Source organism: Kogia breviceps, chromosome 19 (genome assembly GCF_026419965.1).
Source record: "Kogia breviceps isolate mKogBre1 chromosome 19, mKogBre1 haplotype 1, whole genome shotgun sequence".
NCBI classification, from domain to species: domain Eukaryota; kingdom Metazoa; phylum Chordata; class Mammalia; order Artiodactyla; family Physeteridae; genus Kogia; species Kogia breviceps.
This window is the reverse complement of record NC_081328.1, coordinates 24,495,972-24,567,044: the sequence shown is the minus strand read 5'-3', so window position 1 is coordinate 24,567,044 and position 71,073 is coordinate 24,495,972. Positions and strand designations below refer to the sequence as shown.

Genomic DNA, 71,073 nt, shown 5'->3' with positions numbered 1-71,073 from the left:
TGCTCCTATATTGGGTGCATATATATTTATAATTGTTATATCTTCTTCTTGGATTGATCACTTGATCATTATGTAGTGTCCTTCCTTGTCACTTGTAACATTCTTTATTTTAAACTCTATTTTATCTGATACGAATATTGCTACTCCAACTTTCTTTTGATTTCCATTTGCATGGAATATCTTTTTCCATCCATTCACTTTCAGTCTGTATGTGTCCCTAGGTCTGAAGTGGGTCTCTTGTAGACAGCATATATATGGGTCTTGTTTTTATATCCATTCAGTGAGCCTGTGCCTTTTGGTTGGAGCATTTAATCCATTCACATTTAAGGTAATTGTTGATATGTATGTTCCTATTACCATTTTCTTAATTGTTTTGGGTTTGTTTTTGTAGGTCCTTTTCGTCTCTTGTGTTTCCCACTTAGAGAAGTTCCTTTAGCATTTGTTGTAGAGGTGGTTTGGTGGAGCTGAATTCTCTTAGCTTTTGCTTGTCTGTAAAGGTTTTAATTTCTCCATCAAATCTGAATGAGATCCTTGCAGGGTAGAGCAATCTTGGTTGTAGGTTCTTCCCTTTCATCACTTTAAATATATTGTGCCACTCCCTTCTGGGTTGTAGAGTTTCTGCTGAGAAGTCAGCTGTTAACCTTATGAGAGTTCCCTTGTATGATATTTGTTGTTTTTCCCTTGTTGCTTTTAATAATTTTTCTTTGTCTTTAATTTTTGTCTATTTGACTACTGTGTGTCTCGGTGTGTTTCTCCTGGGTTTATCCTGCCTGGGACTCTCTGTGCTTCCTGGACTAGGGTGGCTATTTCCTTTCCCACGTTAGGAAAATTTTCGACTATAATCTCTTCAAATATTTTCTCGGGTCCTTTCTCTCTCACTTCTCCTTCTGGGACCCCTATAATATGAATGATGGTGCATTTAATGTTGTCCCAGAGGTCTCTTAGGCTGTCTTCATTTCTTTTTATTCTTTTTTCTTTATTCTGTTCCATGGCAGTGAATTCCACCATTCTGTCTTCCAGGTCACTTATCCGTTCTTCTGCCTCAGTTATTCTGCTATTGATTCCTTCTAGTGTATTTTTCATTTCAGTTATTGTATTGTTAATCTCTGTTTGTTTGTTCTTTAATTCTTCTAGGTGTTTGTTCTTTAATTCTTCTAGGTCTTTGTTAAACATTTCTTGCATCTTCTCGATCTTTGCCTCTATTCGTTTTGTGAGGTCCTGGATCATCTTCACTATCATTATTCTGAATTCTTTTTCTGGAAGGTTGCCTATCTCCACTTCATTTAGTTGTTTTTCTGGGGTTTTATCTTGCTCTTTCATTTGGTACATAGTCCTCTGCCTTTTCATTTTGTTTATCTTTCTGTGAATGTGGTTATTGTTCTACAGGCTTCAGGACTGTAGTTCTTCTTGCTTCTGCTGTCTGCCCTCTGGTGGATGAGGCTATCTAAGAGGCTTGTGCAAGCTTTCTGATGGGAGGGACTGGTGGTGGGTAGAACTGGGTGTTGCTTTGGTGGGCAGAGCTCAATAAAACTTTAATCTGCTTGTCTACTGATGGGCGGGGCTGATTTCCCTCCCTGTTGGTTGTTTGGCCTGAGGCGACCCAGCACTGGAGCATACAGGCTCTTTGGTGGGGCTAATGGTGGACTCTGGGAGGGATCACACTAAGGAGTACTTCCCTGAACTTCTGCTGCCAGTGTCCTTGTCCCCATGGTGAGCCACAGCCATCCCCTGCCTCAGCAGGAGACCCTCCAACACTAGCAGGTAGGTTTGGTTCAGCCTCCTATGGGCTCACTGCTCCTTCCCTTTGGGTCCTGTTGCACACACTACTTTGTGTGTGACCTCCAAGAGTGGAGTCTCTGTGTCCCCCAATCCTGTCGAAGTCCTGCAGTCAAATCCCGCTAGCCTTCAAAGTCTGATTGTCTGGGAATTCCTCCTCCTATTGCCGGACCCCCAGGTTGGGAAGCCTGAGGTGGGGCTCAGAATCTTTACTCCAGTGGGTGGACTTCTGTGGTGTAAGTGTTCTCCAGTTTGTGAGTCACCCACCCAGGGGTTATGGGATTTGATTTTATTGTGATTGCACCCCTCCGACCATCTCATTGAGGCTTCTCCTTTGTCTCTGGGTGTGAGGTATCTTTTTTGGTGAGTCCCAGTGTCTTCCTGTTGATGATTGTTCAGCAGTTAGTTGTGATTCTGGTGTTCTCGCAGGAGGGAGTGAGTGCACGTCCTTCTACTCCACCATCTTGATCCCATGTAAGCCTTTTCTAAAGGCTACTCATGATAACTGATCATACTGTCCCCTGTATGTTACTTTTGATTTTTATAGCATTGGTGCTGGAGGGGGTGCTTTGGGACTCATGTTGAAAGCAAGGAAATGAGAGCAAGGATTAGAACCTGGGCCTCTGTGTTCTCTCTCTCTGTCCTCTCATTACCCAACCCTACTCTCAAGGGCACAGAGCCAGGTGACCTTGAACCCTTGGTATGTTGATTAATCTTATTGTAATGTGAACCACAAGGGCCAAGCACAGTGCTAACAGCTTCACATGCATTATTTTATTTAATTCTCATAACACTATTGTTACTTCCTCTCTTATAGGCAATAAACTGAGGCACTGCGAGGGTAAGACTCTAGTCCAACACCAATCAGCAAGTAAAATAGCTGTCTAGCATTGGTACCCAGAGATGCCCAGTCCTTAATGCAAATGTTGCATTTCTGAGGACAAATGTTCTGATGATCCTACGTCCATCTGAACAGAGTTCTCAAATGGGAGAGGAAGGAGGATAGGCCCTGTGACCCTTGATACCCAGAGTGGGACCAAAACAGTTACCTAGTAGCAGATAAGCAGGTAATCCTAACATCTCTTGGCCAGGTTCTTGGAATGAGGGAGTCTCCAGCCTTTCCTGAGTGATGAAATTTCAGTCTGGTTTGGGTTTTGAAAATATCATTGCAAATAACCCTTTGCTCTTCTCTCCTTTAGAACCCTGTTCCTGTGGCCCCAAATGAACTCAGAGCCTTTTGTAATGTTACAGCTTGGCTAGCAGAAAATTTAAAATGCTTGAGCCATTTGAAAGGGCTTCAAGTCAAGTTGTTGCCATAAAAACACTGGGACCCAGAAGATACTAAGAAAAAAAAAAAGACAAAATTTCCTTTTCTGGTAGAGCTGCTCATAAAAGGAAAGCAAGCTCTTTGCTGCCCAGGAGAGAAAAATGTGTATAAAGAGTAACAGAAGAGATGAAGTGATTGTCATGGGATTTATGTCACTTGGGCCTGGAAATCACCTGAGAGACAGAGGTTTGCTTAAAAGCAGGACAATCACTAACTTTGGACTAGAAACAAACAAACAAACAAGTCAAAATCATTCAGTCTAATAATTTAAGACAGAAAAATGGAGACCTAGACAGTGAGGTGGCTTCCTGAAGGTCACCTGTCTGAAGAGAGGCAGTGGCAGAGCCAGAGGCCATGGCCGGGCCTCAGTTCCAGTCGCTTGCTGGCAGGTCCGCCCACCTGGCTGAGGCCCGGGGAAGCGTGTGAACCAGAGAGGTGGGAAGCGCACAGCATCTTTGGGGGTAAACAGAGAAGCAAAGCTACCGAAGAAGCTTTGTTTGGAAGAAAGCGCCACCGAAGTTTGAGAAAGTGGGTGATTTGAAACCCTCCTAGGACTTGGGCTACAGCCTGCAGGCAATGGGGAATCCAGGAGCACACCTGAGGAAGGGACGGGTAAAAATGGAACTGAGGGATGTTAATCTGGTTGCAGTGTGCGTGATGCATTTGAGGAGGGCTACTTTAAGGCAGAGAGGCCAGTGAGGACACGATAGGGAAGGCGTGTGCTAGAAATCCTGCAGTTTTATGTTTTACTTCCTAATGCTGCATGTATGAGAGAGAGAGAGAGAGAGAGAGAGAGAGAGAGAGAGAGTGTGTGTGTGTGTGTGTGTGAGAAAGAGAGAGAGCGGTCTCAGCCTGATGCTCAGCTAGAACTCAGACTTGTCGGGACTTGACTAGGGAACGGGTTGGGCTGCCATCCAGAAGCATGACCACTGAACTTCAGTAATTTCCAGCAGGTCTATTTCCATCTTCCCTTGGCCACCTGCGGGCCTCAGCTGAAATCGGTCTGCTTCAACCCAGGCACTTCCATACAAAGAGGCCTATTGATGATACGTTGTGAACAAAGAAGCAAGTGGCACCTACAGCTCAACAGTCCCTCGCACCCAGTCCAGAGCGGAATTCCTCCCATCCCGACAACTGGAGCAGATTCTGTGCTCCTGGCTCCTCCTGCACCAGAGTCAGCTCCCAATTCTCCATCCTTCCTGTCGCAGAAGAGCCGGTGGACACTCAGGGCATCCTCAGAACAGGCCGGTAGTGTTCCACCAGCTGCAGACCGTGCTCGGGGCAACCTTGGGTACCGGTTCCCCCAGCTCGACTCTATAGAGGCAGGCAGCTCCCGGCCGGACACTCCCCTCAGGTCCCTTAGTGAGAGCGGAGCCTGCTCTCTCATTGGCTTCTCTCTCCGCAGTAGTCAGTCTGAGGAGTGGGGTCTATTTATGAATGGCATCATTGTTTTTAGGTTTCTTAGGACAGCAATTTAACAAATCAGTATTTTTTTAATTGAAGTGTTGATTTACAATATTGTGTTAGTTTCAGGTGTACAACAAAGTGATTCAGTTATACATACATATCTATCTTTTTTCATATCCTTTTCCCTTATAGGTTATTACAGAATATTGAATATAGTTCCCAATCAGTGTATTTTTTGAACAACTGTTACATTAAACAAGCACAACTCATGGGAAGTAATTATAAAGAAACTTAAGTTTTCTCTCTTGTTAAGCCTTTGAATTCAGTAGGGCTGCTGCGTCTACTGCACCTGAATAAAAATTCAGGCACGCCCTGTGACTTCCTTGATCTTTCTTAGGCTTTATTCACCTTAAGCCTGAATATAGACACAACTCAGTGTCTAAAATGTTCATATAATCATTAAAATTCCAAATGTGATGCAAAATTAAGGCTTTTTCCCTCTCCTTCAGCCCAGGCTGAACACTCACAGTCGACAACACTTCTATCTCTCCGCTTCCATCCTTTTAACTGTGGTTTTTGATGCTTACGGTGTTGGAGTGGGAACAAGCAGGAAAGTTCCCTCTTGACTTGTGCAGGGGTGGGAATCTGGCATTGGTGTTTTCTGGGCTTGCAGGTGTTTAAAGCTGACTTTTGTGGATACTTTATATCCCCTCCTTAGTTCAGGCTGCTATAGCAAAATACCATAGACTGGGTGGTTTATAAAAACAGAATTTTGGGCTTCCCTGGTTGGCGCAGTGGTTGAGAGTCCGCCTGCAGATGTAGGGGACACGGGTTCGTGCCCCGGTCCGGGAAGATCCCACATGCCGCGGAGCGGCCGGGCCCGTGAGCCGTGGCCGCTGAGCCTGCGCGTCCGGAGCCTGTGCTCCGCAACGGAAGAGGCCACAACAGTGAGAGGCCCGTGTACCACAAAAGAACAAAAACAAAAAAACACCCAATTTTATTTCTCACAGTTCTGGAGGTTGTAGTCTGAGGTCCAGTGGCCAGCATGGGTGGGCTCTAGTGAGAGCTCTCTTCTGGGGTGCGGAATGCTGACCGGTCTCATTGTATCCTCACGTGGCAGAAAGAGAACAAGATAGCTCTTTGGCCTCGTCTTCTACAGACACTAAATCCCACTCATAAGAGCTCCACCCTCATGACTAATTACCTCCCAGAGGTCCCACCTCCTAACACCATCACATTGGGGTTAGGATTTCTACGTATGAATTTTGGGGGGACACAGACATTCAGCCCATAACATATGCAGTCCTTTAGTCTGGGTGATGTACTTTCCTCAGGCTCATGGTTTACTCCTTCCTCCATCCCTAGGAATCTGGCCATACCTCCAGCTTGTCCTGGCTGAGATCTCTTTGCCCCTCTAGTAGGCTGTCCTCTTGGATAGGATCTTTTTTTTTTTTTGCGGTATGCAGGCCTCTCACTGTTGTGGCCTCTCCCGTTGCGGGGCACAGGCTCTGGACGCGCAGGCTCAGCGGCCATGGCTCACGGGCCTAGCGGCTCCGCAGCATGTGGGGTCTTCCCAGACCGGGGCACGAACCCATGTCCCCTGCATTGGCAGGCGGATTCTCAACCACTGTGCCACCAGGGAAGCCCTGGATAGGATCTTTGACTATCCTAGGCATCCCTCTCTCTCTCCCACTCACAGCTCTCACCTTTGTCCCAACAGCTCAGCTTGCGGGATCTCAGTTCCCTGACCAGGGATTGAACCCAGACCACGTCAGTGAAAGCGCCGAATCCTAGCCACCAGACCACAGGGGAACTCCCCTGGTTTCTCAGTCTTGACACCTCTGAGATAGGGGGTGGAGTGGAACTCATAACACAGCTTTCTCCAAAGAAATTCTCATCTAACATCTTACCCTCAACTCTTTTGCCACTTACTTTGTAAATCCTGGTCTAGCACTTCACTTTGGAATTTGGTATTTATTGTGATTCAGCTGAAACTTCTATTTTAATACCTGCTTTCATTTGATTTAGGATACATCTTGAACAAAAATGCTTCTATTATCTGAATCCTGAGTGTTGATATGACATTTACTTCTATTTTTTAGCATAAGATACTATCTACCATTTGGATGTATTTTCGACACCCTGCTTTTATAGATCCAAATCTGGATTGTAGTGAGAGAGGAGGCTCTAATTAAAAAGAAAGAGAGGCGGCGTTTCAAGTAAACTCTGTAAGCCCGTGCGGGCATCCTCGTGTGGTACTCTAACTCCGGAGGGGAGTTGCTGTCCCTCCCTGCTTTCCAGCATCTGCAGGGTGTGGTGTTAGGTGGTGGAGCAGTGACAAGGGCAGACTTCTTCAACGGCAGACTGGGACATCGCTGGGGACTCCCTGCAGGAAGAGGCAAGAGCCAAAGAAATTCGGAAACTTGGGCAACACATGACCTTGAGCAATTAACTTCTCTGAGCCTTGGTTTCTATATCTGTAGAATGAGAACAGTAAACCCTATGTTCTTCACAGCTGAGAGCCTATGAAGTGCTTTCTAATTTGAGAAATGGGTCATGAGGGTCAGGAATAGGGACTTGTCAGTAGACACACTATTTAGTCCCCCATCTTGGACTGTGTGGACCTTGACATCAGGGTTCGTGTCATGTTGTTTTTCTTCTGTCTCAATGTGAGTGCAATTTATTGGATGGAATGATGGTGCTGTTGGCCTGTGTCTCTTTGGAACGTCTGTGGTGTGGATTTACTTTGCGGAGCTGCCTGTTTATTTCACACGTGCTCTCCGTCAGGCTTAACCCGCAGAAAGTGAGTGAAGGACCAGTGCTCCTTCAACTTCGTCACATCCCTGAAAACCCAAGCCAAAGCTCTTTAGTGATTTATGTGATTACTTCGGTTCATTTTCCAAGGTATTGAACCCAGTTCTCTTTGCTTCTACTTTTGTTGTGATGCCAATTCTCATTTCTAAAAGAGTTTTCTTGCTTTGTCCCTGATTCTTTCAATAAAGTTGTTTTCATCTTCACTCGTCTCTGGGTTTTTGGTGTGCCCTGTGAACCATATTCACTTGCTCAGACAGGGGTGTGGAGGAAGCCAGACCAGGAAACCCAGCCACCTCCAGCTAATGCCTTTCTTTTTGTGATTACTACAATTGTTGCCTAGTGGAACAGGGAGCCATTAGCTGGGTTTTCACCCCCCTATTAGTAGTACCCTGTAATTTAATCCCAATTAGACTCCCAGAAACATAGGCATAGGAAACAAGTAGGCAAAGGAGGTAGATGGCTGAAAGTAACAGCAGTCAGGGCTTTTCATCAAACACACTGTTTTCCAAAGGTGCAGGGCCAAGGAAGAGAGCGAGGTCAGAGCTTGGAACAAAGTAACTGGGTAAATGATTAAAAGGACTTGAGTTTTACTTTCTGGCCTTGAGGTTGTGGTCTGTGCACATTGATCTCATGGGCTGGGCTGAGCCAATTTGTTTAATAGCAGTAGGGACTGAAAGAGGTCTTGAGAGATGACTCCCTGTCCTCTTCACCTTCTCTCCTTGGGGTCTATGGGAGGAAGGTCTCAGGAGGTTTTTTTTTTTTTAATCTCACCTGGTTTCCTCCCTTGGGTCCCTAAGCAAATCCTTATGTATATATTGGAATCAACCTCCTTTCCGAGGGACTCACCGAGGCCCAGACCTGGAGATGACCATTCCCGTTGACTGTGTGTCCCTACTGGAAAGTGTAGATGCAGGCAGTGTGTACAGCTAGGGCTGGAAGTAGAGGATTGTGAGGTAGAGATGTCCTTGGGAGGAGGAGTGTCCTTAGATCCTTACAAGGGACTGTTGTCCTACTCAAGCTTCAGAATTCTAGGTTGCAGTATAGAAGGGAGGAGTCCCAGCATTCGAGGGCCCAAATGACAAGGAAACTATTATATCACTCTCCTCCACGGGACTGATCCAAGTAGATCCAAGTGTGAAAGTTCAACCCAGCCTGGTCCTTCTTCATTCTTCAGTAACAACAGCCACCTTCGGCCAAAGTCAAGTTGTTAAGGGCAGAGACGGTTGAGAGAGCTGTGGGGATGTGGCACGCAGGAGGGGGAGATTGGAGCAGCGCAGGGCGAGCAAGGAGCTGTGAGCCCAAGCAGCTGTAAGCATAATCACAACACACTCCGGGAGACTTCTACTTCCCTTTACTCTCTCTACTTCTCTTCTTCCCAGTCAGGAGCCAGTCCTCCTATAAATCCACTCATGTATTTAATTACTGAGCACCCTCAAGGGTATTAGGAGAAGTTTCTGGTATTCCAGAAGGTTCTGGAAGCCCAAGGCTCCTTTCCTCCAACCAGAAGACAAGACCATTTTATCCTATCATCCTCAGAAGTACCCGTGAGGTCACATGCCCTGAATTTGTTATGGAAAAAAAAATGTGAGTACAATCTTAGCTCAGAGTATTTCCTGTCCAGCTGAATCTATATAAACCTTGCCCTTCCCTGGCACCTAGGCATAGTGACATTTGGAAGATTTTCTGGAATCCCAGCTAAGGAAAAGCTTGTGGTTTGGTGTAGGAGCAAAGGATAGGTGATCTCCTGTATTTTGAAGCTTGATTCTGAAGGCCCCAAAACTTACGCAAAAACCCATCCTCATAATGAACAGAGATTCAAAGTTGCTTTTACCTTTAAGTCTCAGATGTGGTTATGTGGCTTCAGCTTTTCAGAATTTTCTCTTCCAGTAATTCCCCGATAAAAATCCATTTAAGAGGGAACAGAATCTTTTGCTCTATAATGAGAAATGAGAGTTAACTGGCCTCTTCCACCGGAGGCACTGTTTTTCACACTAAAGGTCTCAACCCACTGTTGGGTCATGAAATCAATTTATCAAGAGAACATATCAGAATGCATTACACTTGGGCTTCCCTGGTGGCGCAGTGGTTGGGAATCCGCCTGCCAGTGCAGGGGACATGGGTTCGAGCCCTGGTCCGGGAAGATCCCACATGGCACAAAGCATCTAAGCCCATGTGCCACAGCTGCTGAGCCTGTGCTCTAGAGCCCACGAGCCACAATTACTGAGCCCGTGTGCAGCAACTACTGAAGCCCGTGTGCCTAGAGCCTGTGCTCTGCAACAAGAGAAGCCATGCAGTGAGAAGCACGCGCACCGCAATGAAGAGTAACCCCCATGTGCCACAACTAGAGGAAGCCCGTGCGCAGCAACAAAGACCCAATGCAGCCAAAAATAAATAAATTTATATTAAAAAAAATACATTACACTTGATTTGGATAAGTACCGTTTCATGAAACTTTTGTGTCTTCTGTTTTATCTACCTGTATGTATGTGTGTCTTGGGTCACTATGTAAAATGTTTTTCTTTTTCCTATGGGTCACAGGGAAAAAAAGTTCAAGACTACACTCTTAGGAGAGGTCACAGAGTTCACACTGAGACTGAAACTGCTAAGGCAGACCCTCCCCCAGAGCTGGTTCCTTAGGGAAGGAGAAAGAGTAGGCTGCAGGGGGTGGGGCAGGGGGGGGGGCGGATGGAGACTGACCAAGGGCGTGAGGACAAACAGTGCAGAAAGGAGGAAGGAGCCTGAGTAGAAGCCCACTTCCTATCCATTCCACCATGGCAGCCACAATGCACTGAGGGCCAACAGCACACCAGGCACTCTGCTGAGTACCTTAAATGAGTTATCCCTTTCAAGTCTCACCACACCCCATAAGGAAGATGAGTCCTATTATTACTGTCCCATTTTATAGATGGGGAAACTGCGGCTTGTCAACTACAAATAGGCATTTTCCACTGACACTTGCCATCTACCTCTACAAGGATTAAATCATATGCTGCTGCAGCTGCTGACTTTCAACACCCCCTGCAAGGAGTTCAGGTGGAGAGCAGAAATGAGGCACTCTGTGCTCTGGGAAAAACTGGCAGAACAGGTCCTCAGATAGTTAGATGTTTTCAGGAGCCAATTTTATGAGCCCAATTCTTGTATCTCCTCATATCTAGAAAAGCACTAAAATCCTTCATGGGGACGTCTGCTCCTCCTCAGTAGCACTAACCCACAAGAGACTAGCAGAAACCTTCTGTAAAAAAAAAATATGTGCTCGACTGCATGTACTCCCCCTTCACCAAAATCACATATATACTGAGCTTCTCCCCTGCCTCTTTGGAGCGATTTCTCAGAGCTATCTGGGATGCTGTCTCCCGGGCTGCAGTCCTCATTTTGCCCCAAATAAAACTTACCTCATGGGCTTCCCTGGTGGCGCAGTGGTTAAGAATCCGCCTGCCAAGGCAGGGGACACGGGTTTGAGCCCTGGTCCGGGAAGATCCCACAGGCCGCGGAGCAACTAAGCCCGTGCGCCACAACTACTGAGCCTGAGCTCTAGAGCCTGTGAGCCACAGCTACTGAGCCCGCGTGCCGCGACTACTGAAGACTGTGCACCTTAGAGCCTGCGCTCCGCAACAAGAGAAGCCACCGCAATGAGAAGGCCACACACTGCAACGAAGAGTAGCCCCCGCTCGCCACAACTAGAGAAAGCCTGCAAGCAGCAACGAAGACCCAAAGCAGCCAAACATAAGTAAATTAAATAAATGTATTTTTTTTAAAAAAACCTTGCAACTCTCAGGTTATGCATTTTTTTTTTTTAAGTCTACAGGCTCAAGAAGTTAAATAACCTGCCTGAGGTCACACAGCTTGTAGTTGCAGACAACTTGGTCTCACACTCAGGCATGCCTGATTTTTCAGCTCATGCTCTCATGCAGCCACAGTAAGGAGTTCCTCTTTGGCCTAAGAACAGGATTTGGTGTTGGCCCAGTATCAATGATCTACATAGGCCAGCCATGGGCCTTGCCCCTGGGTGCAGGGCAGGCAGGGCCAGGAAACAAAGGAGTCCAGGTTTCAGAGCCCAGGGCCAAAGCTGGTGGCTGCGAGGGTGGCAGCCCTCCCCCAGCCCTGCTCCTGCTTGATGCAGGCTGTAGCTTTGCCATCACGGAATATGCAGCTAATTATAACCAAACAATGAGCAATCACAGCCTGCTGGTGGTTTAGCTCTCGTTAGCGGCCTGGCAGGCTTTTCATCAGGACTTCCCTGCCTCTTGAAGGCGGTGGCAGGAGCTCTGGGCTCCAGCTCCCTCCCCATTTTCTGCTAGAGCTAGGTGAGCTAGGTCTGTCTAACTCGGTAAGTGTTTCCTTGGCTTCTGAGGCGTGCAGGCTGTGTTCAGTGCTGCATGGGGGTATCTGAGGCAGAACTTTGTTCCTGCCTTCAGTGAGCTCACCATTCTCCCAGCAGTCTATTGATCAGAATCCAAAAAACCAGACCCATTTGAGCCTGGCAGAGAGGAGAGAGGTTTTGGACAGCTTTGTGTCCTTGGCTGCTTCTCTCTGAGGCCCTTTCTTGGGCATGGTGAGAATTTATTTCTGACCTTTAATAACGTGGGGTACAAAAGCGCTTGCTCTCTATAAATGATCTCTAATGGTGCTCATTTTTACAGGATGTCACAGGGAGAGGAACTCTTTCCAAATCTTGGGACATGTAAACCTGGGCCAACAAGAGAGATGCATAAAGTCACTATAAACCTTGGCACCCAGGAGAGTTTCTCAGATGCCTTTTTTTTGGCTGCTTGCACAGCTTGCAGGATCCTAGTTCCCCGACCAGGGATTGAACCCCAGCCCTTGGCAGTGAGGATTCCTAACCACCAGGGAATTCCCTCAAATGCCTATTTTAAGGGCTTTGGGAAGGGTACCAGGAAATAGCCTCAGATTGCAGAGAATCTGCCTCTGAGAAAAGGCACACTGGTTACTGTTCCTGAGCCAAACTTCAGAGTCCTTCAGGTTTATCTTTTGCCTCTTCAGCCCTCTTCACCTTTCCTGACATCTAACTTCCTTCAGGTGTACTCCGGGGACCATTCTTCCTGCTTCCATATTAGGGCTTCTTTATCTTCTATCAACCAATCACATTAAGGTCTTAGTGGAAAATCCATCAAGATAGTATCCCTCCAGGAACCATCATAAACATGAGGGATACTTGGTCTGGGTCACTGAGGAATCCCTAATGCCTCCCTAGCAGAATGCCTGCTCAGAGGAGTAGAACATGGTCCATAGTTGTGGGGTGAATGAGTAAGAAGCTGGGAGGGACATGAAAGGGCATCTGGTCTTCATTTTCCAGATGAAGGCCTAAGGCCCAGAGGTAGAGTGACAAACTGTTTCAGTTTGCCCAGGAATGAGGGATTTCCATGACATGGGACTTTCAGTTTTAAAACCAGACAGTTTGATCACTGTATAAGGGGTGGTGATGAGTAAACCCATGTGGGCAAAGTAGGAAGGAGAGAGGACTTGGTCAGATTTTGTTCAGCAGAAAGATGGGAAGCATCTTTCCAGAGGCCTGTGGAAAGGCAATTCCTAAAAGAAGAAATAGATATGGCCAATAAACACATTTAAACTGTTTGAAATTACTGGTAATATCAAAATACAAACCAAAGCAATTTTCACCTATTTGTCAAAGATTTTAAAATATATAGGGAATTCCCTGGCGGTCCAGTGGTTAGGACTCTGTGCTTTCACTGTGGAGGGCTCAGGTTCAATTCCTGGTCAGGGAACTAAGATCTTGCAAGCTGTGCAGCACAGCCAAAAAAACCCACACACACTCACACTCACCGCAACCCCCCCACACACACACACACACTGGGAAGTCAAGACTCATTCACTGTTGGTGGAAATATAAACTGTTTCAGTCTTTCTGGAGGGCAATTTGTTAAAAAATGTTTTTAAGATATCCATGCCCTGAGACCAAATAATTGCATTTCTTAGAATCTGGTCTTAAAGAAATAATTAGAGATACGATCAAGGTTTGAGTACTTATTTGTTCATGACAACTTCATAACAAAGTCAGGTTGAAGACAGCTTAAAATTTCTCCTTGGGAGACCAAATGAAAAAAACAAGTTCTTTTTGATTTTTATTTATTTATATTTTAATATTTATTTATTTATTTATTTTTGCTTTGGATCTTAGTTGCAGCAGGCTGGCTCCTCAGTTGCGACTCACCAGCCCCTTAGTTGCAGCATACATGTGGGATGTAGCTCCCGGACCAGGGATCGAACTCCGGGCCCCCTGCACGGGGAGCGTGTTGTCTTAACCACTGCGACGCCAGGGAAGTCCCTCCTTGATTTTTAAGCAAAGCAATTCAACTCTCCTTTCGTTCTGCCTTCTACTTTCAGATTATGCCTAAAAGCCTATATTTTGGACTCAATATTTGGACTCGATTCTTTCCAAAGAGGAATTTTGCCATTGGCCCTTTAAATATTGTTTCCAGCCACTCTTGGCTTTCACTGGTCACATAGTCTATCCCAGAACGTTTTCGGTTCTAAATAACAGAAACCAACTCATGTTGTCTCAAGAAGAAGGAGAAGAAAAGAATAGTAGCAGATATTGTTAGATGTGGGGGACCCAGGCAAAACTGACCAATGGAGCCTCAGGGAGGGTTCACTTAAGATCTTCTGAAATCACCTCTTTCTCTCATTTAACATGACTCTGAGTCTGAGTCCCTCACCCTGGCCGTTATTAGCTGTGTGCCCATAAGCAAGTTACTTAACCTCTCTGTACCTCAGTGGCTTCATCTCTAACAAGGGATTATTAATACCTTACATAGCACTTATTATGAGGCAGGCTGTGGTTTAATAAAATATATTTGGTCTTTGTCCTTGGTTCTGGCACAGAGCTCCTAAAACTCATGGAATTTCCAGAGTGATAGTAGTGTCTTTTGTTATCCATAATGAGCTCTTTTGGACCACACCAGAGTTTATGCTAATGAGATGACTCAGGGTGAAGCCCCTAGATAGCTTCAGGATGGAGGCTGGCCACAAGAAAGACCTAACAGGTAAATTTAGAGGATGGGAACTTTCAGTCCCATCCCCCAATTTCTGGAGAAAGAGGAGGTCCCAAGACTGTTCAAGATAAAAACTCTTGAACAGCAAGATTCGAAGAGCTTCCGGGTTGGTGAATAATAATACATCCACATGCAGGAAGGGTGATGCGTCCCAACTCCACAGGACAGAGGCTCTTGCATCAGGACCCTTCCTGACCTACCCTGTGTACCTCTTTATCCAGCTGTTCATTTGTGTTCTTTGCTCAATAAGTGTAAGTACAGTGTTATCCTGAGTTCTGTGAGTCACTCTAGCATCCGTACACTTGGCATCATTCCCGCGCCCTTCAATGTCTATTAGATGATCTGCCTTTCCATTAATTAATCTCCTCCCACCTCAGTCACCTACTTCTGTCATCTTACCCTAGATCTTGTCACCAGCACCAACTGTGCCAAGTCCGAAAATCTACACTTCAAGCAGCTCTCTCTGGCCAGTACCTCATATCTCTTCAATTTGCTTCCCACTCCGAGATTCTTCCACCCCTTCTGTGACCTCTCTTCCACTCAGTGATTCTCTAGTCCATTCATTCATCCCTCTAGACCATCAGTTCTCTCCCTTCTCAGCTTAGGGTTCATGGTCCATCACAAGAAACTCATTTGCATATATCTTTGTCCTTTGTAATGACATTAAAATATGTCTGCAAGTTCTTTGACACTTGTGTTGGTCTTCTTGGGCTGCCATAACAAAATATCATAGAGTGAGTGGCTTAACCAACAGAAATTAATTTATTCACTATTCTGGAGACTAGAAGTCTAAGATCAAAGTTCTGGCCAGTTCAGTTTCTGGTAAGGGCTCTCTTCTCGGCTTGAAGAAGCAGCGAGCCGAGTCTCTTCTTCTTTTTTCTTCTTTTTTTTAACCACTAAGAAAATGTTAAACCTTTTTTTTTCATTGTTAATTTAGTTCTAAATATATTTCTCTTTAAAAATTTTTTTTATTTTATAGTGGAGTATAGTTGATTAACAATGTTGTGTTAGTTTCAGGTGTACAGCAAAGTGAATCAGTTATACGTATATGTGTATCTACTCTTTTTCAAATTCTTTTCCCATTTAGGTTATTATAGAGTATTGAGCAGCTGTGTCTCCCCTTATAAAGACATAATCCTATCAGATCATGATCACCATCTTCATGATCTCATATAACTTTAATAACTTCCTTCAAGGCCCCATCTCCTAATATAGCTACACTGGAGGTTTAAAGCTTCAACATATAAATTTTGGGGGGACACAAATATTCAGTTCATAACAACACTTCTCCCTTCATAAGGTGGAGTCTAATTCCCCTCCCCTTGAACATGGGCTGAACTTGGTGACTTGCTTCTAACAAATGGAATGTGGCCAAGCAATCCATTGTGACCTAAGTCAAGGTCAGAAAAAGATAGCTTCAGCTTAGTTCTCCCTCTTGGATTGCTATCTCTGTGAGAAGCCATATGTCACGTTGTGAGGACACACGAACACCCTGTGCAGAGACTCACATGGAGAGGAACTGAATCTGTTTGCCAACAACCACCTCTGGTTTGCCAGTCACGTACGTGAGCCATGGTGGAAGCAGAGTCTCCAGCCTCAGTCAAGCTTTCAGATGACCGTCGCCCTGATAACATCTTGACTGCATCCTCATGACAGACCCCAGAACTGCCCAGCCATGCTGCTTCCAAATTCTAAGTTCTATCTCTCAAAAACTGTGAGATAATAAATGTCTATGTTTTAAGCCACTAAGTGTTGGGAACATTTTTTTTTTTTTTTTGCGGTATGCGGGCCTCTCACTGTTGTGGCCTCTCCCGTTGCGGAGCACAGGCTCCGGACGCACAGGCTCAGAGGTCATGGCTCACGGGCCCAGCCGCTCTGCGGCACGTGGGATCTTCCCGGACCAGGGCACGAACCCGTGTCTCCCGCATCGGCAGGCGGATTCTCAACCACTGCGCCACCAGGGAAGCCCGGGAACATTTTTTTTAACAGCAATTGATAACTAATACAACCACCTTGACCTTCTTCCCTCCCAACCTGTGGGCCTAGCAAAGCCCCAACACTAGTCAAATCTAACTTTCACCTATTCCGCGCCTGTACTCCAGCTGCCGAAAGTGGCTGGAGAAAAACACGTGACTGTGCTGAAAGATCTCCCTTTAAAATCATGGCCTTTAACTTCAGGAGGACCATATTGCTGCCCAGCAATCCTACAGTCTCTCCCCAGGCAAGTAACTCTCCTACGTTTTGTGATAACTGTATCACACTCTTCCCTTCCCAAGCCTTCACACAACTATTCCTTCTTCTCACTTTCAGCCAATGATAGCAGTTTTTTTTCCCCACTGAGAAAATAGAAGAAATCAGGAAAAAAAAAATCCTTACCATCCCACCACCAAAAATACCAACCTCCAGTATCCAGGTCCTTTTTTTTTTTTTTTTTTTGCGGTAGACGGGCCTCTCACCGCTGTGGCCTCTCCTGCTGCGGAGCCTATGCACAGGCTCAGCGGCCATGGCCCACGGGCCAAGCCACTCCACGGCATGTGGGATCCTCCAGGACCGGGGCACGAACCCGTGTCCCCTGCAACGGCAGGCGGACTCTCAACAACTGCGCCACCAGGGAAGCCCTAGGTCCTTTTACTCTGCCTCCATCCTCTTAGGATGAATGGACCATCCATGCATCTACCTGAGGCCAGCCCCCCCCCCCCTTGTGCACTGGATCCCTTCCCTTTCTGCTTATTCAAAGGTATCGCTCCAGCAATTATCTGCTCTCTCATATGCATTGTCAAATTTTCTCTCTCTAGTGCACCATACCCATTAGCATACTAAATGGGATATAACTCTCATCTTTAAAAAAAAGAATCCTAGACCCTACTTTCCCCTCCAGTTACTTCACCATTTGTCTGCTAATCATTCAGAGCAAAATTTAAAAACATTATCTGGACTGTTTCTATTTCCTAGCCTCCTATTCTTTGTCACACACCCTCCAATCAGGCTTGTGTCCCTATCATGACAGTAAAACCACAGTTATCAAGGGACTTCTATGATGACAGATTCAATGGTCAATTATCCGTTCTTATTTGATCCATCAGCAACAATTTAAGTCGTTTGGTCACTCACTTCATGAAACAATTTCTCAGCTGCTTCCAAACACCAGAGTTTTCCAATCTTCCTCCTATGTCACCAACTGTTCCTTTTCCATGTTCGTTCCTGGATTCACTTTTCCCCCTTTCAAAAGCTCTAAGATTGGAGTGTCCCTGGGCTCAGTTCTCATCTATCCTCACCCCTCCTCTCTTTCCTGCCCTGTCCTCTAGTCCTCTCAGTCCTTCCTCCTGGGGGTCTTATCTAGCCCATGGCTTTAAGCACCATCCATAATGCTGCAGACTCCCTGTTTATATGTCTAATCCAGAGCCTCTCCCCTGAGCCCAGGATGAATAAAGGCAACGTGTGTCTTCAACTTCCTCCCTTTTTGCCATGTTTCTCCCCACCTCTCTTTCACTTTCTTCTCCTCATATTCAGTTTATTCCTACTCCAGGGTAACTGGTAGGATTAAAACATTAACTAGTATTCAGCAGTGCTTTGCACATAATGGAAATATTCATCAAATGTAACTAAATGTCTCCTTTCAGGGCAATATTTACATTTGGCCTAAAGGCAGAGTTATACCTCTTTACTGATGAAATTTCAGATACAGGCAGACATGGTTTCATCCTAATCAGGCCTAGGATGGAAATGGGGGATGTGTGTGGATTTTTTTGGAGTGAGAGGCTTTTTCAGAGTAGCTCAGATCATGTTCACCCCTGACTCAGTCTTTCTGCGGCATGTACTTGGCATTCTTCTATCTTTTCTGGTCTTGTTGTGGTCAGGATAAGGTAAACTGGCTGGGGAGTGCAGCAAAGTCCCAGCCGAATTTTAGTGGTTCCTGTCTGGTCAAGGTAGTACCAAAGTTAGATCAGGATAGTGACAAGCTGTGGATTCATTTTCCACTGAGCTTTTCGGAGAGACACTGTTCTTCAGCCACTGACTAAATCCTTAACTTGGCCCCAAACGGTAGATATTCCAGACCAAAGATGCAAGTTAGACCTTGACATTTGGCTGAATCATTGTTGAAAGTTTTACATGTCAGAACCTCCATAAATAAGAATGTAATGCTTCCTCGCTCCCCTCTCCACTTCACAACGATAAGGTGAGACTCCAGGAGGTAACAAGTCTGTGAAAGTCAGGGGCACTGAATCAGTCCACGTCCTGTCACTCCAGGCAGTGAGGAGAGCTGGATCAAGGAGCTGTTTACAGGGTTCAGACAAGAGACAAGGGTGAGGAAGCCAGGGAAGGTGGTAACGAGTCCCAGGGACCAACAACTACAGGGACTTGCTACTGCCTCCGGGCTGAAGGGGAAAGTGGGAGTAGTGACCAGAGCCCAGGGGCAGCTGCAGCTAGGAGAGGGCCTGGGATGGGAGTCTGAGCCAACCATCAGCCCAGCAGCGGGGGAGCTGGCAGAATAAACATCCCAACCTCCAATGCCTCCCATTGGACAAACCCAACCAGGAGCCAGACAGCGAGGGAGCCTCTAGGTATAGACCACACAGGTGGGCCTCCTGGATCTCAGAGCAGGGTCGAGAAGGCTGGAGAGTGGAGCTGGAGGAGCCAGTGGAGAATATCCTGTGGACTTGTTCCGAGTAACAACCACAGGAGTAGAAGGTATGAGAAGGCAATGTTCTCCAGGTGGACGGTTCATGAGCGCCCACCCCCCCATCCCCAACAGCCAAAACCACTAAAGCCGATGTCCTACTTCCAGATGGGGTATGTGATGTTGATTTTATGTGTCAGCTTGATTGGGATAAGGGATGCCCAAATAGCCAGTAAAACATTGTTTCTGGGTGTGTCTGTGAGGATGTTTCTGGAAGAGATTAGTATTTAGAATCAATAGGCTGAGTAAAGAAGATCTGCCCTCATCAGTGTGGATGGGCATCATCCAACCCAAGAAGGGCCCTAGGGCTTCCCTGGTGGCGCTGTGGTTGAGAATCCGCCTGCCGATGCAGGGAACACGGGTTCGTGCCCGGGTCCGGGAAGATCCCACGTGCCGCGGAGCAGCTGGGCCTGTGAGCCATGGCCGCTGAGCCTGTGCGTCCAGAGCCTGTGCTCCGCAACGGGAGAGGCCACAATGGTGAGAGGCCCGCGTACCACACACACACACAAAAAGAAGGGCCCTAATAAAGCAAAAAGGTGGAGGAAAGGTGAATTCCCCCTTCTCTTCTTGAGCTGGGACGTCCATCTTCTCCTGCCCTCAGACATAGGAATTCCTGGCTCTTGGGTCTTCGGACTCCAGGACTTATACCAGTGGCTCCCTGGATTTTCTGGCATTTGGACTTGGACAGAATTATACCAGCATCTAGCCTTCCTGGTTTATGAGCTTGCAGACAGCAGATCATGCAACTTCTTGGCCTCCATAACCATGTGAGCTAATTCCTACAATAAATCTCATATATATAAATCCTAATAAACCCTATGGGCTCTTTCCCTGGAATACATACCACTAGAATAATTTATATGTATATGAGACTGGAAGTCTGTTTCCCCAATGATGCTTATGTGACAGGGACAAGGTTTAGTGAAATGTGTGAGTACTCTAAGAAGAGTTCTGGCTCAACTTTGATAAAGATCTTTTGGGATGTAGAACTGGGAGAATGAGTGGGAAGAGAGCCCAGAGGAAATGGAACAGGACCTGACACAAGAGATTAAATCACCCTCCATAATAAAAAGCTCCAGGGACTTCCCTGGTGGTGCAGTGTTTAAGAATCCGCCTGCCAGTGCAGGGGACACAGGTTCGAGCCCTGGTCCAGGAAGATCCCACATGCCGCGGAGAAACTAAGCCAGTGAGCCACAACTACTGAGCCCGCGCGCCTAGAGCCCGTGCTCCGCAGCAAGAGAAGCCACTGCAGTGAGAAGCCCATGCACCGCAATGACGTGTAGCCCCCGCTCCGGCCGCAACTAGAGAAAGCCAGCCCACAGCAATGAAGACCCAACGCAGCCAAATATAAATAAGTAAGTAAATAAAAATCAATTAAAACAAAATAATAAAGAGCTCCAAAAGAGGGGAGGCATTTGGGTGCTGGAGAGAGCATGGGAGCTTTTGACACACAAAATGCCCTTGAGTAGCTAGGAATGTGAGGGAATTAGGGAGGAGAAAAGGGGGCTTTAGAAAAACTTTGCAAAGTGTTTATATATCTTCAAAAGATTTAAATAAATAATTGGATTTTTTTAAAAAATCACTTTCAGTTGCTGAGCCACGTTTCTTTATATGAGCTCCAAACAGTGCCAGAGCCACATGGGACCTGAAGTTTTGGAGTTACACTAACAGACCTTCTGGATGGTTCTGGCAATTGAGGACTGGCCAAAAACCTTACGATGAGACTCAACACTCAACCCATACCACATTCTCGATCTTCTGTGATGTAGCACAGAATCCTGGAAACTTCTGAGGACTCAGCTTCATTCCAAGCTGTCGTACCTTACATATGATCACTGTAAAAGTGAAGGGATGACCATTTCACTCTTTTTGTAGAGAGGCCAGAGAGGATAAACGCGTCGTTCATGATCTTCCAAGCCTTCTAAGGAGGAAAGAGGCATAGCTCAGCTCTCTGACTCCCTGTGTGGCCCACATTCCACTCGGCTGACTGGATGCAGATTCTGTTGCCTTCCCTTTCTAGAAAGTGAAAATCCATCCCCTCTTTCCTTCCTGAGAAGGCCCAGCCTTTTGCCCAGGGCCTGTGTAGGACAAAACCAGAGCCTGAGCTTTTATAAAATCATTTCTTTTGAGTCCTCCATTCCTCTCTTGAAAGCAGTTTAAATTGCAGAGGAGGCTAAGCCCAAGGGCTTGGAGGTCTGAGCACTGAGGCAAGCCACCTGTACCATGTTCTGAATTTCCCAGCCAGGCAGCACTCCAAGGACAGCGGCTCTGACCAGGATGGGATGTTTCCCAACGTGGGCTAATGAGATGTGGGGACACATTGACTGAGAGGTTCTGGAAAGAAGTTTCCACTTTCATTCATGGAAACTATCAAAAAAGCAGCTTGCTCTCTCTCCCGAGAATGAGTGAAGGTGCATAGAGCTTTGGTTGCTGCTGGCCACCATGTTGCAACCTTGAAGGCTGAGAGTCTTAGGATGAAGTTGACACAGTGGAGGAGGGTGGAGAGACAAAAGGAAACAACACAGAGCAAATGAGTCAGACCTTGCATAAAGCCCAGCCACCTCAAACATTTTTTACTGTCACTGACTGGTAGATTCCTTTTATTGTTTAAGTCAGTTTGAGCTGTGTCTTCTGTTATTGCGATAAAGATCATCCATCCTCCTGATACCTAACGGCAGCTCAGACTTTGTACTGCAGGCTCAGGAATGGGGAGGCACAGTCTGGTGTGAGGTGCTGTCCAGATGCAATGATGTGTCACTGCATCACTGGGTTTTGACCCTCTTTCTTGGGGAGGGAGGGAAGGTCAGGCAAGTTAATCTTGCAGCTTGGGGCGAGCGGGTAATGTGTTAGTTACTCAGCAAAGACACAGCTGAAAGGAAGCCTCATATGCTTGAACGTGACCCTCTGGAAGCTCAGAGGGCAGATCCAGGTGGGGCAGATGTTCTTTGCCTGGGGTTACTGGACTCCTAGGAAAGGCGCCAGAAAGTCCATGAAACCCTGAAACTGTATGGGAAATTTTGTGTGTGTACGTATTCACCAGGTTTTCAAAAGGAAAGTAGCACTGCTCTATGTTTAAATGGTATAAAGCCCTCTCACCGCCCCCTGCCTGGGTTTCCCCTTGTTGTAAAGCAGGAGTGACTACTTCTCTTCCTTCTTACTCTCCAGGAGGGATCGTAGATGATAGGTAAACCTATTAGATAGAAATTTTTTTAAAAAACGATCAGGGACTGTGCCACGCTATTGGGAGAGGAGAGCAGGGGGCAAGTCCTGAAGAGAGAAAGTCTATGTGGATGTGAAGACAGCCACAAGCTTAGGTGAAGTAGAGCAATGAAGATCAGTCCTGCCCTCTCTATAGGAAATGCAGGTACACGGATATACGTGACACGTACCCACGCATGCCACATACCACGTGTGTGTATGTGATAACAGCATTTGCATTGTCTGATGGCTTTTAACGGGCATTTCCGTAACACTTGCCTCAGACAGATCATGGCACCTAGGTCTCACATGTTTCCCCCGGGGTTTAGAGAGTGCAGTGCCCAGGGTTCTTCAATAAATGGTGATGCTGCAACCCAAATTCAGGTGTTCCGTCTCCTCTCCTGGGGCTCTGTCCTCTACAGCAGTGGTTTCTAAACCTGACCAATCAGCAACAGCACTTGGTTACTCCCCTACAATGTCCAATGTCTTGGGCTCGGCTCCAGCCCTAGAAATTCTGATTCAGTATGAATGGGGCAAGGCCTGTGTACCTGCATTTTTGGAAGCAACCCAGGTGAATCTGAACATGACTTAGGTTTTTGGACCAATCGCTCTCTATAATGAGCACTGTGTGTGTGCATGTATGCATGCAGGTATGTGTGTACATGCATGTGTCCTCCCACAAGCAGGCCTTGCAAACCTGTAAAGTCGGTAATATGTCTTGGATGCCTCTCATCTCCTCTTTTAGGGCTCTTCTAGCAACGCTTTGGTCATCCTCCCCAATGTCTCACGGTTCTTTTGCTAACCCCTCATCCAATGGTAACTTAGTCCCTTTTAGGGGTTGGCACATTGTCACAGTAGACCCTTAGGGATGGATAATCACTCAAGTTCAAAAGCGGTAAATCTCTAGTGGTGGCATTTCAGGCTTTGGGACGGGCCAATGGATGTGGGAGATGTTTCAGGAGGGGAGATGTCTTATCACGCTGTGCGGTGGTTGTGTATTTGCCACGACAGCTCTCCACCACAGAACTCCCACATGTATATCATACGCTTGCATGTATACTGTACAAATATAGTACTCACAAAACTCTCAAAATAAAAAGCAAACACATGTAACAAGCAGGTGGATTTTTAGAACATGCAACGTTTTTTAGGGAAAAAAATTTATGAAGGCATTTTCAGTGTTGCGTCTCATCGTAAGGCATCCTCTCGAAGCTGGAAGAGAGGCATGCAGAAACACGAGTTTGTCATGGAAACGCCGACGGAGCTTCAGCAGAAGGATGCTCACAGGTGCAGCTTGGAATGGCACAGCCTCTCGTGGCTTATTTGCAACCCTGCACACTGAATGAATGCTCTTTTGCTGGTTCCTGGTCCCTGGAAAGTCAGCTGGCCTTCAGGGACCTGGGGGCTTCTTACCAGAAAGGTGGCTGTGTTGCTGTGGGTGGTGGCATTCAGACTTCTGGAGCAGGGAATTGAGGGGGTCTTAGGATCAGGTTCACATCTGGGAGAAGGGCTCCTGGAGGGAGTAGAGAAAGGAAGGAGGGGAGGGAGAAGGGAAGGGAAACATACTGATTCTAAATGCTAAGCACTTCTAGTCTCAGAAGCTTATAGCATCATCTTCATGTCTTTATCACCACCAGCTGTAACCCAGTCAGTTATAAAATGTTATTTCCATGTAACAGGGAAGGCAACAGGCTGGCAGCTCCCGGAGTGGGAGCTTACACCTGCATCCTTGGGGAGACGAGGTGGCCGGGTGGTGTAAGGATTAGGAAGCTGACCCTGAACCCACCACTTCTGTTGAGGCCAAAGCCCTCGAGCAGGGCACAAAGGCCTTCCCTTGACAGCAGAGAGAAAGCTGGGAAGGCAATTCCTCCTGGGAGAGGCTGTGTAGCGACCATCCTTGGGTCTGTCAAGGGGTAGATGACTGACCACAGACCCTGTTCTGTGGGCACTGGGTCCCTGAAGATATGGGCTCTCTCTTCTTTTAGGCTGGGCCCCAGGAGTCCTGGCAGGAGCCAGAGAAAGCCATCAGCTGCTTTAGGGAGCCCATGGGCAGGACCTGAGATGCTGTGGTGAGGATGGTTGGGAAAGGGAAAAGGGGGCTTCCACCTAGGGGAAGTTTCCATTCGGTGGGGAAAGTATCGTTCCTTAGGGGCTCCCAATCCAATACAACAAGAGCTCTGCACATCAGGAGTCCAAGAGAGACAGAGGAAAGAAGGCACAGTCCATGCATTCCAAGGGCTCACAGTCTGGAGAGAGAAAGACCAGTTTCTTCCATCCTGGCCACAGCCTGTCCCACCCTGCACCGCGGCAAGAGCTGGGGTGAGATAGACGCCCCCAGCCCTCTCCTGCACACCTGCATGGCCTCAAAGCATCCTCCTGCAGCCCTTTCTGTCAGAGCTGCCGCTCCCCACGCCCCCTAACCCCCCAGGCCTGCAGTTTGGGCCAAGCCCAGCAGCTCTGCTGGGAGGCTGGTTTGCAATCAAGGGCTGCTCCGATCGGCCCACCTTTCCTTCCCCACCAGGAGCCTTGGAAGCTTGGGAGACATTCCAGCGCTGGCTCCGACATGAATTTGCTGCTCCGTGAGCCAGGCGATCAGAGCTGAGTCCTCTCCCTTTTCCCTTGGAGGTGTTGATAGTAACAGCAGAGCCGAGCTGCCAAGTTGGCAGGAGAGCAGAGCGCCTGTGCACTGCGGATGGAGGGGGCGGGGAGCGGCAAGCCGGCAGAGGGCTGGGCCAGAGAGACAGTTTGTTTATCCTGAGATCGAAAGGGGTCCCTCCAGTCTGGCAGCCAGCAGCTTGCACGAGGAGGGGAGACTACAGAAGAAGGTGGAGGCCCCAGGGGAGGCCTGGGACGGTGGTACGGGGTGAGGCATCTGGGAGCCTCCCAGGATTGGGTGCTGCCAGAGTCTGTGGGAGGGACCTTCTGGCTGGGCCCGAAGCCACCAGCCAGCCTGGCCCCCAGAGGGAGGATAGAGATCCACCTTTGTTCCCGCTGTGATGAAGCAGCTGTGGAGTTTCCAAACAGAAATGGACCTGGGGTGGGGAGCTGGGGAGGTGAAGCTGCTTCTTACCAAAGAGGACCTTAGGAGGGTACCCATGCTGTCAATCAAACGGACCTGGGGCCAGTCATCTGACTTCTTTGAGCCTCAGAGATGAGTATCTATATATCTTCAGAGCTTTGTGTGAGGCTTCAACACAGCAGTAATAGCAATAACTTACCTACAGCTTACTGTATGGCAGACACTGTTTGAAGAGCTGTATGTCTGTGAACGTACTTAATCTTCCAATGACTTCATCAGGTGGGTGCTATTATTATTCCCATTTTATTAATGAAGGAACCGAGGCCCAGAGAGGTTAAGTGACTTGCCCAAGGTCACAGAGCTGGTGAGTATCAAAGCTGGGCTTCAGCCCAGTCTTGTGTCACTTAGGCCGTGTTCCCAGCCCTTACACAAAACTGCCTTCACGGTGCAACAGAGCTCTCAGCGCGGTGCCTGGAACAGAGCAAGTGTCTGTAAAGGTGAGCTCTCACTGTGACTCCCCAAGAGCAATTCCAGACAGGGGATCCAGGCTCCCGACCTCCTCCACAGGGACTCCATGGGGCCCTAAGGTGGTCTTCCCTTCCATCTTTGGTCCGTACTACCTCGCTTATCCTAGGGGGGAAGATTCCTCCTTTGGCGTGAGAGCCGCTGGCCTTCCCTCTCCCCTGCCTCTGCCTGCCTGCCGCCTGCCCGCCCCGAGGCTGAGCGGAGCGGAGCAATTCTCAGCTCCCTCCAGTTACCCTCAGCCTGCAAAGAAAACATAGTCTGCTGTGTCTGCTGCCAGCTCATCTCTGGTGACAGCCATAACCCATTTGCTCAGCGCCAGCCCCAGCCTGCGTTGTGAGTAGAGCCGGAAGCTGGACCCCAGCCTCCTGCAGGAGATCCTGGGCCAATCATTTCAAGGCTGGGCCTTGGGGGCTGGTCAAAGGGAAAGGCAGACCAAATGATTTCTTGAGGCCCTCTTGGCTCTAAGGGCTATGCCTGAAGGTTGGTGTGCTGTGTTCACAGCCTCTTCCTGGGGTAGGAAGTCCATTGTATAAACATGTTTCCCGTATTTGACTGCCGGTGGGGAGGAGGGTCATCAGCGCCGCCTTGCAAATTAGTAACCAGCTTTCCAAGACCACTAAACTGTGCTACCGGCCACCCTTGCCTCTTAGGAGATACCGGGGAATGAATGGATCCTTTGCCACTTTCTGGGCAGCCAAATCTGCCTCCAGTCAGTCAGCTGTGACGTAGTCAAACCAGAGCCAAGAGCCTGGACTACTGACTTGCTTCCCAGGCTTGAGTTCCCCACCCCCCCGGGGACAATTAAACCCCAGCCATCATGGGGGAGAAGAACTGCAGAGCAGATGTCTCAGAACAGCACTCTTCTGCTTATGTGTGCTGGGAAGCGTTGTGGGTACGCTGGCTACAGATTCACATCCTAATTGTTTCCTTCACGTAATGACTGCTGACAGGAGGAGACCAGGTGGGGCTGGGACGCTGGGGCTGAAATTTTGCCATGGATAACTCAGGAGGAAATGAAATAGTCTACATTTTATACTTAGAACAGAGAAAGCAGGGATATGATGTCTGCTAGTTGGAAACCTTTAATTAAAGGCATGTTCAGTCCCCAGGGATCAGCTGGAGCATCGTGGCCAAGAATTATGAACAGAGAGGCTGTCATAACCCTATATCTCCCTTCTCTCTCTGCACTAACTACCCCAGCAGCCCTTAGGCATCTTGAGGCCTGGGCCAGGGAGCTGGAGGGGAGACCAAGGCTCCGAAGCAGAAGACACGTCCTGAGGTGTTGCGAGGTGCACCCAGAAGGCAAGTCGCCCACCATCACACAGGGCTGACCACTGTCTTGGTCTTTGGGGTCCAAAATAATATTGAACTTGCTTTATTGGAGATTTGCTTCTTCCTAGGAGAAGAATATTCTTCTGTTGTAACCGAAGTCAGAGAGAGAAAGGGCTGCCTTGCAGTCAGCTTGCTGACATATATCTGTTCTGTAAAGTTACAAAGGTCTTTATCCATTGCTTCCAGAGATGCATGTACTCTGTCCGAGAGCCTGAGGAGCTCATATACAGTAGATGACAAAGAGTCTGGCGGGGCGCGGTATAGAGGGGAGACCCCAGAGGAGTGGGGAGCCACTCCCTTCCTCGTGCTGCTGATGCCATTTGGTGACAAGCAGTAGCCAGAAGAACCGTAGGAAGTCAGGAGAGGTGAGAAGCAAAGAGCTGGAGCTGAAAGAGAGGGAGAGCTTACTGTGGGTGAGAGAAGGAAGGTAAGAGCCCCAGGGAACTGGGAGGAGGGAGACTACGGCCAGGAGAGGGAGGGCCTCCTGGTGGGGATGGTAGACAGAGAGCCCAGGCCCCAGCCATGACCTTCTTGGATGGGGTACATGGCGGGCCAGCCTGGAGGCAGGGAGATGCCCAAGATGGCCTGTAAGGTTTCCTTCCCTCTCGAGGCCTCTGTAGAAATCCAGAATGGGTGAGCAGAAGTGGGTTGAGGTTTGATTTTCCTGAAGAAGCCCTGAGCTGGAGACAGGATGCGTTGACTCTTTATTTATTTATAAGGCTATTGATTCGAATGCAGCTTTTCCACAGGATCCCGAGGTCGCTGGAGTTGGGAGAAGAAAGCTCTCACCAGTTAGCTTCCTTCGCCCTCTAGATACCAGGCGCTCAGATAGGCTGCCCCCACCCTCCCTTCATTCCTCCTCCTCTCTTCACCCCTTCTGTCCTTCAGCCCTGTGCACCCTGAGGGTTGCGGGCTCCAGACAGCCCCTCTAGTTTCCTCTCTTTCTCAGGTCTGGCAGTTCTGGGTTCCTTCCCATATTTAGGGCACACTCCAGCACCCCGAATCCTAACAGCAGGGCATTGCTTCACTCAAGCATAGATGTTAAATTTCCAAGCTGTAAAAGACCTCTGAGATCCTCCCAGCAAAAACCTTTTGTTTCACTGAGAAGAAAAGAGGCCAAGGGGAAGTAATTTCCCCAAAGTTGCGCAAAAAGAGTGACACACCCTGGACAAGAACCAGGCCAGGCCTCTCGATTCCCATGAGGAGAAGCCTTTGAGCTGTGCCACGCTGCCTCCCAGTCTGGCCCCTCAACCCAGAGGCGGGGAAGCCCCTGATCTGGGACTCACTCTCTGAGACCTTTGCCCCCTTTTGCAGTCTCCCAGCAGGGCCTCCCCTAACTCCGTTTTGCACTTGATGAATCTTTGCCCTCAGTCTGCCCCACTCCGAAATAGGATTGAAAAAGTTCTATATAACCACAGAGGAAAGTGGAGGCTGGTGATAATGACTAGGAGTCTGCTCAGCATCACCTGGCCTTAAACACCCTACATTCCCACCTCCCTCCCTACTGGCCACCTTTCATGAGGCCTCTCCCAGCCTTTGTGCCCCAACATCAGCCTTCAGGTGGGCCGAGATGCCCACGTCTACTCATCCTTGTGAAAGAAGATGGCTCTTCTCCCTCAGCCTTGATTCCAGAGCTCAGTCTGCCAGAGAGGCAGAAATAAGCCTTTCTAGGTGGGTAGAATACAGGAGACAGGCCAACACTGCACCAAGCCCCAGGGGCTGCCTCCCCATCTTTGGACACCCTGTAGTTTGGCCCAACCCAACATAGCTCTAACGATGAGCCCCAGGGCTTCCCTGGTGGCGCAGTGGTTAAGAATCTGCCTGCCAGGGCAGGGTACACAGGTTTGAGCCCTGGTCCGGGAAGCAACTAAGCCCATGTGCCACAACTACTGAGCCTGCGAGCCACAACTACTGAGCCCACGTGCCACAACGACTGAAGCCCAGGGGCCTAGAGGCTGTGCTCCGCAATAAGAGAAGACACTGCGATGAGAAGCCCGTGCACCATGACAAAAAGTAGCCTCCGCTCGCCACAACTAGAGAAAGCCAACGTACAGCAACAAAGACCCAACGCGGCCAAAAATAAATAAATAAAATAAACAAATTTTATAAATAAATAAATAAATAAAGATGAGGACCATTGCTCGAGGCAAGGTGGGCACTCTGCCTTCTTAAGGTTGTCTGTGTTATTGTACTTTTCCTTAGGTTCATTTTGGCGTTCAGTGTTCCAAGGTTTAACCCCAACACGATTTACTGGCTTCATCTCTTCTTTCTTCCCTTCTCACAGGCAGCAGCCAAAAGGAATTCCACACAAGCACCACATTTTCTTCCTGTGGCCTGACTGTTCTGGAATGCCCTGCCCTCCTGCTCCACACGTGCAGAAAACCTGTGTTCTAAGCCACTTTCCCTGATTCTAGCAGCTGACATCCATTGAGCTCTACCAGGTGCTGGACCCTGCACTTTATCTTCACAATAACCTCAGAATTCTCCCCATTTCTCCACAAGTTACACAGCAAGTGGCAAAGTCAGGATCTGAACCCAGGCCTGTGGTCTCCAGGGTCTATACTTTCAGCCACTACACTTTATTACCTCTCAAGAAACAGCGGCCCTTTCCAAAACTATCTTTCTCTTATCTAGGATTTTATCTGCATTTTCTTTTTCTCGCATCGCTTTTTGATTTTTGACTGCAACCGCTTAGATCATATGCTTTCACTCTCTCACTAGACTGTGAGTCTTCAAAAGTAGGGCCTGGGTCACATTTGGTGTGTCCCCAGCATCAGGCTCAGCACTAGCACATGGCAGGGGGCCATTAAATCTGTTTCCAATGAAAGAATGAATAAACGACCAAATGGATTTGAATCATAGTGAGGGCTAATGTCTGCCTATGGTGGAGCAAGGTGTTGGAGCTTTTCTAAAGGCCCCAGCTTCACATTTCCTTTTTAAAGGCACCCTGGGAAATGAAGGGAACAGAAGCATTTCATAGGTGAGTGAGAACAGGAACACAAACCCCTGCATGTCTGTAATTACAGAGCTTCTTCATGCCCGCTGCCGCTGGGAAACATGTTTTCAGTTCGCCTCCAGGTTGGGAACTGCAGGTACTACCAATTGCTTTGTGTGAGCTGACATGGCTGGGAAAGGAAAAGAGAGAAGAGGATAATAAAACCTGGGAGCGATGGCTTTGCCAGGTGCAGGCTCTGCCCTGAGAGAAAGGGCCTCCAGCGTGCATCCCACCTTCAAGACCCACTGGGCAGGGCGGAGGGGACTCTAGTCACCCTTTCTGTGCCAAACTCCTTTGGGATCAGAGACTCCACATGGAACAGCCCAGGGCAGGGTGGTCTCTGGCTGGGTTAAGGGCAGGGTCAATCCACTGGGAGTCCTTCTAAGTTGAGAAGGGGTAACTAGAGGCTCTTGGGTGCAGGGCACTGGGCAGAGGACCTGGAGTGTGGGCATCAACTACACAGGGTGTGTGTTTGTGTGTGCCTGTGTGTTCATACTCTCCGGAGTGTGTCAGAAGCAGTCAGGGAACCCCAAAATCGGACTGTGCTTCTTTCAGGCCCCAAGGTTAGGGAACCAGCTGGGCAAACTTTCTCCAAGGTTCTTCTCATGACTCAGCTTTTCTGGTCCAAGTTTAACGGGCAGATCAGGCTTCTGGGCGTGGAGAAGCGTGGAGGGTGGTTTCCACTCTGCCTTCACGTAAACCCAGTTTTGTCTTAAGCTCTGGGTTCCCATCCCCCATCTCCTTCACCTCTCATCTCCTGAAAGGAAATCTCCTGAGAGGCTCACACTTCATTAGCAACATGCACATGGATTCTCCCGGTGCTGGGTCAACAGACACCCTCCTCAGCGCCTCCCCCTATTCCTACCCACCTCACCCCCACCCAGGAGGAAGCTCATCTCTGTGAGAATCCTCAGCATAGCTCTTTCTGAAAATGCTGGGGACATGCCAGGGAGCTCTCCTGGGAGGAGAGTCAGTGCTGTTTGCCCTTGCTGGGATGGAGGACGGGACAGCGGTGGCCTGGTTCTCCAGAAATGGGCCTGTGCAGGCCTGGCACAGAACCGAAGACCAGGCCCATGTTACAAGTTTCCCTTTGCCTCACCTCCCAAACTGGGACCTTAATGGTCACCGGGCGGCGAGACTTAGAAGTCATCTAGTCTGGCCCTACCCTGAAACTTTGTTTATATGGCTCTGGAGTGAGTCATTCACTGATTCAGCACACGCTTGTTGCCTACTGACCACGTGCCAGCTCTAGGTGCTGGGGATACTACAGTGAACGTGACAGGCACATTTCGGATCAGTCTGGAGAAGGACACAGTTAGCGGGCACAGTCATTTGGGGGTGGGTGGGGTGAGGTCAGGATAGAGAAGTAATATGGGAGCTCAGAGAGTCAGGGTAGCTGGGAAGAGACGCATCTAAGCCAAGGCTGGAGTGATGAGTGGAGCATCAAGCCATCCAAGAGGGGAGAGAGCGTAACAGACACAGGGCCCAGAGGCTAGAGAGCACCTGGTGCATTTAAGAAACTGAAAGGAGTACAAGGGAAGGGTGGAGGGAAGGAGGAGGTGGTGAAAGATGAGGCTGGAGGGCAAGGCAGGGGCTGGGCTGTGGAGGGCTAGAAAGCCATATTGAGTGGAAGGACCTTTAGCCTAAAGACAACGAAACGTTTTCAGAAGATGCGTGGCGTGTTCAGATTGGTGTTTCAGAAAGATGCTTTTTGTTTTTGTGTGGAGCAGTGCTATTTGATAGATATATAATGAGAGCCACAAATGTAGTTTGATTTATTTATTTTTAAAATGAAATTTATTTATTTTATTTATTTTTGGCTGTGTTGGGTCTCTGTTGCCGCGCATGGGCTTCCTCTAGTTGCAGAGAGCAGGGGCTACTCTTCGTTGCGGTGTGAAGGCTTCTCATGGTGGTGGCTTCTCTGGCCTCAGTAGTTGTGGCTCGTGGGCTCTAGAGCGCAGGCTCAGTAGTTGAGGGTGCAGGCTCAGTTGCTCCGCGGCATGTGGGATCTTCCCGGACCAGGGACTGAACCAGTGTCCCCTGCCTTGGCAGGTGGATTCTTAACCACTGTGCCACCAGGGCAGTCCCACAAATGTAGTTTAAAATTTTCTAGTGGGCTTCCCTGGTGGCGCAGTGGTTGAGAGTCTGCCTGCTGAGGCAGGGGACACAGGTTCGTGCCCCGGTCCGGGAGGATCCCACATGCTGCAGAGCAGCTGGGCCCGTGAGCCATGGCCGCTGAGCCTGCGCGTCCGGAGCCTGTGCTCCTCAACGGGAGAGGCCACAACGGTGAGAGGCCCGCGTACCACACACACACACACACACACACACACACACACACACACACAAATTCTAGTAGCCACATTAAAAATGTGGAAAGACAGGTGAAATTAATTTTAAATAATATATTTTATTTAATCCTATATATCAAAGCTATTATCATTTAACAGAAAACTTAAGATACTTTACATTTTTTTTCATATTAAGCCTTTGAAATCCAGTGTGTATTTTGCACTTACAGTGCATCTCAGTTTGGACGAGCCACCTTTTGAGTACTCAGTGGCCACATGTGTTTGGTGGCTAACATGTCGGACAGTGTAGATGTAGAGAATGCGTTTGAGAGGAGCAGGAATGGTGAAGTTGTTGCAGGTGACCAGGAGGAGGACGGTGGCCGGGGGACAGAGACAAAAGTGACAGATTTCAGAGATATGAGCCCCAGCTTGTCATGCCAGGCTTGGACTTAATACCTCTGAACTCCTTTTATCTGAAAGAGAAATCTTGTTTGGGCCATTTTACTTGGGGTTTCCCCTCTACTCACGGCTGGACCCAATTTTAATGAAAATAGCACCTAAATGGAGATGTCCAATGGACAGTTAGATCTGATAGGTCTCAATAAGCAGAGAGGTCTGAGAAAGCCACATAGAGATTTGGGAGTTCCCAATCCATATTTGGTCCTTGAAACCATGGCAACATGTGAGATCTCCAATGGAGAATGTTCTAGTGAGGAGGGGAAGGATCTAGAACAGAACTCTGAGGAACACCAACACTTAGTATGGGCAGAGGAAGAGGAGCCTGCTGAGGAGACTGCAAAGGAGCAGCCAGAGAGGTAGGAAGGAAATCAGGGAAGTGCTGCACCACAGAAGCATAGGGAGGAGAGAGTCTCACGGACGTGGTGATCAACAGGGGTAAAGACTGCTGTCTCCGCTTGCTTCTAAGCATGAGGAGGCCACCAGGGAGGCTGAATGAATCAACCTAGGCTTCTGTTGTGGCCCCAAACTCCAGCAAAGGCTGGTCATGTCATCCTCCAGCTCAGTGCCCTTCAGTGGGCTCCAAGTGTTCTAAGGACAAAGTTCTAGTTCCTTAGCACATCCTTTAGGCTCCTCCAAAGTCTGGCCCTAGCTTTTCTGTCTAGCCTGTCTTTTCCCCAGCACACTCTGTCCCTGCCAGGCCTGGCTTCCTACCATTCCCTGCCTTGGCTTGAGTGCTTCTCTCTGGCTGAAGAAACTTCCCTCCTTCCCTTTTTCTCCCCCAATCCTGCCATGCTTCAAGACTTACCTCAAATGCCAGCCCTTCTGTTCCCTGACTCTTCCAGACAGAAGGCCCCCCAACCCCAGCCCCCCACGAGCATTTTTCTCACTCTCAATCACAGCCCTCATTGTAGTCCAGCCTGTGTTAAAGTTGGCTGTGTTCACGTGTGCCTCCGCAGCTGGACGGTGAGGTTGGACAGTTCGAGGCTGCTTCTCGCTACTCAGCCCTGTCCTCGGTGCCTTCCACATAGCTCGTAACAGATGTTTAAGAAATGTTTATGGATTTAATGGAACCGTTGTCCCTCACAGCCCCCAAGTAACAATGTGGTCTCTGTCTTTTTTGTCATATTACTCCGGGGGGATGAGGGAGACACTAAAATAGAGAGAACCCCGTTTTAGAGGGAAATAGACAAGGAGATGAGTTTGAATCTAGCTGCTCAAAGGAATAGTCCCAGTCTGAGCTTCCCCTGACCTAAGCAGCTTGTATCATCTGGGTGCTCAAGAAACACCTTATTAACAGAAAGGCAATAGAAAACAGTTAGTGAAGTTAAAAGTTGGTTCTTGGAAGAGATGAACAGAATTGACAAATCTTTTAGCTAGACAGGCTAAGAAAAAAGAGAAGACTCAGGTTACTAAAATCAGGAATGAAAGAAGAGATCTTAAAGAAATAAAAAGGATTATACAGGAACACTATGAACACTATGAAATTAGAAAACCTAGATAAAATGGACATATTCTCAGAAAGACACAAACTACTGAAACTACTTCAATAGATAATCTGAATTGACCTAAAAGAATAAAGAGATTGCGCTAGTATTTTCAAAACCTCCCACAAAGAAAAATCCAGGCCTAGATGGCTTTACTGGTGAATTCTACCAAATGTTTAAAGAATTAATGTCAATCCTTCACACTCCAAAAAACAGATTAGGAGGGAACACTTCCCACTCATTCCATGAGTCCAATATTACTCAGATACCAAACCCAGACAAAGACACCACAAGAAAACTGTATATCAATATCACTTACGAATATAGATACAAAAATCCTCAACAAAATACTAGCAAAATGAACCCAGCAACATATAAAAAGGATTATACAACATGGCCAAGTGTGATTTATTCCAGGAATGAAATATTGGTTTAATATTTGAAAACCAATGTAATGCACCATATTGATAGGTTAAAGAAACCAAGCCATATGATCCTCTCAATAGATGCAGAACAAGTATTTGAAAACACTCAATACCTTTTCATGATAAAAACACTCAACAACCTAGGATTAGAAGTGAACTTCCTCAACTTGATAAAGAGCATCTACGAAAACTCCACATCTAACATTAGACTTAATGGTGAAAGACTGAAAGCTTCCCCCCTGAGATCAGGAACAAGACAAGGATGTCTGCTCTCACCAATTCTATTCAACACTGTACGGAAAGTTCTAGCTAGGACAATTGGCAAGAAAAAGGAAAAAAAGGGCACTCAGGTTGGACAGAAAGAAGTAATACTATCTCTATTCATAGATAATATGGTCTTGCATATAGAAAATCCTAAAGAATACACACACACACACACACACACACACACACACACACTATTAGGGATTAATGAATGAGATCAGCAAGGTTGCAGAATACAAAATATAATATACAGAAATCAATTGTATTTCAATACACTAGCAATGAACAACCTGAACATGAAATTAAGAGAATAATTCAATTTACAATAACATCAAAAAGAATGAAATACTTAACAATGTATTTACAAAAAGAAGTGCAAGACATGTACACTGAAAATTATTTCACATTATTGAAAGAAACTAAAGAAGACCTAATAAATGGAAAGAAATTCCATGTTCATGGACCAGAAAACTTAAAAACTTGTTAAGATAGCAATACTTCCCAAACTGATCTATGATACAACATAATCTCTATCAAAATCCCAGTTGATTTTTTTTAACAGAAATTGGTAATCTGGTCCTAAAAGTCATATGGAAATGGAAGGGACCCAGATTAGACAAAGAATCTTGAAAAAGACAAAGTTGGAAGACTCACACTGCCAGATTTCACAGTTTACTGCTAAGCTACAATAATGAAGACAGTGTGGTACTGGCATAAGGATATATAGACCAGAAAAGAATTGACAGTCCAGAAATAAGCTCTTCTATTTATGGTCAACTGATCTTTGACTATTTAGTGATGAAAAAATAGTCTTTTCAACAAAAGACGTAGGGCAATTGGATATCTACATGCAAAACAATGGAGTCAGACCCAAACACAAAAATTAACACAAAATGGATCATTTAGCAAGAGCTAAAACTCTTGGAAGAAAACATAGGACACATCTTTGTGTTCTTGGGTTAGGCAATGATTTCTTGGATGTGACATCACAAGCACAAGGGACAAAAGGAAAAATGGGCAAATTGGTCTTCATCAAAATTGAAAACTTTAGTGCTTCAAAGGTCACTATCAAGAAAGTGAAAATACAATCCATAGTGTGGAAGAAAATACTTCTGAACCATGCCTCTGATGAGGGTCTGTTATCCAGAATATATAAAGAACTCTTACAATTCAATAATAAAAAGACAACTTAATTTTAAAAATGAAAAGATCTGAACAGATATTTCTCCAAAGAAAATACACAAATTGGGACTTCCCTGGTGGTCCAGTGTTAAAGAATCCGCCTTCCAGGGCTTCCCTGGTGGCGCAGTGGTTGAGAATCCGCCTGCCGATGCAGGGGACACGGGTTCAGGCCCCGGTCCGGGAAGATCCCACATGCCGCGGAGCGGCTGGGCCCGTGAGCCATGGCCGCTGAGCCTGCGCGTCCGGAGCCTGTGCTCCGCAACGGGAGAGGCCACGGTAGTGAGAGGCCCGCGTACCACAAAAAAATAAATAAATAAATAAAGAAAGAAAGAATCCGCCTTCCAATGCAGGTGACGTGGGTTCAATCCCTGGTCAGGGAACTAAGATCCCACATGCCACAGGGCAACTAAGCCAGCGTGCCACAACTACTGAGCCCATGTGCTGCAAACTACAGAGCCCACGCGCTCTGGAACCCGTGCACCACAACTAGAGAGAGAAAACCCACACGTCGCAACTAGAGAGAAGCCCGCGTGCTACAATGAAGAGCCGCCACAACGAAAGATCCCGCACGCCTCACCAAAGACCCCGTGTGCCACAACTAAGACCCGACGCAGCCAAAAAAATAAATAAATATTAAAAAAAGAAAATACACAAATTGCCAATAAACACATGAAAAGATTCTCAACATCATTAGCTACCAAGGAAATACAAATGAAAACCACAGTGAGATACCACTTCACACACACTAGGCTGGCTGTAATCAAAAAGACAGATAATAACAGGTGTTGGTGAATATGTGGAGAAATCGCAACCCTCACGCACTGCTGGTAGGAATGTAGACTGGTGCAGCTGCTTTGGAAAACAGTCTGACTGTTCCTCAAAAAGTTAAGCATAGAGTTACCATAAATCCCAGGAATTCCACACCTAGGTGTATATCTAAGAGAATTGAAAGTATATATCCATACAAAACTTCTACATGAATGTTTGTAGAGGCATTATCCATAATAGCTAAAAAGTGGGAACAACCCAAATGTTCACCAGCTGATGAATGGCTAAACAAAATATGGTATGCTCATACAATGAAATATTAACCAGCCATATAAAGGAGTGAAGTACAGAGTCATGCTACAGCATGGATGAATCTTGAAAATATTATACGTAGTGCAATAAGACAGTTGCAAAAGACCATAACCATACATTTTATGATTCCATATATATGAAATGTCCAGAATAGGCAAATACATAGAGACAGAAAGTAAATTAGTGGGGTTTGGGGGGAAATGGAAGAATGACTGACAATGAGTATGGAGTTTATTTTTGGGGTGGTGAAAATGCTCTAAAAGTAGATGGTGGTGATGGTTGCACAGCTCTGTGAATATACTAAAACCCACTAAATTGTGTACTTTAAAAAGGTGAAATTTACATGTGAACAATGTCTCAATAAAGTAGTCATATATGTGTATAAATATATATGATTATGTTGAAATGTAAGGTGGGCCTCCATTTCCTACTGGGAAGATAATTTTTTTTTTTTTTTTTTGCCAACTGAAGTATATCACAATATACCTGACAAGGCAAGGTTTTCCTCCAAAATTTTCCTCTGAAAGGATGGCAAAGTTGTGCAGACCTCATTTTTAAAAAATTTTTTTTATTTTAAAACTTTATTTCTGCAAAGCCAATCAAGAAGTGTTGGAGGGAAAAAGTGTAAAATTTATTCTTGCATATTTAGGAACAGCAAGCACTTAGTTTGAGAAAACAAGGACTTAAAATAGTTGAATCAAAGGCAGTACCCTGCTACTGTATTTTAAAACAATGGCTGATGATCTTTCTTAAGCAACATTCCTTTCTTCCCTAAAAGCTACAATATGATACAGTACGCAATAGCTCACTTGAAAGTGCTAGGATCAGAAGGTAAAGAACGCCATATGCCACCCCACTTAGACTTCCTACTATACAATGCCATTTTGGCGCTTGATAAATCAAGCATTTGTGTAGCATTACATTCAATAGAAATGTTTCTCGTACATCGGGTTTAAGATCCTTGCCCCTCCAGTTCTGATGTTGTGACATCTGACTCTTCATCATTGTAAATATTTTCAGCCATTTGCCATATCTGCATGATGTTATCCTCGGACACGGAGCAAATGACCCAAGGCTCATTGGGGTTCCAACTAAAATCTGATATCTTGGCAGTGTGTCCTCCAAGAATAAACAGGAGTTCTGGAGGCCCATCAGACCTCATTTTTTAGAGCTCCTTTCATCATTTCCCACCTCACCCTAAGGGACAGAGGGTGAGAGAGCAGAGTGTTTTTATGACTGTGGGGATGAGGGTCTCCCTCATAAATAACCTTGGCTCCTGCTCTTGAGGCTCTCCAAGGTAGATACCTGTGGTTTCTAACCACTCTCTTGCTTCTTGTAACTGCATGTAGATTTTCCTTCTGCCAGCTATCCCCCCCACTCCATCTCAGAAGGTTTACCAGTCTGGCTGCCCTTTATTTCCATGGCCAAAATGTGGACTTATGACCCAGTTTGTCCAATCAGATGCCCTTCCTTGGGAATTTGAATTGAGAGTCGGGTGACTCAAAGAAAAAACCAGTGATTTGCCACACTGGGATGCCCTGTGGAAACTGTTCCATGGTTCCTGCTTCCTGGAGTCAGGGGAGCTATTCAGGTCCTGTTTTCTTCTTCAGGTGCTTCTTGCACCCAAGAACCTAACTTCATCTTTTGGATATTCAAGGGCTGACACATTCCACGTCATTGTCTTGGTTCTCCCGCAGCAGGGGCAGGGTTCCTCAGAACTGTCCATACAACGAAGGAGGAAGACTCCTAAATCCTAAGGAGTCATGACCTAGAAACCACTAGCTCCGTTGGAACATCTTTTCTTTGGCTCCTTCTTGGTGACCATTTGCTTTATAAATTTATGTATTTATTTATTTTGGGCTGCATTGGGTCTTCACTGCTATACGCGGGCTTTCTCTAGTTGCGCTGAGCGGGGGCTACTCTTCATTGTGGTGCGTGGGCTTCTCAATGCAGTGGCTTCTCTTGTTGCTGAGCACGGGCTCTAGGCACGTGGGCTTCAGTAGTTGTGGCGCGTGGGCTCACTAGTTGTGGCTCGTGGGCTATAGGGTGCAGGCTCAGGAGTTGTGGTGCATGGGCTTAGTTGCTCCGAGGCATGTGGGATCTTCCTGGACTAGGGCTGGAACCCACAGCCCCTGCACTGGCAGGCGGATTCTTAACCACTGTGCCTCCAGGAAGTCCCATGACCATTTGCTTTAATATTTTAATTGAAGCTCTAAACATTAATTGAATCTTAACTATGTCAAGTTGCTTTGTTAGTTGAGGGAGTAAAAGATGAACAGAATTATCTCCCAACTTTGGTGGGTGGTGTGGGTGTAGAGAAATGCTCTTTGAATTCTGACCACATGGACAGACAGAAAGAACAGAAAAGGGGCATTAAAGGTGGCCTGAGGTAGAGGCTCCTAGCCTGAGAAAATTCTCCCATCCACATGGAATGTGCCCTTTGGGATGGGGTATTGAAATAAGAAAATCATAGACTTTGGGTCTGACAGGGACTTTATAGAAATGACTTGACTAGAGCCAAATTGGGCTTAAGACTTCTCCTTTGACTCCCAGTCCAGTGCTCACCTCACTAGCTCCCAGTCATGTGGTTGACCTTGGCTGGCTCCTCTAAGTTTCAGGGGATTGGAGAGGAGGAGGGGCAATATTTGGGGCTTGGTAAATGGTTGTCTATGGAAGTATGTCTTGCAAGACCACCCAAGAAATCAGCAGTGAACTGGAGCAAATTCCAGTAGTTCTAGTCACACTGTTTCTTCCTTAAGTTTTCCCACTGGAAGGGACTGATACCAGGGTTTGCACTGCAGTGTGTCAATGTGTGTGTTCCCATCCTTTTCCATCCTCCTGGAGCTCTTGAAGCAATTCAATAGCAAAAGGGCTTGGTGAAATGACCTCTGTCACTGCCATGGTCTCTTTTCTGTAGGTGACCTAATCAGCTGGGGTGGGAGAGCCTTGCTAGTCTTTACCTGTAAGGTGTAAGGATATCAGGCAAATAACCAGAGATTGTGAGAAGGAAATCTATTCAGAAATCAGGCCTGGACTTTCCCCAGGGCTGACAATGATTTACCTTGGTTAGCAACTTGCACTGGGCAGCAAGGGCCCAGTGTAAATAGTGTGCATTGCTGGTTCTAGGGAAAGAGACAGAAGAGCCTAGACAAGGTTCTTTGGGTGGAGAAGAGATGAAGTGTGTCCATCCAAAATGTATTTTTCAGCCATTAATGGGCATGATCAGTTTAACTAATACTTACAGAGAATTTCCCATGTTCCAAGAACTGTGTCAGGTTCTGCAGCCCACACATAAATAAGATGGGATCCCTGTATGCAAGGAACTACAGACAAACATAAGACCAACAAGATTAATAAAATGTGGTGGGTGAGAAGCCCTGGATGTTACCAAAACATAGAGGAGGGGTATGCTTCCCACGTGGGATTCAGGGAAGGCTTCCTAGAGGACAAAGAGCCAGGAAAGAAAGCCACAAGCCTCACAGGCAACAGAAGCACATAAACAAAGGTGTGGAATCTGGGTCAGGGGCAGGGGGGAACCACAGGCAACAGCTGATGGTGTTACTAGAGCCTGAAGAGGGAGATGGGAAGTGTGGGGAGATAAGGCAGAGAGACTGGGCTGTGTGTGGCTGGGAGGGGAAGTAAGTTATGTGAAAGAGCATGGGTCTTTTTTCTGAGCAGGGACGAGGGAAGTGCCTGGGAGATTTGCATTTTAGATAGATCACAGCAGTGTGGATTTGGGGAGGCGGAGTTAAGAATGGGGGCAGGGAGCCTACTGTAAGTGATGATGAGTACTAGATGCAAGGTATTCACAATGAGAATGAGGCACTCCTTATGAAAGGGGCATGGACTGGAGACACGGCCAGGACGTGAGTGATGATAGAAATGTGGTAGGGAAGGGAGAGACACAAATCCAAAGGGGACCGCAGGCTTCTGACTTGGTACCTGGCTGGATAATGGGGTGAGGAACTGAGGTAAGAAATGCAGGAAAGGGGGGCTTCTCTGGTGGCGCAGTGGTTAAGAATCCACCTGCCAATGCAGGGGACACGGGTTCGAGCCCTGGTCCAGGAAGATCCCACATGCCGCGGAGCAGCTGAGCCCGTTTGCCACAACTACTGAGCCTGCGCTCTAGAGCCCGTGAGCCACAAATACTGAGCCTGCGTGCCACAACTACTGAAGCCCGTGCACCTAGAGCCCGTGCTCCACAACAAGAGAAGCCACCGCAATGAGAAGCTTGCGCACAGCAATGAAGAGTAGGCCCCGCTCATCGCAGCTAGAGAAAGCCCATGCACAGCAACGAAGACCCAATGCAACCAAAAATAAATAAATAAAATAAATTCAAACAACCCAAAAAACCCAGTGCATTAAAAAAAAAAAAAAAAAAAAAGAAACAAATGCAGGAAAGGGAAATAAGTCTGGAAGAGAGATGTTGATGATAGCTAACATTTATTAATCACTTATATGGACCACACATTGTGCCAAGAGTGTTTCGTGCATTTTTCTCATAACTCTATAAAGTAGATATTACTAGTCTCAATTTATAGATGAGGAAAATGAAACTTTGAGATGTTGAATAGGTTGGCCAGATCTGCACAGCTGCTTGAGTGGTGGCAAGAGGTTAAAATCCAGGCATTCTGGCTCCCCGGCCAATGCTCTTAATGACCAGGCCGGATACATGTGTATGTGAAAGAGTCCAAAGAGCCTGTGGGACACCCACAGTGGAGGTCTGGAATTTAGGGAGGTCATCAAGGCTCAGATCATGGTATAAACTACTCGTTGACCACAGTGCCCTGGGGAACCCTTAAGTTAAAGCAGTAGCCACTGGGTAAGGGGCTCACAGATGAGACAGAAACAAAAGTCCCATCTGATTTTTAAATCTGAAGACATGGCTCTGCTATCCGGACAACAGAAAACTGGACACTCATGAACATGTAGTGGCATCAAATAGAAATGTCCACCAAGTTAAGCAGACATATTAATTATAAGTTACTATGTTGCATAGTAATTATCCTAAACAGTAAGCAGTTTACATAAATAGTAGTAATTAGCATAGCACAAGTTTCCCAAACTGTGTCCTGTGGAATAGTAGTTCCTGGAGATGTTAATAAACGTTTGGATAAAAAAGGTCTTTGGAGTCATATAAGCTTAGGAAATGCTGGTATAATTTAGATAGGGCACCCAACACCTAGTTTACAGTTTTATCTTTTTTCTGTCAGGAGGATAGTGGAAAGGCTAAAAGTGTACGCACTGGGAATTAAATATTGCTGCTGACTAGCTGGGGAATTGGGGGCAAGTTACTGAAATTCTCTAAGTGGTAGTTTCCTTCTCCCCACACGTGCCCCGCCCCCCATTCATTGACAGTGAGGCTGACATCAGAATACCCTTGGTGTGAGGGGATACCACAGGCCTTGCCTATTTCTTTCCAATCTCCTGATTGAGGCTGAAGATGATAGAGCAGGTTGGGAAAGCATAAGTGAGAGGGGATGATTTTCTGGGTTTCCCCTGACTCATAACGAACACTAAATGATGATGCTCCGAATCAGAGCAGGTCAAGGCCAGAACAAGCCTGACTTCCTGACCATGGTTTGGGGCAATGAAGGGTTAGGGTTATAGCATGAATGGAAGCTTCTTAATCCTTACTGTGTGGCCCAAATGCTTGGCTTCCCATAAAGACCCTCACCACCCCTTTAGGTAGACACTTCTTTTGGAAAGAAAAGAGCAGCTGCTTCCTGTTCTCCTTAGGAGGTGGGTGGTGTGACATGGAGGGCAGGCACTCCCCCAATGTGCACAGGCATTTACACACACACCCACAAACCCCAGGGGGACCGCTGGCTAGAAGCACCACTCTTCAGCCTAGAAGCCAGGTCCAGGCCTGACCTGTGGTGGTCTGGCAAGGGATCCCCCCGCTCTGTTCCTTGTTTCTCTCCTTTATAAGGTGAGGAATATGGATGGGGTGAATTTTAAGGCTCTTGGCTGTACAGACATGCTTTGGTTTGTACCTCTAGGGGATTCTATTCACTCCCCCTCTAGTCCTGTCTAACCAGATGGGTAGACTGACTGGAAATGGCTTACTCTCATCTCTCTTCCAGGGGCCTGTGTATCAAAGACAAACCTCCCCTCTCACAATTGTGCTTAGGGTTTGCCTCCATTGCTCTTGAAGACAAACAGCATCTGGGGCCCCAGTTGGGAGTTTAGGTCCTGTGGCCTTGAGACTCCGGAACAAAGGCAGCGCAGGAAGGGGAAGGGGCCTTCCCAGAAAGTGAGAGGAGGGGAGCCCTGCGGCTGTTTATGGCTTTACCTCTCCATAGGGCTGGCTGTCCTCTCCTTCCCACAATTTTGGGGGGACGGAAGGGGTCCTGTCTTTTCCTCTAAAGCTGATGACTTCACCTCCTTCCCGTTCCTCTTTCTAAGGTTAGGATCTCTACTCCTTCCCCATGGGCTCCCAGGGTCTGAAGTCTCCATCCCACTCTCTTCCTTTATTCTTCTTCGAATTGGGGTCTTTACGCCCCTCCCTCTTTTTCTCTCTCGTTGAACCCGACCTCTTTATTCCTTTTTAGGCCTGGCCTCTCCAGCCCTGGATAGAGGGGTCTGTATACTTCTTTTTTCTCTTCTGAAGGCCACGTCTCCCTCCCCGCAACCTTTTCCAGCTCCCCCTCCCCACCCCCCTCCCTCCGCCCCGAGGCATTGTGGGAGGAAACAAGATGTGGGGCGAGAGCGGCGCGGGGAGAAGCCCGCAGTGCGGGGTTGAACGGGCCCAGCCAATGGGGAGCGCGGACGGCGGCGCGCGCGGCGGTGGGGGGGCGGGGCGGGGCGCTATTTCAGAGGGGGGTCGTGCGTCCACCGAGCTCGAGGCAGAGCGGAGCAGAGCTGCGAGGTGCCAGCACGGAGCTGGCTAGCTGGCAGGCAGGCGGGCGGGCGGGCGCGAGGCGGAGCGCGGGCGGCGGGAGAAGCTCGAGGGCGGAGGGCGGAGGGCGGCGGCGCGAGTGCTCGGCCTGGGCTTGCGGGAGCCGGAGACCGCGGCGGCGGCGGCGGCTGCTGCTGCTGCTGCCAGAGGAGCCGAGGGGACACCGCCCTGCCCGCGCTCTGCCTCAGGCTATCCCTGCTCCCCCGGGACCCCTCGCGGACTCGCCTCCGTAAAGGTGAGCGGTGGGTGGAGGCTGCCCCGGGGCGGCGGCCCGATGCGCGGGGTCCGGCCCCCAGGCCCGGAGCAGTGCTGGCCTCGGCGTGACGCCCTCGGCGCCTCTCCTGCCCAGGGCTGCGCCACCCTGTGCCCTCCCGACCCCGGGGCCCCCGGCTGCTGAGGTGAGGCCTCCCGCCCCCTCCGGGATCTCTCTGCGCGCTCGGAGGCCCCTGCTGTCTGGGCCGAGGGAGAGCCGCGGAGCGGGCTCGGGCGTGACGCGGTTCGTCCCGCCGTCGCCACCCTCTGGGGCGTCCTTCCTGCAGCGAGGACGCCCAGTCACTCCGGCGCTGCTCTAGGCCGGACGGGGGAGGGCGGCCGGCCGGGCGGAGGTGCGGGGGGAGGAGGCTTTCTCCTGTCCCAGGTGCCGGCTTCGGGATCGCAGTCCACTGGAGGATGGGGTGGTGGAGGGAAACGGTCCCTTGGGGATCCGAAGGGAGGAAATACAAGCGTTTGTACGTGTTGGGGGCTGGGGAGGGCGGGTCGTGTCTTTCGGAGGCTTGGTCTTTTTGTCGCAGGGCCGGGGATACAGGAGAGTGAGCTGTCCTGGAGTGCCCTCTTCGCTTTTCAGAGGAGCTCCTGGCTCGTGACTGAGGCAGCTGGCCTGGGGCCTTGTGGTCATCCTTCAATCTAGAGGCCCAGGTCCCTTGCTTTTTTTTTTTTTTTTTCCTCCTTCCCCGGGGGGAAGGGGCTACGTTGGCCCCTCCCTTTCCTTTTCTCATTGGCACCTTGGACAGGGGAGACTGGGGCTAGGCCTCACCTCTCAGACGCCTGGGGGGTCAGGGGTGAAGAATCGTGGCATTGTAGTCACAAGACCAACGTTATGTAACTGCAGGCTCTCCTGGAGGGTAAGGTGGTTTTAATTACTGTGACAAAGTTGTTTCTTTGGACTTTGAGAATGAGGCAGTGGGGCAAGTGAGCTTGCTGGGAAAACGGGTGCTGATTTCATACTTTAATCAGGCCCCACCCCACCCTTGGATTTGTAAACAGTGCCCCCTTCTGAGTGGTAACCTGGGATAGGCCACCAGGTGACACTAGTTTTCTTCCCTGTGCTGCTGCGGTTGTACCTTTGCGCAAACCCATTGAAGTTGCCACATTTATCTTATTTGAGCCATTGTTTTTTAAAAAGATGTTGGTTTGCCCCAGGTCATATAGACAGCTAGGCCTTGAACAGGGTTCTCCTAACCTTTTCCTCAGCCCCAGCTGCTGCTCACAGACTCCTCTTGAGGCTCTGACTTTCTCTCTTGGGCGTATGGGAGCAGAGGGTGCTGGGGCATTAACCCTTTGCTCTGCCAGCCTTTGCAGAAGTGGAACCAGCCCTGCTTAATTTGCCAGTGTGAGAGGTGCCCCGGATGCAGTAAAGGGTTGCCTGGCTAGCAGCGGGCATGCATGCATTCTTTGCATTTAGTGCAGACTGAAGAAGTAGTCATGAATTCTGCTTCCCTTTTCAGCCCACAGGCTAGTGTGGACTCAGATCAGGGTGGCCTGGAATGATACCAGGGATCTCTCCTTGAGCAGTCAGGTCCCTGTGAAGCTTTGTATCAGACAGGGCTGCAACAACAACATCTTTTACCTACTGGGGAGGCCACAGATTGGCGCTTTGGGGGAGTAGCACATGGGATCGGGGGGTGGATTGTTACTGCTCTCTGTGATGGAACTGTGGTCAAGGACAGAGGATAGGATTTTGCAGCTCATCTCTTTTCCTGCAAAGCACCTCACATGCCATAGACTGCTAGGCAGGCCATGGCCAGCCCTCTTGGAATTCCTGTCATCCTAGGAGGGTACCATGCAAGGTGAGCCCTGGAACTCTGGTTGCTATAGGATGAATGCAGTGTCTTAGATAGCATGGATATGAAAGAGTGCTATTAAAATAATAATTCTTTACTTTTTGTTGTCTCTGTCACCACTGGGCATTGGTAGCCTAGGGCTTGGCAGTCTTTTTCTGTGAAGGGCCAGATAGTAGATATTTTAGGCTTTACAGGCCATATAGTTTCTTAGAACTATTCAACTCTGCCATTGTAGTGTGTTCCTATGAAACTGTTTACAAAAGCAGGTGGTGGGCTGAATCTGGCTAATGGGTGAGACCACTGTATAGACTGTCCTTGTTTGCAGTGTTCTCATATAACCTTAATTAATCCTTACAACAGCTCTTGATAGAGAGATATTCTCATTGCTAAAATAGAGGTAATCAAATGCAGAAAGGCTAAGTAACTTGTCCACGGACCAGAAGTCAGGCCTAATTCATCTTTCCACTTTGATACCAATGATATAATAGTGGTCATTAAAACAAGGGCTTATGTTCAGGTGTTATACCACCGGGTTTACCCTGAGGTTAACTCAAGTCCACATTTTAAGATGATGAATGAGAGCACAGTTTAAGCAACTTGCCCAAGGACACAGCTGGTAGATGGTATATTGTAATATCTTGGCTATTGGCGCTATTCAAAATATTGGAGATAGATAAATTTAGAGTTGGAAAAGCCTCATTTTACATGTGATAACAACTGATGGCTTATTATGTTTTTTTAATTATTTACCTTGTGTTTCCCAGACTTGGCAACCATGTCTCTGCTAAAATCTTAGGAGCTCCCTTTTCTAATGCCTCATATCTGTGTTTTCTGTTGCCCTCATCTTCTGTGCTCTCCTCTCCCAGCCCCACACCCAGCTGTTAGTGTTCATTGCCCAGAGCATGGGATTGCAGCCTCACCTCTCTGCTTCTTCTGCAGTGTCACGATGTCTGACCGGAAGGCAGTGATCAAGAACGCAGACATGTCTGAGGACATGCAACAAGATGCCGTTGACTGCGCCACGCAGGCTATGGAGAAGTACAACATAGAGAAGGACATTGCTGCCTATATCAAGAAGGTGTGCCTGGAGAGCTGTGGTTGGTGGTGAGGGGTAGGGATGGATAGCTGAGCTATGCCCCAGGGAGGGCTGGAGCGGGGGCATAGGAAAGTAGGTATATTCCATGCAAACAGAACCCTACGAACTTGCAAAGGAGATAAGTTAGGAGATGATTCTTATTTATTAAAGCATTTACCTTAAGAGTTTTTAATAGGAACTCTGCTGGGGTTGTGTGTATGTTTACAGATAGTTATGTGACTGAAAAAGCAATGGGGAGTGAAGCTTTAGGATTAAGTATAACTGTCCCAATTCAGAACTATTCAAAATGAAGGTCAAAGATGTTTGATTGGATAACATAAGATTATATACAAATTTTCAGGGAGCTACATCATTTAAAGTGGGATAGCCCTATAAGTAATTCTCATTATGTAGGAGGTTTCCTTTTCTTTAAAAGGACTTAGGTGGGGAGTTCCCTGGCCGTCCAGTGGTTAAGACTTGGTGCTTTCACTGCCATGGCCCGGGTTCAATCCCTGGTCAGGGAACTAAGATCCCGCAAGCTGAGCTGCGCGGCCCAAAAAAAAAGGACTCACATACTAAATCGTCCCCTTCTCCCTACCTTCTTGAGGAAAGGGTGGGCTTGAATATATATATATATTTTTAATAGATGAGCATTATTGGGGCAATAGGTTTAGTCCCTGAAGAATTCCTGGGTGAATGGATATAGGTAACATATATATAGTGAGGAAGCTGCTGAGCTAGAGGTGAAAGGTGGTGCCCAGGGTCCCTGATTCCCAGGCAGGATCCATGTCCTTTGGTGGCATAGTCCCAATCTTTGATATTCTTAATTCTGGTATCCCAGGGTTTCCTAAGAGCCATGGCATTCTGGTCCATACAGGTGATAGAGTGTCCTTGAGTTTTACAGAACTCTTTCCTGGCTGTATGGGTGATATGAGAAGAGGAAACTGGGGTCCTGAGAGACTTTTTCTTTCTGTGTGTGTAGCCAGGGGATGCAGAGCTGGCAAGGCTTCTAGGCCTGCTGGTTCCTTGTTGAGTGATGGGTTTTCTGTTCTATTCAGGGAGAGAATGTAGAATCATGGACTCCTAGGGCCAGAAGAATCGCTTTCTCGTTTTGCTGATGGGGGAAATAGGGAAGCAACTATGGCTCTCCTATGTTACACAGGGTCTTCAGTTAGGAATAAAGCTGAGTGTGGTGACCCATGCCCTTTCCACCGTTTCCTAATACCTTTTGGAGTTACCTGGTATGGGGGCTGTGAGGAGGCTAAACAAGTTGCAGGTTGAGCCCCTAGGGGCCAGAGCCCCAAGGTTGGCAGCATTGCTGGGCCCGTGGTGGAAGGCTGCTGTCCTTTCACAGCCATGGCAGGATGCAGCTAGAACTGAGCCATCTGTTTCCTGCTGGGTCCACAGAGTGGGAAGGTCTGTCTGATAAGGTCGTGAGGATTTCCTAGCTGGCTTTGATGCTGAACTTGTACTACCACTGAGAGAAGTGAGGGAATTGCCTTGATCTCATGGTTGAGGTCCTTTTTCTGGTGTTTACAGCCCACATAGTGCCTGGCACAATGTCTTTAATGTTGGCTTACACAGAATTGCTTCCTGGTACTCCTGCAAGTACTTCTGGTACTTTTGTTCCCCATGTTTTGGTTTTTGGCATTTGGAAATGCTGGTTTAATAATGTGGGAGGTGGCAAGTGGCAAGTCAGGGAGGCTTGCTCCTCTTTTACTCAATGCTGTGTGACACTGGAGTGGTCCTTTATTCCACTGGCTTTTCTGATTCCCTTGCTGAAGAATTGTGGGGTGGGCTTTTGAAAAGCAGGGTAGCTAGAGGAACGAGAGATGATCGGGGTGTAAAGTGCTAGAGAGAAATAATGGAGCCTTTGTGGTGTTACATTATTAATGAAGGAGTATCCTAGCCAACCTTAGAACCTGAGCTCCTGAGGTTCAGAGAACCGAGGCCGTGGACTGGGGGTGGGGTGGGGGTGACAGCTAGACTAATCAGACTTGCATTCTGATTTCTCATCCTCCAGCTGTCCTAATCACCTTTTTTCTCTTTTTTATTCTTCTTTTAGGAATTTGACAAGAAATATAACCCTACCTGGCATTGTATTGTGGGCCGAAATTTTGGCAGCTACGTTACACACGAGACAAAGCACTTCATCTATTTTTACTTGGGTCAAGTTGCAATCCTCCTTTTCAAGTCAGGCTAGGTGGCCGCAGTGAAGGTGTCAGTGGCGGCGGCAGTGATGGCAAGCAGGCGGCATTGCTGGGACTGTTTTTGCACTGGGGCCAGCATCAGGATGTCCTCTCCAATGGCTGTGCTACTGCATGGACTGTATACTCGATTTCATGTGTATGTCGCAGTAAACAAAACCAAACTTCTTTCTGTTTAGTTGCCTGGGGAAGAAGGCTGCTTTGTTTATTTTTCGAGACTTAAATTTTTTTTTTTTTTTTTTGGTTGTATTGCACTAGGAAATCTCTCCCACCCCTCTCTTTTCTCTTTCTCTCCCTTTACAAATAAAAAGCCCTCAACAAAGCCTGTAAGACTAGGAGGGCTGGGGAAAAGAAATAGGTTTCTGGAGGTGGAACTAAAACTGTGCAGCTGCCTCTTCCTGGTGGTGGATGCTGCTTTGGGAGGGCCAGGGAGGCTGCAGGGGGGACAGTGTTAGGATTGACAAGGAGAGAGGAATAGGAAGGAGGGTAGGGAGATTGATCTAGTACCAGGGAGAATATTCCACTGAACTGTGATTCCACGGCTTGGGGCAGAGGGTGGGGCAGGGGCTGGATTCTTTAAGGGGCCCTGAGACGTGTTTGTCTGTGGTGTGTGGGAGTGGGGAGCAGACTTATCTTGCTGTCTTTGTCAGAAGAGTTTCTAAGTGAGGGCTGTGTCTTTTTTTCTTTTATTCTTCCTGCCAGAGCTCATGCTAGGAGGATGTTGAGGGTAGGATTAGCTTGATTTTTTTTTTCTTTTCATTCTTCTTTCCTTCTGTCTGCTCCCTGCTTAGCTCTCTGTTTTCTCATTCCTCCGGAGTTCTCTTAGAGCAGCCCCTGGTAGTTGGCTGGCAAGGGAATTTCTGGTGACTAGTTCTTAGTTAGGTCTTAGCAATCAAACCAAATCAATGTGCCCCTTGATTTTCCTCTGTATATGTGTGTGAGTGTGTGTATATCTTGGTTTGGGGTAGAGGGGAGGGAGGGGCAGGACTGTGGAATCTCTAGGGTGTATGGGTAGACAGGTGGGCCTTTATGTTAAAAACCTCTGGGGGCCTCTTTTGGGGGTGAAGATGGGTATCACCCTTCCCCCCCTCAGCCATCTGGCCTAGACACTGCTTGCCCTATGGCTGTCTGCTCCCAGGAAGGCTTTAGGAGGATAGTCCAGGATGAGGTGGTCATGCTATCATCCACCCTGGAGCTGGGTCTCAGTGGAGAGGGAAAGTGACTTTGTGAATGGTGGCAGCCTCTTGCGGGAGGCAGGGGTGGAAGTGTGATAAAGGGCTGTTGAGGGGCTTTGGGAGAACTTCGGAGGAGGTCAGTCTTGCAGTGGTGAAGCCAGGAATTAGGGGATGGAGCAGGACCGCTAGTGGGAGGAGATTCCAAGGGGAGTGCTCGGGAAATCTTGTCTGTGGATCAAACAGTGACGGGGTGGGGGATGGGGTGGGGGGAGTCATTACTGATTGAGCTGTTGATTCTTGTAAATCACATTAAAAACTCTCATGTGTAGGGTTAATGCTGTGGAGGGGGTTTGGGATCCAGCTCATTCTTTTTTTTTTTTTCCAAGTCCATCCTAGAGGTTGGTGGGGAGGCAGGAGAATGCCCCCTTCTCAAGCCTTTAGTGTGTGCTGAGCTTTCTTTTTGATGCTGACAGGGGAGGGTGGGGACTGGGATTGTGAGTGAGTCCCCCATATCAAACCCTTTGGTGGGCACAAGACTGAGTGCTTGAGTTTACGTTTATTTTTTTATGAATGTCCAGATCTGTTTCCCCCTGCCCTCCCAGACCTGTGTGGCCAGTTGGAAATGTCTGGTTTGTGTTCATCTCTCCCTCATTTCTGGAGCAGGGGCTGAGACCCTGCCACATCTCCTGTGCTCTGCATCCACGCCTCTTTTGGACATTAAAGGTCGATTGATGCACTTCTGAGCTGTTTTGGTTTCTTTGGGGGTAAAGGGAATGGCCTGGTGGCAGTGGTGCCACACATGGGTGGGGTTGGTATCTAGGGTGGAGTAGAATGGGGGCCAAAGAGATACTGAATCAGGTCTTAGAGGTCCTAGGCTTGGGCCCCTAAAGTGGAGGAAAAGAACCAGCAGCACTCACCCACAAGATTTCTTGGGTCATTGGTGGAGGTGGTCTGGTGAGCTGCATTTTGAGTCTTCCATATAATAGATGCTGAGACCCGGAGACCTGCATTTTGAGTCTTCCATATAATAGATGCTGAGACCTGGAGACTGTTTCCATTAGCTCTAGCCACTCAGGAATGGAGAAGCTGAGGGTGTTCAGAAAGGTGGAACCTGAGTGGTTCTCTGACTCTTGGGTTATCCTGGTTGTCCCACTTGGGGCTCCTGCCCACACACACCTGGAGAAGTCAGCAGTACCGAGATGCTTCTGAGAGTATCTGCCTACCCCTGTGACCCTAAGCCACTGGTGTCTGGGCTTATGGCTACAATTCTTGTGGAGGGTGTTTGGGAGCAGAGGTGCTTTATACTCATTTCGGTTGTCAGTTATTCACTGAAAAACATTTCTGAGTTTTATACTTGGGCCTAGGATGCTGTTCACATAGAACAGGACAGGGAAGTTCTGTTCTTTCATGGCACATACATTCTAGTGGACAGAGCAGATGTACACATTAGAAAGCCAGTAGTGATAAATACTATCAAGGAAATAAACTGGGCAATGAGCTATTGGTGTTGGAGGTAGGTGGATCTGGTTCCACCACATAGTTGAAAGTTGGGCTGGATCCTGGGGAGAAAAACCTCCAGGGCAGTGAGGTCCTAAGGGAGTAAGATGAGGGGCTCTAGAGCCTCAACTTCTGTTCCCACCTTTGCTGGTATGAATGATTTGACAGAGCTGGAGCTTTGGAGGAGGAGAGGAGGCCACGGGCCACATTTTATCTGCGATGGGTGCCTCTAGGGACAAAACTCGTCCTGTCCTGATGGGAGAGGCAGTCCAGGTTGCATCTATGGACAGCACACTCCTGCACAGGTAGGTACATGGTGCTCATCTAGAAGGTTAATCCTGCAAGGCTTCCTGATGAGCCCCCACCCCATGGGGCCCAGGAGGGGCAACACGGGAGGATGGACTGCAGAAGGGGCTGTGGAAGGCAGATGGGAACTGTGGCGAAGAGGAATGCAGCCACTGTCGGAACTGTGGCCAGGCAGAAGAAGCAGGAGCTTCAGTCAGTATCCCACCTCTCTTTCATCCTGTTCTCCAGTCTTCTGGGGACCTCCTTTTGGCTGAACCTAACAAAAGTCAGGCAGAGGACAAGGCTGAACCAGGGATGCAGTCTGTAGGGGTCAGCCCCACTCCCCCCAGGGAACATAGCAGGAGAATGAATCTCAGAGGGGCAAACCAAACCAGCATGGTAGGAAATTCTCTGTTGCCGTGGACAACGTGTCTGTCTCCCCAGAACTCTAGTGTCCTCTAGCCTAGACAGAAGGTATGGCTGTCTCCTAAACTATCCCCTTACTTCAGGTCTTTCCTCAAACATCCTCTCATCGGAGGGGCCTCCTGACATCCTACAGAAAATAGTACCACTCCCCCATCACTGTTAACCTTACCCAGTTTAATTCAGCATAGCACCTGCCAGTGCTTGACATTCGTTTACTTACTGATCTTTCACAAGTAGAACATAAGCTTGAGAGCAGAGCCATTTTCTCTTTTCTTCACTGTTTTATATTCAAGCCCCCAGAACAGCATCTGTGCTGTAGGGAATGCTTGATAAATGTTGATTGGCCAAATGAAAGAGTGCAAGCAAGCATGGGCAACCCGGCTTTTCCTGAAGACACTTTTGCTTTTGGCTTGACTCCCCCTTGCTGGCCAAGGCCTGGAAAGGCGTCAGTGGGTCATTCCCCAAGTGTGTTCATGCCTCAGCCCTTCTTCCTTATCAGCCATGGGAGAATGAAAGAGTGTGTTCATAAAGTACATTTTATTTTTAAAGCATTTCCGTTTATGTCCCTGAAACCTCCAAGCAACCCTCTGACCTAGACCCCAGGCAGTCATTAGCCATGTTTTTGGATAGGCAAACTGAATCAGAGAGGGTGGGTGACTTGCCAAATCACACATAGCTGGTAGCGTTACTAGTGCCCAGGCACTGTGACTTATAAGGGCTGACCTGGGTTTGACAGCATTGGTCTCACTGATAGTGCTTGAGGTTTAGGCCCAGCTCTCTGAGCTTGGGAGTGAATGCCCTGTTCACTGATGTTCCCTTTCCTGGGCTCTGCTTCAGCAAAGGCAATGAGGATAATTTCCAGGCCTTCTCTTCTCACTACTCTTGTCTACTAAGCATTGAGGAAGTGCCCCTTCCTTCTTGAAACTTCATGAAAGGGGTAATGAGTCTTCTGGATTTAGGAGAGAGCAGACTCCCAGAGTTCTGACTCAGGACTCCCCTGAATTAAAGGCATAGCTTCCCCACCACTCTGGTAACAAGGAGTGACCTCTCATTTGTTGAGGTCATGTGTACCGGTATGTATATCTTTGTGACACAATGGGCTTGGTGTCCACACCAGTGTACATGCATACTCCTATACACAGACTGCTGCTGTACCAGTATAGAAGGGTTCATAAGAAAAGGTCAAGGAGGACCCAAGTCCTTGTGCGTCTCCTCCCTTGCTTTGTCCAAACAAAGATGTGTTTATAGTGAGGCTGCTGGACATTGCTGTCTTGGGCTTTAGAGAGAGACCAAACATGCAAAAACGTTGTAGACAGAACTGGGGTTGAGTCCCAGCTCCGACTCTTAACCACTGTATGGACTTGGGCAAGTCATTTGACTCTGAGGTTTAATTTCTTCATCTGTAAAATGGGGATAATACCCATCTACCCTAAAGGGTGGTTATGAGGATCAAATGACATCATGTATGTGAAAGTGCTTTGAAATTGGAACATGATGAAGACGCTGGTTATTAGGGTCAGTGATGATAAATCTTGGGGAAAGAATAAAGGATTCTGGGAAGTCAGGCCCCCCTGAACCTCCCCTCATGTCTCATTGTACTGGCCTCCTGCATTGTCCAATTGTATCATATTATAGAGAAGGAAATTAAGAACCGGACAGGGAAACAAACTTACCTAAGATCTCATGGATGTTTGGGATAATCGGGATGTATAACTTGGTCCCCTAACTCCCTGGCTGGTCTGATCCTGAGGTGGTAGAGGGGACTAACTTATCACTCGGTGCTAAGCCCCCCACTGAACTCTGAAATGTCCTGGACTTGGTGATGGTGTACAATTCAGTGGTTTTTAGTATATTCAGAGGGTTGTGCAACCATCACCACTATCTAATCCCAGAACATTGTCATCACTCCTCAAAGAAACCTTGCACCCAATGCACTCCTCATTCTTCCTTCTCTCGAGCCCCTGTAAACCACTAATGTATTTTCGATCACTGTGAATTTGCCTAGTCTGGACATTTCGTATAAATGGAATCATACAATATATGGCCTTTTGTGTCTGGCTTCTTTCACTTAGCATAACGTTTTCAAGGTTCATCTGTGTTGTAACGTTTATCAGTACTTCATTCCTTTTTCTGGCCAAGTAATGTTCCACTGTGTGGATATATAATATTTTGTCATTTTGTTTATGTATCAGTTGAGTGACTTGGGTTGGTTCCACATTTTGCCTACTGTGACTGGTGCTGCTATGAACATTAATGTGTAAGTTTTTGTGTGGACAGATGTTTTCAATTCTCTTGGGTCATTTTTTTTTAAATGTCGGTTTACTTTTCTATTTTTAAAAAATCTATATTGATATCGGCAAATTTTTTCTGTAAAGCGTCTGATAGTAAATATTTTAGGCTTTGTGGGCCATATGACATTGTGTATGTTGTGTATGTGGTTGTTCCAATTACTGAACTCTGCCATTGCAGCTTGAAAGCAGCCATAGCCAGTATGTACACAAATAAGCATGAATGTGTTCCAGTAAAACTTTAAACAGGCAGTGGGTTAGATTTGGCCTGTGGATTACAGTTTTCCAATCCCTAATTTAGATGATAGACTCACATAATCCAACATTCCAAAAGTACAAACAGGGAAAATCCTCCCTCCCACTTCTGCCCCAGATCCCAGGGGCTCCCCTCCTTAGAAGCAATATTATGAGATTTTGTATCCCCTTTCAGGGGCAGTTGATAAAGAGCATATTTTTAAAAATTATTTATTTATTTCTGGCTGCATTGGGTCTTTGCTGATGCGTGCAGCTCTCTCCAGTTGCAGCGAGCGAGGGCCATTCCTTGTTGTGGTGCGCGGGCCTCTCATTGAGGTGGCTTCTCTTGTTGCGGAGCTCGGGCTCTATGCATGCGGGCTTCAGTACTTGTGGCATGTGGGCTCAGTAGTTGTGGCTTGCGGGCTCTAGACAGCAGGCTCAGTAGTTGTAGTGCATAGGCCCAGTTGCTCCTTAGCATGTGGGATCTAACCGGACCAGGGCTCGAACCCGTGTCCCCTGCATTGGCAAGTGGATTCTTAACCACTGTGCCACCAGGGAAGCCCTATAAAGAGCGTATTTTTAAGTGGCCGTATAGCATTCCACTGCGTTACAGATAGTTTAATAAATATGAAAGGACTAACATATCTGAAGGCATGCCCTGAAAGACAGAACACTATTCTAGGAGTGTTGCCCTGACCTGCCCAATTGACTCCTCCATTAGAATAATCCTTTGAACTCCTGGGATTTGCCCAGGAGTTTTGAGGGGCATGCCTGATGAATATGTTGAGTGATCCCTTTTGGATCAAAAACAAGCTCTGACTCTCAAGGTATACAAGGTTTTCTTAGGTGGTTTTTGTGGCAGTCAGTTCCACCACAGAGATAGAGAGATGCAAGCTGTGGATATCTATCCTACCTATTCTATCTATCTATCCATCCTCTGTCTTTCAATTATCTATCAATCAATTTTCTATTATATCTATCTATATCTATCTATCTATCCATCTATATTTGTTGCGAGGAATTGGCTTTGGTAACTGTAGGGATCAGGTAGGCAAGTCTGGAATCTGTAGTGCATGTCCCGAGGAAGGTCAGGCTGGAAACTCTTAGGCAGGTGCTGGCGCTGCAGTACACAGATGGGATTTCTTGAGGGAAACCTCAGGCCTTTCAATTGGTTGGATCAGGTCCACCCAGATTATCCAGGAAATTTCCTTTACATAAAGTTAACTGATTGTAGATGTTATCACATTTACAAAATACCTTCACAGCAACACCTAGGTTAGTGTTTGATTGAATATTTAGGTACTAGAGCCTAGTACCAACTTGTCAAGCCAACTTGACACATAAAACTGATCATCACAAACCACATCTGGTCAACCTGGCACCAATACACATCTCCTAAACCATACTTAATCTCCAAATAAAGACAATAACAAAGTCATACTTCCACCTAACATGATACAACTGAAAATGTGCTAACCCTTTCCCCAGAAGAGGAGGCAAAGTCTTTGGATGATGTTCACTCCTCTCCTTGATAATCCTATAACTTCAATAATGTAAACTTAGTTTTTATTGATACATTTTATGTTAGATGACAAGGGGATAAGAGAGGGAAGAAAAAATACACAAACATTCTCACAATAAAATAAAGAATAAATACTTGTAATAATACAGCTTTCAGTTCTGAAATTGGTCAGGTGGTTGTAGCTGGTATTTATAAATACCTTCTTCTACTACCCATTCCATATTTCCTTTACTCTCAGCAAGCACCTCAGTACTGGTTGTGGTTCTTTTCCTGGTGGGATGCCCCCAAACATCCATTCTTGAAGGGTCTGTGCCATTAGAAGTCTCGCCTGAATTGTGTTGTTATAGTATTTCATTGGCTTTAGTCATGGGCTATGATAGTACTAAGAGATGCCCTAAGGGATCTCCTGTATTCCAGACTTTTCCTTACCTCCATTATGTAGTAGCAGCCCACTTTCCCCTTGGCAGTCAGAATCAATCACCCCAGCCAGTACAGTAACTCCCATCTTTGTCTGTTTATTTAGAAGGATGAGGAGTCTACAATGGAGGTAGCAGTCTTAGCTTCCAATTCAGTGGAATCATTGTTGTGTTTCCAGGTGGAAGCGTTCCTCCCTCTGGAATGAAGATGTCTATATCAGCAAGCATAAGGTTGCAGACAGGAAGCAAAATTTTTCTTATGAATCACTAGGGTTAATATTGAATGCTGCCATGCCATTTCTACTCCTTGATTCCTGGAACCATGAATCCTAGCTGTGGGAGAAATAACACCATACATGGAATGCTGATTTGAGTATGGACAGTCTCCTGAAGGACGTTGCCCCAGCCCTGCAAGGTGTTGCCACCTAGCTAGTTCTGTAACTGGATCTTCAAAAGGCCATTCAACCTTTCTATCAAGCCAGCTACTTCAGGATGGCGGGCAACATAGTAAGACCAGTAGAGTCCACGAACATGAGCCCATTACTGCACTTCATTTGCTGTGAAGTGTCCCTTGACTAGAAGCAATGCTCTGTGGAATATCGTGATGGTGGATAAAGCATTCTGGAGTCCACAGGTGGCAGTTTTTGCAGAAGCATTACTTGCAGGGAAAGCAAATCCATATCCAGAGTAAAAACAAAGCACTATTCCTTCCACGATGGAAGCAATCCAATGTAAGCAATCTGCCATGAGACAGTGGGCTGATCACCCCAGGGAATGGTGCCAGGTCTCAGGGTTGGTCTTTGCTGCTGGCAGACTGGGCACTCAGCACTGAGCTAGGCCTTGGTGAGTGGACGCCCACGTGGCTGAGCCCATAGATGGAGGCATAGCCTCCATCCCTGCCATCTGTCTACTTTGCTTATAAGCCAATGGACAATGATGGGGTGGCTGGTCACCCTATGCACCTGATTACTAAAATCCTCCTCTGTGGAGGTCACCCTTTGGTGAGCATTCACATGGGACATAAATATCTTCACATTCCTTGCCCATTCAGAGAGGCCTATGACCTAGATTCCTTGTCACCAATTTTCCAATCACATTCCTTCCAAGTCCCTGGCTATCTAGTCAACCCATTGGCCACAGCTCATGAACCAAACTTATGCCTCTGGCCATTTCTTTTCAAAATGAACAACCAGGTGCCCTGATCAGAGTTCTGCCCACTGGGAAGACTTACCTTCACCACTGTCCTATAGGATGCACTAGAAAGGGCTGCAGTGCTGTAGCTATCCACTTTTGGGGGATGCCTACATATCGTGCAGAACCATCTGTAAACCAGTCCTGAGTTTTCTCTTCCTCAGTCAGCTGGTTGTAGGGAACTCCCCATGAGGCCATCGGGGCAGGCTGGGAGAGAAAAGGCAATGTGACAGGAGTAGGGACTATGGGTGTTTGGGCCACTTCGTACCAAAGAAAAAGAACTGAGATATAGATATTTATATATATGTGTATATATCCCCAAGCCATATATAATATACATTCATACATATGTTATACTATTGATAATGTATGAGCAATAAGATAATATCAGTATATGATTCTAATAGGTATTTTAGGGTATATAATATATTAATATATGATATATTCTCTCTGTGTAAAGAGATTTACTGTAAGTACTTGGCTTATGTGTTTGTGGAGGCTGGCTAGGCAAGTTTGAAATCTGTAGATTGGCAGGCTGCGACTCTGATAGGAGCTGAAGCTCCAGTCCACAAGCAGAATTTCTTCTTCCTCAGGGAAACCTCAATTCTGTTCTTATTTATTTATTTATTTATTTATTTATTTATTTGGCTGCGTTGGGTCTTCGTTGCTGCGTGTGGGCTTTTCTCTGGTTGCAGAGAGTGGGAGCCACTCTTTGTTGCGGTGCGCAGGCTTCTCATTTAGGTGGCTTCACTTGTAGAGCACAGGCTCTAGGCACGCGGGCTTCAGCAGTTGTGGCATATGGACTCAGTAGTTGTGGCTTGCGGGCTCAAGAGCACAGGCTCAGTAGTTGTGGTGCACGGGCTTAGTTGCTCCATAGCATGTGGGACCTTCCTGGACCAGGGATGGAACCTGTGTCCCCTGCGTTGGCAGGAGGATTCTTAACCACTGCGCCACCAGGGAAGCCCTCAATTCTGTTCTTAATGACTTTCAACTGAGTGGATCAGGCCCACCCATATTATCCAGGATAATCTCCTTTCCTTCTTTCTTTCAACTGATTGTAGATATTAATCTCATCTACAAAACACCTTCACAGAAACACCTAGATTAGTATTTGATTGAATAATTGGGTACCATAGCCTAGTCAAGTTGACACATAAAACAACTGACAGAATTTGTAAACTGAGAGAGTTGTAACTTCTCATAGAGGAACACAAACATGTTCAAAGAGGCAGGTCGTTTTTAAAAACAGTTTTATTGTAGTATAATCGACATACAATAAATTGCATGGATTTAAAGTGTACAAATTAATAAGTTTTGATACATGTATATACCGTTAAAACTATCACCACAATTAAGGTAGGAAACATTCCCATCACACCCCAAAGTCTCCTCATAACCCCTTGTAATCCCACCCTCTCCCTTGCAGCCCCTGTCACCAGACAACCACTGATCTACTTTTTGTCCCTATAGATTAGTTTGCATTTTCCAGAATTTTATAAAAATGGAATCGTACAATGTGTACTCTTTTGGGGTCTGGTTTCTTTCACTCAGCATAATTATTTTGAGGTTCATCCATGTTGTTCTTCTATGTTTCGTAGTTTATTCTTTTTTGTTGGTGAGTAGTATTCCAGTGTATGGATATATAAGATGTATTAATCCATTCCCCAACTGAAGGACACTTGGGTTTCTGTTTTGGTGATTATGAATAAAGTTGCTATAAACATTTGTGTATAAGTTTTATATTAATGTCAGTTTTTATTTCATTTGGATAAATAAGAGTGGGATTGCTGGATTTTACAGTAAGTGTTTGTTTACGTTAAAAGAAACTGCCAAACTATTTTCCAGAGTGGCCACACCATTTTACATTCCCACCAACAATATATGAGAGTTTCATTGGCTTCCATCTTGTTAACACTAGCTATTGTCAGTTTTTCTTTTTTAATTTTAACTTTTCAAATAGGTATATAGTGATATCTCATTGTGGTTTTGATTTACATTTCCCAAATGACAAATGATGTTGAGTATCTTTTCATGTGCTTATTTACTACCTGTATATCTTTGCTCATCTTTTTATTGTGCTGTTTGTTTTCTCATTGTTAAGTTTTCAAAATTTCTTATATGTTCTGGAAAGAAGTCTATTATCAAATATAAGATTTGCAAATATTTTCTCTTGATCTATGACTTGTCTTTTCATTCTCTTAATTGTCTTTTACAGAGAAAACGTTTAAAGCATTTTGATAAGTCTAATTTTATTTTATTTTTTTTCCATAGTGCTTTTGGTATATCTAAGGACACTTTGCATAACCCGGGGTAACAAAGCTTTTCTCCTAATTTTTTTTTTCTAAAAGTTTTAGAGTTTTACATATAGATCTATAATCCATTTGGAATTAACTTTGTACATGATATGAGGTATGGATCGTGGTTTATTTCTCTTCTCATCTCTTCCTCCCTCCCTTCCTCCCCTCCCTTTGCATATTGTTTCCCTTCCAATGGTTTCATCATCATTTTTGAAAAGACTCTCCATTCTCCATTAAATTGCCTTTGCACCTTTGTAAAGATTCAATTGGCCATATCTTTATTTCTGGACTTTGTGTTCTGTCCCATCCATCTACTTGTTTGTCTGTCTGCCAACATTGTACTGTAGTTTTTTTTGTTTTTTTTTTTTTGCGGTATGCGGGCCTCTCACTGTCGTGGCCTCTCCCGTTGCGGAGCACAGGCTCCGGACGCGCAGGCTCAGCGGCCATGGCTCACGGGCCCAGCCGCTCCGCGGCATGTGGGATCTTCCCAGACCGGGGCACGAACCCGCGTCCCCTGCATCGGCAGGCGGACTCTCAACTACTGCGCCACCAGGGAAGCCCTGTACTGTAGTTTTATAGTAAGTCTTGAACTTAGGTAATGTAAATCCAATAAGGTTATTCTTTTTCAGAATTAATTTGGGTATTCTAGTCTCTTTGCCTTTGCATATAAATTTACAAATCATGCTATCAATATCTGCAAAATATCTTTCTGGGATTTTTGTTTGGATTGCACTGAATTTATAGATCAATTTGGAGACAGTTGACATCTTAACAATATTGAGTTTTCTGATCCATGAACCTGGTATTTCTCTTTTTTTTGGCCTTTGATTGTTTCCCATAACTGTTCTGTAATTTTCAGTGTACAGATTCTGCACCTGTTTTATTAGTTTATATCTAAGTGTTTCCTTTTTCTGTGCTATTGTAATAGCACTGCTTTTTTATGGAAATAATGTAGAATTTTTATTGTTGCATTTATATATTTATTTAATGTGTCAACATTATTATCATAGATTTTAAAAAATGTTTTATTATCTAGTAGAGATAGTTACCTGCCATTATCCTTTTTCAGAATATTTTTATGTGTTTTGCTTGTTTAAATTTTTCTTTTTTTAAATTTAATTTTTATTTTATATTGGGGTATAGTTGATTTACAATGTTGTGTTAGTTTCAGGTGTACAGCAAAGTGGTTCAGTTATACATATACATATATCCATCCTTTTTCAGATTCTTTTCCCATATACGTTATTACAGAATATTGAGTAGAGTTCCCTGTGCTGTACAGTAGGTCCTTGTTGATTATTTTATATATAGTAGTGTATATATGTTAATCCCAAACTACTAATTTATCCCTCTCCTCCACCTTTCCGCTTTGGTAACCATAAGTTTGTTTTCTATGTCTGTGAGTCTGTTTCTGTTTTGTAAATAAGTTCATTTGTATCATTTTTTTAGATTCCGCATATAAGTGATATTATATGATATTTGTCTTTGACTTACTTCACTTAATATGATAATCTCTAAGGCAACTTAAAAGAATGTCCATTAACTGATGTATAGATGAAGGAAAGTGGTATATTCATACCATGGAATTTTTTGGGCCGTGAAGAGGAATGGAGTGTGGATTCATGTATATAACGTGGATGAACCTTGAAAATATTATGCTAAGCGAAAGAAGTTGGACACAAAAGGCCACATAAAACCTGTGAGATAACAGAAGTTTATTGTTTTAGGCCACTAAATTTTGGGGTAGTTTGTTACATAGCAATAGATCATGAATTCAGTGGGTTTTGTAAGGATTAGTGTGAATAAGGGAATATATGTGAGATGTTTAACATATAGAAGGCCACCATGGACTTCCCTAGTGGCGTGGTGGTTAAGAATCCACCTGCCAGGGGCTTCCCTGGTGGCGCAGTGGTTGAGAGTCCGCCTGCTGATGCAGGGGACACAGGTTCATGCCCCGGTCCGGGAGGATCCCACATGCCACGGAGCGGCTGGGCCCATGAGCCATGGCCGCTGAGCCTGAGCGTCCGGAGCCTGTGCTCCACAACGGGAGAGGCCACAGCAGTGAGAGGCCTGTGTACAGCAAAAAAAAAACCACCACAAAACAAACAAAAAGAATCCACCTGCCAATGTAGGGGACATGGGTTCAATCCCTGGTCCGGGAAGATCCCACATGCCGCGGAACAACTAAGCCCGTGCATCACAACTACTGAAGCCCAGCTGCCCTAGAGCCCATGCACTGTAACTACTGAAGCCTGTGTGCTCTAGGGCCCACATGCTGCAACTACTGAGCCTGCGTGCTGCAACTACTGAAGCCCACGCGCCTAGAGCCCGTGCTCTGCAACAAGAGAAGCCACTGCAATGAGAAGCCTGTGCGCCGCAAGGAAGAGTAGCCCCCGATTGCTGCAACTAGAGAAAAGCCTGTGCGCAGCAACAAAGACCCAACGCAGCCAAAAAAAACAAAAAAAGGAAAAGGCCACCATGATGAATGGTGGCTAGTACGAGTGGGAAAAATGCCATCCAATTCCAGAGGTTGTCTCTTGTGGGCAACCAGGGATGAGGAGAAGGGTGGGCCCAGGGGCAGGGCCTCCTCAGGTCACTCTCTGCCTGCCCTGGAGGAAAAGGGCATGAATACACATACACTCCTTCACCCCTTCATCTATATGTACCTCCCTTAGGGTGTTATCCCTTCGTCTGTTGAATAGAGCTCTATAAATACTAGTTATACACTATATAACTAGCATATAACTAATAATTACCTATATAACTAATATATACCAGCTATGCAAATAATCTTTAGTATTTATGTGACTGAGGGCAAAGCCTTGCCTTATTTACTTCTGCACATCTAACACAGTGCTCTGCGCACAGCAGACACTCAGTGCAGATCTGTGAAAAGAACACATGAATAATAACGTGGGGAATAGCTGTTGAACTAAAAAAGAATGACCCACATATATTGACCTAGCTCACTTCTAGGATCCATTAGAAAGGGGTGTGAGGAAGGAAGCCATATGTCTAAGGATGGGTATTGCAGCCTTGCTTGAAACGGTCAGGAAGGAAAACTTGGAAACAACCTGACTGTCCATCCTTAGGAGAGTGGGTGAGGAAATTGTGTCCCATCCGTATTCTGCAATGTCATGCAGCTCTTCAGAAAGAATGAGTTGAGGGTCTACCCATTGACCTGAAAAGTTAAGATGATGTTAGTTGAGATAAGCAAGTGGAATTATCCTCTGTTGTCGAGGGATGACCAAAGCACCCTCTAAATAGGATGAGTGTGTTTGGACACGGCTGTGTGAGTATGGAGACGTGGGTAGAGAGTCACATCCGAGCAGCTAATATCGAGAGGATGGGGAAGAGATTGATCACATTCCTTTTTGGGGGGGTATTATACATACACTTGTCTCATTGGAAGCAATAAACATAAGTTATTTTTGTGATTTTTGAAAAGTTTAGTAAAATTCTAAAGGAAACCAAGGGCAAGATCTTGGACCTAACTGTTGCCACTCTCATTTGCCTGGAGGTGGATCCCGGATGTTCTATTAATGAGTCAGGTGAGAGGAAAATGGATCCACTTCACCCTCAATTTTAAGGTGCGCCACCCTCTTGCCTTCCTGAATGAACCAGGCGAGAGTTGCCCATCTTCTACAGGGAACCTCCTCTTAGCCTCAAAACAAACTCTCCCTGTCCGGGCAGGACTGGGGATAAGGGAAGGGATTGCCTCCCCACGGCCCTGCATCTGGCCTGGGAGTGAACTCTTCCCTGTTCTCTAGAGAGAATGAAGGTGGCCAGGGGCTTGGGGGGTGGGGAAAATGGGGAAATGTTGCTCAGAGGGTACAAACTTCCAATTATAAGATGAGTAAGTTCTGGGGGTCTAAGGTACAGCTTAGTGACTACAGTTGACAACACTGTGTTGTATACTTGAAAGTTGCTATGACGGTAAAGCTTTAGTGTTCTCAGCCAGAACAACAACAACAAAAAACGTGTAACTATGAGAGGTGGAGGATGTGGTAACTAACCTTGCTGCGGTATACTGGTGTCAAATCATCACACTGTGCACCTTAAACTCACACAATGTTATGTGTCAATTATATCTCAGCAAAGCTGGGGGAAAAGTGAACAATGAAAACACAAAGTGAAACATTATCCTCGCGAGTTCTTATACCCCCATAAACATTCGAGTTAAAAATGCACTGGTGTAGGGGATGAGGGGCTGACTCAGAGGCCCGGGACCTCATCTTCAGACCTGCCCCTCAGCAGTTGTGTGTACTTGGGCAGACAACCTTGCCTAACCTCAGTTTCCTCATCTGCAAAATAGAAATAGTAATGCATACTCTTCACGGTTCCTATGAGGATCAAAATAAATGAAAGAGTGCATATGAAAGTGCTTGACAACTTATCAAGATCAATAGAAATAGCTTACAAACATTCTTCTTAGGGGCAGGGCTCAATGTGCTTCGAAGTCACCTTGTGACTTCGCCAGGTCCCTTGTGACAGCCTCAGTTTTTTCCATCTGTAAAATGGGGGTAAAAAACTATTGCCTCATGGAGTAAGGGATGATGTGGGCAAAAGCACTTCATCTACTAATTCAGCAGATGTTTGGTGAGAACCTGCTTTGTGCCAGGCACATAGTTTTATTTCTGTTTCTCTCTGGCCTTCATTTTATATCTAGAAACTGTAGTTTTGGACTGAATACTCTTTGGTCCCGCTACACTAGCTCAGCCTTTGGTTTTCTATCTGCAGTTACAACTCAATCAATCAATCAGTCAATCAGTCAATCAATATTTATTGATCATCAATCAAATGCCCTATGCTATGAAGCCTACAAAGATGGGGAAATCAAATCAACATTTACTAAGCACCTACTTCTTCCTTTTATCATCTCTGAGCATTAGCGGACCTGGTTTTTAAAAGTAGGGTTGTAAAGTAGCTGGCACAGTACCTGGCACGTTCTGGTAATATTTAGTTTCTTTCCAGAAAAGTCCCAATTCCCTTCTAATTTCGAATTGTCCTTGGTGCTTGTGATTCGAGTGTTCTGGAAAGAAAGGGACACACCGCTACCCTCTGCACTCGCTCTGTGTGTGCCCAGCTCCGTTTGTGCACATAATAAATGCGGTTGAACGCACACGGAGAAGCAACACCACCTTCTGGCCTAAGGCGGTAATGCTGCACTAGGGCGGGTGAGGAAGAGCTAGCTCTATGTGCAAGAAACCTTTGGAGAGAGGCTCAACAAGAGGCTCCGCGCGCGCGCGCGCGCGCGCGCGTGTGTGTGTGTGTGTGTGTGTGTGTGCATTCCAACTGTGGTAGCTACCACTCTGCTTTTCCAACTCTGCTATCCGTCACATCAGAATATTAGCCAAAGCATGATTGAGGCATCCTGGCTTCTGGAGTGAGAGGGTTGCTCTGAGGAATCACCTCCTCCCCCTATCACAGGTGGGTGAATCAGGATCAGAGAGGTGAAGGCTGGCTCAAGGTCACCTTGAAAGATAGTGGCAGTACCCAGACTGAAACTAGCACTCCTAACTCTTCATTCAGGACTCTCCCCAGGACCCCAGCCAGAGAACACTTTCTTCCTGAAGTCTGGAGTGATTTGGGTTTTAAAAGCCATAATTCCTTTGAAGTACATGTGCAATTTGGGGAAAAACATTTGGTTGCTCGTGGTTGCAGGCAGGGAGTGAGGGTGAGGAGTTAAGAGAAATGGCATTTATTGAACATGCCAGCACTTTATATGTGTTATCTTAGACTTTACCATCTGTACAATGGGGATAAAAACCTATTTGAAAGGGTTTTAATAAATCAAGTAACAGTAAAATGTTTACGTATATGTAAAGTTGCTGGAACATGATAAACACTCCTTAAGTTTTAGGTTTCGTATCAGTTAGATTTTCTGAGATGCAATGAAGTTACTTAGACACAGTCTAATCATTTGAGATCTTGTTTTTATTAGGCAGGTCTGGAGGACCGTTCTGTTTCGGACTAGTTATCCCCCACTACTGAAGCATGACCTTCCTGAGAATTCCACTCAATGCCCTGTAGATTGAGTTTTTACAGTCTGGCTGGAGACAGCAGCCACCATTTCCGGCTCTGGGTGAGTATGGGGCCCTGTTCTCTCATGCTGTCAAATGGGTCTTTCCCTGGCCTCAGGTGGTTTACTGACACACATGTGCTAAGTTGCCTGCTGAATAGCCGAGGCGGGGACTTGCAGGTCTCCAGGGTTCTCTCTGAGAGCAGCTCTCTCCTCTCCAGCACTCTGTCCTGAGAATACCACCCACCTTGGTCTCCCCAGGCTCTCAGCTACGTCTTCTCAGCTCAGACTCCATCTGGGTCCCCTCATCTGCACTGAAGCCTGGACAGTAAGCTGGGGTGATCTTAGGGCTCACATCATTTGTTTTCCTGTCTTTGGGGGATCACCATCCTTCAGTACCCACCCAATGTCCAGAGTCTTGCTTGAGTATTTTGGTTTTTTCAGGCAGGAAGATAAATCTGATTGATGCCTGTGACTTCCTCTTGGGCAGGAGCATAAGTCTATCCATTAGATTTTACCGCATAACAAACCACCCGAGACATAGTGGCTTAAAACAAGCATTTATTTGCTCATGATTTGGCAGCTTGGCAATTTGGGTCGGGCCGTTCTGCTGTCTTGGCTGGGCTAACCCATGGACCTGCAGTCAGATGTGAGTCCGCCAGATGACTCTCTTTCCTGGGCATTTGCTGGCTGTCGACTGGAGTGATGGTGTCAACCGGGCCACATGTCTCATCATCCAGCAGGCTAGCCTGGCCTTCACACGGTCTCTCGATTCTAAGAGCATGAGAAAGCAAGGCTCCATGATTCAAGTCTATTCTAGCATCACTTTTGCTATTGTCCCTTTGGCCAAAGCAAGTCACAAACTCAGATTCATGGGCTTAAGAAATAGCCTCCACCTCTCGTTGAGAGGAGCTACGAGGTCACATGGCAAGGGAATAAATACAGGAGGGCAAGAGTGTGTATGATTTTTTAGGATTAGCCTATCAATAGCCATTATTACTTCACTTTAATCCTCACAGCAAGCCAAGAGGTAGATCTTACCATTGACGTTTTACAGATGAGAAGAAAACTGAGGCTCAGAGACCTTGAGAGAGTTGCATACGATCTCACAGCTAGCAAAAGGCAGAGCCAGGACTTGAACCAGGGTCTGCTTGACTCTGAGCTCTTCCTAACATGTGCTTGGTGTGGCGTATGGGCACGCGTGCGTGATTCTGATTAGGTACACCTGTGTTCACCATCATCAGTTGTTCATCCCCCACCCTGGTCCCTGCTTGCCCCGTGGAGCTGCCCATGCTCTGGATCCTTCCTGATACTTCCCACCCTCCCTCCCCAGACAGAAGGCCCTGGCCTGGGACCCTCCTCTCAGGGCCTCTGGGCTGATGGATGCTTGGAAGCGACAGCTGTGTGTCGGAGTCTGTGTGCAGGAGCTCGCAGGTGTTGTTGACCTCTCTTCCCACCCAGCTTGCTCCTCAGTTGGTTGGTCCTTCCTCTCCGTGCCGCTTCAAAAGCCTCCTTACCTCCATGGTCTCCTTTGTCCCCATCTTTCCCTGAGGCCAAAGACAGATGGGCCCATGTCTGATCTCACCACTCTGCTGTCATCAGACCTTCAGGGTCTTCTGATATTTTTTCCTAGGTGGAAGCTATATTTATTTTCCTGGCATCCAGGCCCTCCACGATCTCATCCTAACCTATTTTCCCAGCCTGTTTCTCACTGCTCATGTTCACTGCCTCCATAATTTAGCCAAGGGCACCGTGGCTTTGGCCTCTCTGGGTCTGGCCCCTGGATTGTCCTTCATTTCTGTGTGCCCAAAGCCTGCTCCCTTGTAAACACCTCCTTGCTCTACTTTGTGTGTCATGCCTGATTGTTCCATTCAGGCTGTAACTTCCGGAGGGAACAGACCTTGTCTCATTTGTGTTTGACTAGTCTCAGAGCTTTCTGTGGTGCCTGGTACCCAACTGGTGTTCAGTGAAGTGCCCCAGAGAAAGACAATCTGAGAGACACACTGCCTTGCTCTCCACCCCTGGGAGGCCCCGCTGTCGAGTTCCGTGAGACTGACCTGTGTCCTCACAGTAAATGTCCCTTCTCTGCCCAAAATAGTTTAGATGAGTTCCTGTTACTGGAAATCAAGAGAATCTTGGTCAGGATAGGAAGAATGTGTGGTGTTTTAGCTTTCCTGGTTAATATTTATTGGAATCTTGGAAGCCTTAAACAAAAAGATGCTCTTTAGTGGTGGAAACATCAGGGAGTAGAGGCAGTTAAGAAGAGAAGATATTGTATTTGGGGGATCAGAAGGGTGTGCTTTGCTGCTTCTCAGAACCTAGTCCTCAGGGGACAGCTTCTCTGACTGTATGTATAGCTGGTGCAGGGACAGGAGAGGGGAGGTGTCTCTGAGGGGTAGTTGTGACAGAGGCCTCAGGAGACCACCAGTCGACTCCCCATTTGGTAGATTCCTGGCTCTTCCTTGAATTACACTCTGAGGGACATTGCTTCTGTGACCATTTGTCTACAGCCTTGGTTTCCAGTTTGGACCTAAGCTCGGCCGTATTGTGACAAAAGCAGACAGTGCTGCAGGAGAAAGCCCAGACCCTGGGAGGGGATTGGGAGAATCCTCTGTCTTTGTGTGGTGCTTTCAGCCCAGAGACAGGCACAGAGAGCCTTTCCCAGGAACCCCTGCAATTCCAGTGCAAGGCTGAGGCCCTGACAAAGCAAGTGGAGCTCCAGTGGCTGAATAAAATCTTGTGGACTCTAGAACAAGGTCAAGTGCCCCTCATGACCTTGGGGGAGGGGAAGAGAGTGCAAAAAAGGCTGTGTGAATGCACCAGTGGGGTGGCAGAGAAGTGCGCAGGCTAGGAGGGCAGTGCCTCTGGCTGGGACACCCACAGTGCTGGCCACAGTCTCCCCTCAGGCACAGTTTGAGGTAGGTAGACCAGGAGACTTGCTGTGGCTAATGAAATGTGAGTGAAAGTGACATATGTCCCTCCCAGGTGGAAGCTTTCTTTTAAAAAATCACATTGAGTATTTATTTATTTATTTAGGGCTGCGTTGGGTCTTCGTTGCTGCGTGCGGGCTAGTTGTGGCGAGTGGGGGCTACTCTTCGTTGTGGTGCGCAAGCTTCTCATTGTGGTGGCCTCTCTTGCTGCAGAGCACGAGCTCTGAGCACTCGGGCTTCAGTAGTTGTGGCTCACAGGCTTCAGTAGTTGTGGCTCACGGGCTCTAGAGCACAGGCTCAGCAGTTGTGGCGCACGGGCTTAGTTGCTCCGCAGCCTGTGGGATCTTCCCGGACCAGGGCTTGAACCAGTGTCCCCTGCATTGGCAGGTGGATTCTTAACCACTGTACCACCAGTTAAGTCCCAAGGTGGAAGCTTTAAAAGCCAGTGCTTGAGTTGCCACATACCCTTGCCCATGGGCCCTGGTCAAGATGGATGAAGTCTCATTAGCCTGGATTCCTAAGTAACGATGATGAGCAGATCTGTCCACCCTCCCATGCTGACCATGAGATTTGGGGTTTATTTGTTACAGCAGCATAACCTAAACTGTCCTGAAGATACAACAGAGGAGCAAGGATTTTAGATGTTTAAGGAAGGTGGAGAGACAGCTTCAGTTTGTTTCCTGGCGTGTGTGTCAGCCTCAGAGAAGTCCTGCAGGGGAGGGGTCTAAGAAGACAGAGACCACTTTTAGGGGCTCTGCCTCTCTCCAGCTGACCCTGGCTCCCTGGATTATGGGGATGGTGACACACTGACTATTCCCCCAGAATGCAAACCTGCTCTATCTCCACAGACCTGGATTAGAATCTTGGCTCACTAGCTTTGGCCTCTGGCAACTCACTTTACCTCTTGTGAATTTCCGTTTCTTTATTTGTAAAATGGAGTGAAGAGTACCTACCATGAGGATTAGAGGTAACACACATAAAGCGCACCTCTTGTCATGTAGTAGACAGTCATTTAATGGCTTTTGATTTTTTTTTCCTTTTCCTCCATCTTCTATCCCTGGAGGTGGTGGATGGGTGGGGGAGAGGATGGGCCACAACCATTTCAGACTACCCTCCCTATCCACCTCAAAATTCTACTTCGCTTTGCTCAGCTGCCTCTGCTAGTGATGTTGGCCAAATGCAATACTGAAATACGGACCATCTCAAACAGATGTTGCATTGTAATAAAGATCCCTAGATCTGCCTGAGTGGGTATGCGTGTGC

At 46.9% G+C, this 71,073-nt stretch overlaps 1 protein-coding gene and 1 long non-coding RNA gene across 5 annotated transcripts in view; both read left to right on the top strand.

The window, feature by feature from the left end:
* The window catches only part of LOC131746454 (uncharacterized), a 20,648-nt gene extending 14,044 nt beyond the window's left edge, over positions 1–6,604 (top strand). Inside the window, exons 3-5 of one of the 3 annotated variants that reach the window (XR_010838221.1) lie at positions 2,976–3,715; positions 4,054–4,351; positions 6,231–6,604. This is a non-coding gene — a long non-coding RNA (uncharacterized lncRNA). Of the gene's footprint in view, positions 1–2,975; positions 3,716–4,053; positions 4,659–6,230 lie in introns of those variants that run through there. The other 2 variants (XR_010838222.1, XR_010838220.1) reach the window with 2 other exon arrangements.
* A 37,601-nt stretch (positions 6,605–44,205) lies between these two features.
* On the top strand, positions 44,206–51,438 carry DYNLL2 (dynein light chain LC8-type 2). 2 transcript variants are annotated; one of them, XM_059047801.2, is made up of 3 exons: positions 44,206–44,420; positions 47,185–47,323; positions 49,386–51,438. In XM_059047801.2, exons 2-3 carry the CDS (start codon positions 47,192–47,194, stop codon positions 49,521–49,523), a joined length of 270 nt encoding a protein of 89 aa, XP_058903784.1. In that variant the 5' UTR covers positions 44,206–44,420; positions 47,185–47,191; the 3' UTR covers positions 49,524–51,438. The 2 variants fall into 2 exon arrangements, with proteins under 2 accessions (XP_058903784.1, XP_066877112.1); XM_067021011.1 differs by lacking the exon at positions 44,206–44,420 and adding an exon at positions 46,048–46,251.
* The last annotated feature ends 19,635 nt before the right edge of the window (positions 51,439–71,073 follow it).

What these genes read in the sequence shown, in the direction of transcription:
- DYNLL2 (XM_067021011.1), top strand. Translation starts at nt 46,202, where the DNA reads ATGGCCAGCCCTCTTGGAATTCCTGTCATCCTAGGAGGGTACCATGCA. An exon ending in CTAGGAGGGTACCATGCAAG is followed by an intron (nt 46,252 to 47,184) that starts GTGAGCCCTGGA and finishes CTTCTTCTGCAG; the next exon opens with TGTCACGATGTCTGACCGGA. An exon ending in TTGCTGCCTATATCAAGAAG is followed by an intron (nt 47,324 to 49,385) that starts GTGTGCCTGGAG and finishes TTCTTCTTTTAG; the next exon opens with GAATTTGACAAGAAATATAA.